This window comes from Triticum urartu, chromosome 3 (assembly GCF_003073215.2).
Source record: "Triticum urartu cultivar G1812 chromosome 3, Tu2.1, whole genome shotgun sequence".
NCBI classification, from domain to species: Eukaryota; Viridiplantae; Streptophyta; class Magnoliopsida; order Poales; family Poaceae; genus Triticum; species Triticum urartu.
The window spans coordinates 638900880-638970843 of record NC_053024.1 but is presented as its reverse complement, the minus strand read 5'-3'; the positions used below and the strand labels follow the sequence as shown (position 1 = coordinate 638970843).

The 69964-nt window shown below is 47.4% G+C and overlaps 6 protein-coding genes across 6 annotated transcripts; 2 read left to right on the top strand and 4 right to left on the bottom strand.

Moving 5' to 3' along the window:
- Positions 1 to 10785: 10785 nt before the first annotated feature.
- LOC125545574 (TVP38/TMEM64 family membrane protein slr0305) lies at positions 10786 to 14510 on the bottom strand. Its single transcript, XM_048709574.1, has 7 exons — positions 13953 to 14510; positions 13582 to 13634; positions 13005 to 13097; positions 12699 to 12922; positions 12216 to 12282; positions 11053 to 11160; positions 10786 to 10934 (listed from the first exon to the last, which is right to left on the bottom strand). Exons 1-7 carry the CDS (start codon positions 14392 to 14394, stop codon positions 10905 to 10907), a joined length of 1017 nt encoding a protein of 338 aa, XP_048565531.1. The 5' UTR covers positions 14395 to 14510; the 3' UTR covers positions 10786 to 10904.
- Positions 14511 to 24198: 9688 nt separating this feature from the next.
- Positions 24199 to 28503, top strand: LOC125547078. Its single transcript, XM_048711099.1, has 6 exons — positions 24199 to 24331; positions 24674 to 24888; positions 25284 to 25379; positions 25457 to 25528; positions 25601 to 25717; positions 27157 to 28503. The coding sequence occupies exons 1-6, from the start codon at positions 24199 to 24201 to the stop codon at positions 28501 to 28503; spliced, it is 1980 nt and encodes a 659-aa protein (XP_048567056.1).
- A 2755-nt stretch (positions 28504 to 31258) lies between these two features.
- Positions 31259 to 35478, bottom strand: LOC125545572 (heat stress transcription factor A-2b-like). Its single transcript, XM_048709572.1, has 2 exons — positions 34893 to 35478; positions 31259 to 32503 (listed from the first exon to the last, which is right to left on the bottom strand). The coding sequence occupies exons 1-2, from the start codon at positions 35190 to 35192 to the stop codon at positions 31610 to 31612; spliced, it is 1194 nt and encodes a 397-aa protein (XP_048565529.1). The 5' UTR covers positions 35193 to 35478; the 3' UTR covers positions 31259 to 31609.
- Positions 35479 to 38119: 2641 nt separating this feature from the next.
- LOC125545573 (B3 domain-containing protein Os03g0212300-like) lies at positions 38120 to 39634 on the bottom strand. Its single transcript, XM_048709573.1, has 5 exons — positions 39447 to 39634; positions 39233 to 39329; positions 38836 to 39127; positions 38603 to 38754; positions 38120 to 38526 (listed from the first exon to the last, which is right to left on the bottom strand). Exons 1-5 carry the CDS (start codon positions 39467 to 39469, stop codon positions 38242 to 38244), a joined length of 849 nt encoding a protein of 282 aa, XP_048565530.1. The 5' UTR covers positions 39470 to 39634; the 3' UTR covers positions 38120 to 38241.
- Positions 39635 to 42798: 3164 nt separating this feature from the next.
- LOC125548936 (cytochrome c) lies at positions 42799 to 45469 on the bottom strand. The gene is made up of 3 exons (XM_048712452.1): positions 45205 to 45469; positions 43999 to 44132; positions 42799 to 43109 (listed from the first exon to the last, which is right to left on the bottom strand). The coding sequence occupies exons 1-3, from the start codon at positions 45314 to 45316 to the stop codon at positions 43017 to 43019; spliced, it is 339 nt and encodes a 112-aa protein (XP_048568409.1). The 5' UTR covers positions 45317 to 45469; the 3' UTR covers positions 42799 to 43016.
- A 15496-nt stretch (positions 45470 to 60965) lies between these two features.
- Positions 60966 to 62069, top strand: LOC125547077 (receptor-like protein kinase 7). Its single transcript, XM_048711098.1, has one exon. It carries the CDS (start codon positions 60966 to 60968, stop codon positions 62067 to 62069), a length of 1104 nt encoding a protein of 367 aa, XP_048567055.1.
- The last annotated feature ends 7895 nt before the right edge of the window (positions 62070 to 69964 follow it).

Sequence of the window (69964 nt, the reverse complement as noted above, 5' to 3'; positions counted from 1 at the left end):
GACAGCTCATAGGTTTTCTTCTCAGTCACTGGGTGAACTTTCACAGTGCAGTAGGGCCAAAGGGCTTGCTTGTGGGTGGACGTACCATTGCGATGAGGGCGGAAACCGACTAGAGTCTCAAGCCCGTGATCCACCACATCAAGTAACTCCATGAAAGCCTTCCACTTGACAGAAAGCAGCTTGCCATTGGTCATCCATGTCAGAGTTCTGTCGACATCCGTCCCAAGATGAACGGTGGCAAAGAATTGAGCCACCAAATCTGCATCGAAATCCTTGTTGAATTGCATGATCCTGAGAATGTTCAGCTGAGTGCACATCTGAAGGGCTTTGCCAAAGTACTCTGGGTCCTTCTCCATAGCATCAGTGTCAATGGAGTGAACATCAACAAAGAGATTCTTCTTGGCCTTGATCACATCAAAATAGATGGCAAACTGAAATCGGTTCCAGAACGGGCGGTTGACCAAAGTGGGTTCTTGGTCCACCTCATAGGGATTGCGGCGACGCCTTTCCCAAAACTCCTTGTTGGTCATCTCAGTAACAGTCTTCCCCTTTGGCTTGGTGGCGGATCTCTTCGAGTGCTGAGGAGGTGGAGGAACACTTGTGGATGCACTTGCTGGAGGCGGTTGGGTGCTAGAGGAACCACCGGCTGGCTCAGAGGTGCGGTAGCGTTTTGATGTTGCACGCCCGGGGTTGATACGGCAAGCTTGATGCTCAGGATGTTCATCACCTAGAGCCAAACACAAGAACACGCAAAACAACCAGAAAGAACGAGCATAAGCCAACAAACACAACAAAAAGGATCAAAGAAAAGGCAGGAATATGATGGAGCTTGGCAGGCAGCGGTAGTACCGTGACATGCTCGCGGTAGTACCGCTCCAAAGAGAGCGGTAGTACCGCTCGAGACGGAGAAACAGCAGTTTCTTGCTACCGTGGTCAGATCCGGCACTACCAGCCTGCCAAATTCAAAAATATTCCTACCAAACTCTAATCAAGATAGTCTAGTTGCCTTCTCCAACCTACTCAAGCCTAGATTTAGCCAAAAATCTAGAGATGCAACCACCATTGCCCCTAAGAACAAGATCTGAAAAACGAGACAAAAGGAGAGAAGGAACGGGGGCAATACCGACATCCATGGCAACAGAACGAGGTGGGGATCGACTCCACCGAAGGAAATGGAGAGGGACGCCCCGGAGACGGAGATCCGCCGGAGCCCTCCCGCGGCGAGAGGAGGCTGGAGAGAGGAAGAGGAAAGATGGGGCAAAGCGAATGGGTATGGGGAGAAGAAACCTCCCCCTGCCCCGATATAACCCCCTGGTCCCGTCCCTCAGCGGTAGTACCGCGCTGGGGGGCGGTAGTACCGCTTATAAGCGATAGTACCGCGCACCACCAGCGGTAGTACCGCCCAGTACGCCACTGCAACCAAACAACACGGCTTAGCTCGAGGAAAAACAAAACGGAAAGAAAAGAGAGCACACCAGCAAACGACCAAGACACACCTCTTCAAGAGAGGGCGGTGGCCGAGGCCACCTATGTTTGAGTCAAGAGGTATGGCGCCGCGAAGATTTTAACCTTGGGCCCATGACCAAAACTCGTCTTTGAAACATAACTACCATCAACAATGACTAAAGTGAAAGACTTGATCAATTTATGCATAATGGGGGGAGGGGGAGTTCATTGAGAGAACAACACTCCCCCTATGTCCATGCCTACACCTAAACTAGACAGCAAATTGAGCGTGGTGGGGTGTGCAAGGGTTCAAGCCACATTGCTCGAATCAATGATATTTAGCTCATGCCTTAACTCGCGAAATCTTGCTTCATCCAAGGGCTTCGTGAAAATATCTGCAAGGTTGTCATGAGTGTTGACATAGTTGAGCTCGATCTCCCCTCGCCTAATGTGATCCCAGATGAAGTGATACCGAATCTCAATATGCTTCGTCTTGAAGTGTTGCACCGGGTTGAGAGAGATCTTGATGGCACTTTCATTGTCACACCAAAGAGGCACTTTGTCACAAGTGACACCGTAATCCTTTAAAGTTTGCCTCATCCATAGGAGTTGTGCACAACAACTACCGGCTGCTACATACTCCGCCTCGATGGACGAGAGAGACACACAACTTTGCTTTTTGGAAGACCAACTTACCAAAGAGCAACCAAGGAATTGGCACCCCCCACAGTGGACTTCCTATCCTCTTTGTCTCCCGCCCAATCGGAATCCGAGTACCCTACAAGCTTGAAGTTTGATCCTCTTGGGTACCATAAGCCAAAGTTTGGGGTATGAGCCAAATATCGAAAGATTCGTTTGACCGCCACATAGTGACTTTCCTTAGGTGTGGCTTGAAACCATGCACAAATTCCCACACTCAACATGATATCCGGTCTAGATGCACAAAGGTAAAGCAAGGATCCAATCATGGAGCAATATACCTTTTGATCCACCACTTTACATTGGGATCTAAGTCAAATTGGCACTTGGTGGGCATTGGAGTGGAAGCCGGCTTGACGTCACTTAGCTTGAATCTCTTGAGCATGTCTTGAGTGTATTTGGATTGGTTGATGAAGGTTCCTTCTCTTCTTTGCTTCACTTCGAAACCTAGAAAGAACTTCAACTCTCCCATGGAGGACATCTCGAACTTTGAGGTCATGAGAGCGGCAAATTCCTCATTGAAAGCTTTGTTAGGTGAACCAAAGATAATATCATCAACATATAATTGGCACACAAATAACTCCCCTTTGACCTTCTTAGTAAAAAGAGTGGGGTCGATTAACCCAACTTCAAAACCACGGTCTTGTAACAACTCGGTAAGGTGGTCATACCACGCACGTGGGGCTTGTTTAAGGCCATAGAGTGCCTTATCGAGTTGATACATATGATCGGGAAAGTAGGGATCCTCGAACCCGGGGGGGGTTGCTTGACGTAAACCAATTCATTAATAGGACCATTAAGAAAAGCACTCTTCACATCCATTTGTTGTAACTTAAAGTTATGATGAGAAGCATATGCAATCAACATGCGAATGGATTCAAGACGAGCAACGGGAGCAAAGGTTTCACCGTAGTCGATACCCTCGACTTGGGAGTAGCCTTGTGCTACCAAACGAGCCTTGTTGCGAATGATAATCCCATGGGCATCTTGCTTGTTCTTAAATATCCACTTGGTTCCAATGACATTGTGATTCCCGGTCGGTCTTGGCACCAATCTCCACACTTTGTTGCGCTTGAAGTTGTTGAGTTCTTCATGCATGGCATTGAGCCAATCCGGATCTTCTAGCGCCTCATAGACCTTGTGGGGTTCCACACAAGAGACAAACGCATGATGCTCACAATAATTTGCTAATTGTCTACGAGTGCTTACCCCCTTTCTCAAGCTTCCAAGCACATTCGTCATGAGATGATCCTTGGTGGAGAGCTTGGGAGTAACCTTGGCGGCACGACGCTCTAATTCCTCCTCGGGGGTGAGACGAGGAGTGGTCACTTGATCATCTTGAGCGTCGTCTTGGGCTTGTTCTTGTTCTTGAACTTGCTTGGAGGAGAGAACTTGACCTTGGGCATCACTTGATGTGTCAACACCGTCTTGAGCGTGATCTTGCCCTTGATCATGTCCTTGAGGATGAGGGCCTTCATGTTGTTCTTCGGAAGCATGTGGGCCTTGGGTTGGTGATGGATCCACTTGAGTGGAGCTTTGTCCTTCTCCTTCGGCCACAAGGGGTTCCTCAATGGGTAGGATAAAGCCAACACCCATTCTTCTTATGTCTTGGGGAGGAATTTCATCACCTACATCACAAGTGCCACTTTGCTCCACTAGGGAGCCGTTATTCTCATCAAACTCCACGTTACACGTCTCCTCAATAAGTCCCGTGGATTTATTGAGGACATGGTAAGCATGAGAGTTTGTAGCATAACCAACAAATATGCCCTCATAAGCTCTAGCCTCAAATTTAGACAACCGAACACCTTTCTTGAGACTGAAACACTTACACTCGAATACCCGGAAGTACTTGAGGTTGGGCTTGTTACCGGTGAGTATCTCATATGGAGTCTTGTTCAAGCCCTTGCGGAGGTAGAGCCGATTGGATGCATGACACGCGGTGTTGATGGCTTCGGCCCAAAAGTTGTACGGAGACTTGAACTCCGCCATCATGGTCCTTGTCGCATCCATCAACGTCCGGTTCTTCCTCTCCGCAACACCGTTTTATTGGGGGTGTAAGGTGCGGAATATTGATGCTTGATCCCCTCATCACTAAGAAACTCATCCAAGGTGTAGTTCTTGAACTCGGTGCCGTTGTCACTTCTTATTGTCAAGATCTTTGCATTGTGTTGACGTTGTGCTTCATTTGCAAAGTCAATGACGGTTTGTTGGGTCTCGTTCTTTCTCTTGAAGAAAAACACCCACATGTACCTTGAGTAGTCATCCACAATCACCAAGCAATACTTCCTACCTCCAAGACTATCGAAGGATGGAGGCCCAAAGAGATCCATGTGAAGGAGCTCCAAAGGCCTCTTTGAATAAATGATAGTCGTGGGAGGGTGAGCCTTCTCATGTAGCTTTCCTTCGATACAAGCACTGCAAGCACGATCCTTAGCAAAACTAACATTCATTAGTCCATGGACATGGTCCCCCTTGAGGAGACTTTGCAAAGATCTCATATTGACATGGGCTAAACGGCGATGCCAAAGCCATCCCACATCAACTTTAGCCATTAGGCATGTCGCGGTCTTAGTGGGTCGCTCCAAAAAGTTAATCACATATAGACCATTCTCGACATGCCCAACAAAGGCTACTTTAAGAGTCTTGCTCCACAAGAGGGCCACGGTATTGATATCAAAGAAAGTGGCAAAGCCCATGGTTGCAAGTTGACGAACAGAAAGTAAATTGTATGCAAGGGACTCAAGAAGCATGACCTTCTCGATCGTGAGATCATCAGAGATGACCACCTTGACAAGTCCCAATACCTTGGAGGATGAGGCGTCACCCCACTCGACATTGGTGGGCATATATGGAATCTTGTGCACGTCCACCACCAAGTCCTTGCTTCCGGTCATATGATTTGTAGCTCCGCTATCAAGCAACCATGATCCCCCACCAGAAGCAAACACCTACAAGAGATTAATGCTTGGTTTTAGGTACCCATTTTGTAATGGGCCCTTTGATGTTAGTAACAAGGGTCTTTGGAACCCAAATAGACCATTCAATGTATTCATGAAGAGAACCAACAAATTTGGCATAAACATGCCCATCACTAGCACGGCATAACACATAAGAAGGATTAAAATCGCCGGCTTTGTTGGGAGGGGTGGCATTGTCCTTCTTGACATTGCCACCCTTTGCATTGTTCTTCTTCTTCTCCTGGGAGGCACTCTCTCCCTCCTTCACAAAGGTTTGCATGAGAGGAGGAGGTCCTTTGGTCTTGTCATTCTTCTTCTTGTTCTTGGAGTTGGGCACGTACCCAACCCCTTCCTTGGCCACAACTCCCTTTTGGTTGATCAAGAGATCATTGAGGTTCTTCTTTCCTTGTATGCAAGTCGCAAGACCTCTCTCAAGTTGCCCCTTTAGCTTAGCGTTCTCCTCAACGAGATGCACATGCTCACAACATGGGTTAGTAGCATTTGCATTATCAATTAACATCATACGAGGGAAAGTGGTTTTTTCCTTGGTTAGCTTTACTTGAAGTTGATCACGAGACTCTTTGAGGCTAGCATGAGCACCCTTCAAGACCTTGTGAGCCTTGTCAAGTAGATCAAACTCCTCTTTGAGTCTAGCAAGATCAACCTCAAGTTCGGCCTTCTCGGAGTTTAGTACATGAGAAACAATGAGGACATGATCATAATATTTCTTTAACTTAGCATGATCAACGTTGTGTGACTCCTCAAGAGCCAAACGAAGACCACGCTCTTCCTCAAGATCATTGGAAAGATCAGAAATCTCATCGGCATAGTCACGACTATGCCCTTCCATCTTAGTGATGGTGTCTTCGTGAGCCTCGATCATGTCATTGGCTTCACCAAGTTGTTCCAAGAGAGCAACAAAGTGCTTCTTGGATTTTCCCTTGAGTTTGCCCATAAAGGTCTCAAACTCATTAGCCTCCACATTAGCTCCCTCTAGTTCATTAATGCTATCCGTCGGAGAAGGATGACTAATGATGGTAGTTTTGATGTTGGAGGTTACCTTGTTGGTGGCTTTAGCCATGAGGCACTTGGCGGTGATGCTCTCATTGGGTGAGTCGAAGAGAGACACCCGTGAAGTCGTCGCAATGGCAACGGAGGCCATGGCAACCGACTCATCACCTTCATCATTGTCATCATCCTCATTGTACTCTTCTTGTACAACCAATGCCTTGGGAGGAGTCTTCTTGGTGAAGTTGCTCTTGTTGGGGAACGACTTGGCCTTGTCCTTTCGGATGAGCTTGCCACCATTGTCTTCCCTCTTCTCATACGGGCACTCCGTGACAAAATGACTCACGTTGCTGCAATTGTAGAAAGTCCTTACACGTTGCTTGCTCTTCGTGCCACTCGAGTTGTTTTTGCTAAAGTTTGGCCTCGAGTTTTTCTTGCTCCAAAATTGCCTTGAAGCAAGTGCCATGTGTTCATGATACGCATACTTCGTATCTTCGGGGTTGCTCTCCTCTTCTTCCTCTTCTTCTTCTTCAACGGTGAGCTTGGCCTTCAATTCAAGGTTAGGCTTCTTTGCCCATTGAGAACAGAGCACCGCATTGTCGGCGGTCTTGTCAAAAATGTTCATGGCCACAAACTCATCCAACACTTCACTTGAGGTCAAAGTGTGGAAGTCCGGTCTTTGACGAATGAGGGAGGACATGGCCTTGTGGTAGGGCATCATTGCCTTGAGGAATTTGCACTTGATCCAATTGTCATCCGTATCCTTACTCCCGTGATCTCATAGTGAAACCGCGAGTTTGGTTACTCTCCGATAAAGCTCACGAGGTTCTTCATCTTCTTTCATAGCAAACTCATCGGCCTCATCTTGCACCACTTCATAGTTGGAGCATTGAATGCTTGCGCTTCCCCGGTAGAGAGAGACAATACAATACCGTGCATCTTTGGCCAAGGCGAAAGGACGAAGATGAGGTAGGTCTTCGGGTGGAATTGCATCTTGAATGATGAAGAGAGCATTCTTATTGAATTGATTATCCGCGGGTTCTCGAGGAGTGAAGTTGCTTGGATCATGCGGATAGAAACCTTCTTCAATGATTCTCCAAAGGTTAGTGTTCACATGATTTAAATGACGTTTAAAGCGGTAAACCCAAGAATCAAAGTCCTCATTTTTCACAATCTTAGGGGGAGGACCGGCATGATTCAAATGAGTAGAAGGAACCAGTCCACCATAAACAAGTGGTGGTTCCACATGAGCAAAGATGCCGGTGCGATTTTTACCACTAGAAGAAGGATCCTTTTCACTACTAGCTTCCCCCTTGTCGGGGATAGCATCCGTCACCTTGTCGGTGGGGTCACCCACTTTCAACGGTGCGGTGGATAGTTTAAGCCCCTCAAGAAATTTAGTAAACATGCTTTCCACCTCGGTCGTCATGGAGGTTTTCAATGTCTCCAAGGCCACATTGAACTCCTCACAAGAGACCGAGGTTCCCCCATCGCCCGTAGACGAGGTCGAATTCACACCGGAGTGTCCCTCCACACCGTCTACGGTATCAACCATACTCTTTGGACGGTAAAGTCCTTAATAAAGAGACGAGGCTCTGATACCAATTGAAAGGATCGATATGGTTGACTAGAGGGGGGGTGAATAGGCAACTACCAATTTTTAACTTTTCTTTATCAAATTAAACTTTGCATCAAAGAAGGTTGTCTAGATGTGCAACTAGGTGAGCAACCTATATGATGCAATAACAACAAGCATACAAGCAAGCAAGAGAAGTAACACTAAAGAGCCTGCACAAGTAAAGGTAAGAGATAACCAAGAGTGGATCCGGTGAAGACGAGGATGTGTTACCGAAGTTCCTTCCTTTTGAGGGGAAGTACGTCTCCGTTAGAGCGGTGTGGAGGCACAATGCTCCCCAAGAAGCCACTAGGGCCACCATATTCTCCTCACGCCCTCACACAATGCGAGATGTCGTGATTCCACTATTGGTGCCCTTGAAGGCGGCGACCGAACCTTTACAAACAAGGTTGGGGCAATCTCCACAACTTAATCGGAGGCTCGCAACAAAACCACGAAGCTTCACCACAATGGACTATGGCTCCGTGGCGACCTCAACCGTCTAGGGTGCTCAAACACCCAAGAGTAACAAGATCCGCTAGGGATGAGTGGGGGAATCGAAAATCCCTTGGTGGAAGTGTAGATCAGGGCCTTCTCAACCACTCCCGAGCAAATGAACAAGTTTGATTGGCTAGAGAGATAGATCGGGCGAAAATGGAGCTTGGAGCATTTAATGGAGCTTGAGCATTAATGGAGCTTGAGGGGGAAGAGGTGGGTCAAAGGAGAAGAAGGGGACACCCTTTTATAGTGGGGGCAACAAACCAACCGTTGCCCCACCAACCAGCCCCGCACAGGGCGGTACTACCACTAGCCCAGCGGTACTGCCGCTCCAGCCAGCGGTACTGCCGCGCAGAGAAGACTAGTAGGGAATTGGACCCAGCGCGGTACTACCGCGGTGGTAAGGGCGATACTACCGCTCCTGAAACGGTACTACCGCCTCTACAACCGCAACTAGTGCCACAAAACCCGACACGAGAAAAAGAGCCCTTGAGTCGAGGCGGTAGGAGCCAGACAGCCCAGCGGTACTATGGCAGCGGGGTCACGGGCGGTACTACCGCTGCGGAGCGGTACTGCCACTTGTGACCCTTCGGCGGTACTACCGCTGGGACACAGAAGAGAGAGAGGATCTCTCCATAGAGGCTGAGGACGAGGCGGTGGTGCCAGGCACCCCAGCGGTACTACTGTTGTGGAGTCACGGGCGGTACTACCGCTGCGGAGCGGTACTGCCGCTTGTGACTCCTCAGCGGTACTACCGCTGGGTTGCGTGGTACTACCGCTGGAACCCAGACAGGACATAGAAAAGAGGAGAGATCTCTTCCAAGAAGTGGAAGAGCTCGGAGGGTGAGAAGCTGATGTGTACGTGTTGATTCCACCCATGCAATACCCCAGCGGACCCCCTCTTGATAGAACGGTGCCCTCTACGCAACTAGTCCACCGAGAGAGAAACGAAAAAGCTACACCGTCTTGAATGACACTCCGAATGGAAGAAAACATCTCATGCCAAGGATGAATCTGTGAACTACTCAAAGCACATGATTAGTCCGCAAACATGTTGTCATCAATCACCAAAACTACCTTGAGAGAGATATGCCTCAACAGCCGGAATCTGGGTAAACATCGCGTCTCCTGTCTCCTGTTACCATCGACCTTAGACGCACAGTTCGGGACCCCCTACCCGAGATCCGCCGGTTTTGACACCGACAGGCTCCATGCCTGACATGCAGAAGGAATCTAATGCAGTGCTCATGAAGGCCACTGCACAAGAGTTGAAGACGCTGATTCCTGACCCAGCGAAGGGCGCGATAGCAGTTGACATCATTCGTTGGGCCATGAATCAGGCCGTTTCCGACGATGCTAAACAGAGGAAGAAGTGGTGCAAGTACAAGAACTATTGGGCTCCTAATGACCGTCGTGTCGCAGTGTACTAGGAGAAGGCAATCGCGCCGCCGGCGGTCATCGATGGGGAGCCTAAGGAGGAGGAAGAACCGGTGCAAATGCCAGCGAGGGCGCCAGAGCCAGGCCGTCGTACCTGGCAGATCAACCTCGACTCCGCCGAGGACGACGACGACGACCCGCCGGCCCGCACGGCGATGAAGAAGAAGATGAAGGCCAGCGGCTCGACCGGCCGCTTCGCACGCCCGTGATGGCCTCCGCGGTGAGCCGGTGTCCGTTGTGTACCCCCAATCCCCCTTCTGCATCCGCATCTACCTCTATTCCGATCTTGCATGAACTAGTTTGAAGTACTATGAACTCGTATGAACTACCTCTACATGCTTATCTACCTCTATTCCCTATTCCCCTCCATCGTGGATCAAATCTATCGCCGGATCGAACAGGAAAATATTCTGCATGTCGAACAGAGAGAAGTGCTTACCGCCATTGCCACGAGCCAAGTGATGATCCGCTCGCCGGTGATGGAGTCTGATGGTCTTCTTGCTCTGCTCCGATCCGCCGCCGCCGGTGAGAGTTGGGGGAGTGGGGAAGAGTAGGGAGAGGGAGCAATGAGCCTAATAACTGCCGGCGCTTTGGGAAGCAACGCGGCTTCTCGAGCGTGGCCGCGCGCGTGCAGCCGCCGCCGCCCACGTGCACTGCTCGGGTCTGGCCCTGGAGAAACTACCGATTCAAGCGTTCCCAGGGAGCTAGGCCCAGGAGTGCTTTAAGTTTCGTGCCATGCGGTCCAAACAATGAAAGCAGGCAACCAATCGGTCTATTTTCGTCCCACGCGAGTCAGGCCAGGCCTCATGCAGACTACCAAACACGTCCTAATATTCTTGAGGGAAGATGCTTAAGCTACAAGCCCAAGGAGAACCTCCGGGTGTGCGGCGACTGCCACGCCGCGATCAAGATGGTCACCGAGGCGTACGGCAGGGAGATCATACTGAGGGACGCCAACTGCTTCCATCATATGAAGGATTGTGCGTGTCGACTACTGGTAAGTTCGGCGCTGGCAGAGTAGGTACAGCAAAAAACAATCCTCGCCTCATTTTTGATTTTTGACAGATCCAGCGTAGGGATGTGTATGGGAGAGCTGGATGAGGACACTGAGAAGAGACAATATTTTCCCTCTGACAATCGCTTGTATTTCTAGATTAGATTGCACCAAAAGATGCCAGTGTTGTACATTCTCGTGCTACGTTGCTATTTGAATGGCCCTTTTGCTATGTAATCCTACCATTCTATTCGTCGTCAATATCCTTTACAGCATCCTGGAAAACAAAGGGGAGAAGCAGTTAGCAATAGTAGCCGAGGTTGACAAAAAGAAAATAACACATCTCAGTGATTGATTTCTACTGTTATATACATATACCACAAAAGCTTAATTACCTTAGCAAGCCGTGTTACATAAGTAGCAGCAACGGCTGTAACTAATAGCCCTATGCCCAGTGTCAATAGCTGGTTGTTTCCTCCCAAACCGATTTCCGTCTCATCTTGCTGCAAAACGAGGGAGCCATGTCATGGTTCCAAGTATTCAAGCCACTTGATAAAAAAAAGATCTCATCAACCTTATGGGTTCATCATTGTTTCACTCAAGAAAGTTTATTTTTATTAGGTTTGAACTCCGGTGCCTCTATAGTTCAACCGTCCTGACTACACATACAACTGAATTTTCAAAGTACCAAATGAAACACCATGTTCTAATACTTTGCTGAAATATTTGAGCTGCTACCAGCAACATCAAAGCACACTATAGACTAAGGGGTGCCTTGAGTTGGATTAAGGTGTCCGCATTTTGATATATACAAGTGATATTCCATTCTGGACACTTCACTAGAAAGCAGACATAACGTCGACATGCTGCAAGACACCCCCATATCCATGGGATGGAGACGGTTCTTATGAGCTACTCCCTTTGTAAAGTAATATATGACGTTTTAGAGACTTGACACATGACACAAGTCTCTAAAACGTCCTATATTAGTTTAAAGGAAGTAGTACTATTCTATATAAGAGTAGAGAACACATAGAGATGTTTGGTACAACCAAAGGTAACGGGACTGGTAACGGAAACAGGTATCGGTGGGATCATGGCGTAACAGGAGCATTTGCTCTTCTGTTTGTTTCATGCTTGTAAAGGAATCAAGTTACAACTGTGTTTGGATCTGCTAAGTAATCAGATTGCAAAAAGGCAAAAAATCACGCAGAATCGAAGCCAGGAACAAGTAACATGATCTTGGCGACGATTAACTAGAGCAATAAACGAATCATGGAGAGGGATTTGGCCTGTTTAGGAACAGATCGTGACGAGACTCGTTTACGGTGTAGCCGACTACGGCGCCGCGTTACCAAATGCGCGTAAAGTTTTCAGATCACGCTGTAACCGGATGACGGGCAAAAGTCACCCAACCAAACACCTCAGTATGTAAAGCATTTTTGATGGCTTGAAAGAGTATATATTGTATTGTGGAGCAGTATCCCTGATGTAGCAACAAAAGCAAGTTTGCAAAGAAAAGGTGAACTCAGAAAAGATCAACGGTTTACGAACTTACGATTATAGCTCGCCCAAATGCACCAGCACTGACATAGGCCCATGTTCCTGGAAGCATACCCAACCAACTGCATACGTACAAAAGCAATATCTGAGGTAAAATTGCTTTATAGGAAAAATATATACTGATGGCAAAATTTTCTGTGTGATATTCCTTCACAAAGGAATGCTCAATTTGTAGTGGATCAGAAAGTTGTCAGTCCCTTAACCAGGTATATGGTATTTGCTACTCCTTTGATTTTGTAAATCGCATGCGTCTGTAATAACATTACTACAGTGCATCATGAATCATGCATATGAAACTTTTAAGTTAATAGGTCGTTAAGAACAGCTAAATTTCTCAATGAGTGCAGTTTGCTCTGTGGAATAGAAGTTTAAGGCCATGTACTTAGTTTTTCTGTGTGCAGGAATATGTACTTCATTATTTCTGTTAGATTCACGGAGAATGCCAAAATAATATAAGGAAGTGGGAGCAGAAACTAACCTGCCCAACACGTAGGGTAAGAACTTGACTGAAGTCAAACCGTACAGGTAGTTCCCAAGGGAGAAAGGTAATAGGGGACTCAAGCGAAGCAGAGTCACAACCTTGAAACCATTTTCACCTATCGCTTTATCAATCGCCAGAAACTTCTTGTTTCCTTCAACCATCTTAAGAATACGCTCTCTGGCAAAGTATCTAGCAATGAGAAAGGCCACAGCGGCAGCTAGCTATACAGTCAACAAAGTTCAATGAGAAAATGCACAACGGCAGAATGAAAACAGAAATGTTCTTTATGTTGAAGTTACTTACTGTCCCACTGATTGAAACCATAATAGTACCAGTAACACTACCGAATAATAGACCTGCAGACATGGTCAACGGTACTGCTGGAATTGCAAGAACCTGAATCGAACAAACACTATCATTAGTATTAATCCAAAGTTGCAACCCTGATGTTATGCAAAAGGTCTAAGATTCATAGCCAAAAGGATCAAATGTGGACCCACCAATTTTTGTTTCACCAACCCCCAAAAAATAAAGTCATAAAGATGATCTAGTGCCTAGGCATTTATGTGACAGCTGCATACACAAGGAGCATTGATGCATTTTTAGCTTATCGTGAACATTAGGTTATGTAAACATTTCAGAACAACTGCCCAACTGTCGTGCTGATAAGGCAACCTTGTATTATCATCTGTAGTGGAATAGCTAGTTTAGGTGGAAATGAGCATACACCTTGACAAGAAGGTACTCCCTCCGTTCCGAATTACTCGTCGCAGAAATGGATGTATCTAGATGTATTTTAGTTCTAGATACATCCATTTCCGCGACGAGTAATTTGGAACGGAGGGAGTAGATGACTAAGGTTGATAATTGAAGAACATACCTCCAATCCTGCATAGGCAAGTATAAACAACGCGTACCCAGCAGTGCCATAGCCTGTTCATGCAAAGTAATATAGAAGTTTAACTAAAAATGTCCAAGGAAGGCGTTTACTTGAAAGATTTCGTAATGATCAACAAGAATCAGCAGATATGTGAATAGTTAGTTCTGCGACCCAGTGGTCTTGCTATCATGCGCCACTACGGAGTAGTATGTAGTATTATCTAAGCACCAGAATCACTAGCTATATTTGAACGCAGAATTCGCAAGACATTTCACTAATTTCAGTACTACTAAGAGCACAGCTTAGGCCAAACAAGTGGTAGTGCAAAGCAAGCAGAGGTGGGAGCACAGCTGGATTGTTGGTTCCATTACCCTCAATGAACCCGGAGAAGTGCGTGAGGAAGGTATTGATCTGGTCCTTGTACACGTACCCGGCGGCCCCGAACCCCCCTACGACCCCGACCAGCACCGCCCCGGCGAGCAGCGTCCCGGTGAGGGCCCCCGAGAACCCTTCGCCCTCTTCCTCCTCCTTCTCCTTCCCCTTCTTCTCCCGGTCGGCGGCGGAGCGGCGGTCGTCGGGGCTGCGGCCGCCACCGCCGCCGCCGCCGCCGAGCCGGAAGGGGAGGTTGGGCGAGGCCTTGCGCAGCGTGCCCTTGTCGGACTCCCGCAGCGAGGAGAGCGGCGGGTGGAAGGCCCGGCGGTGGCGCCACCGCCACGGCGAGCCGCCCTGCGCCGCGCAGGGCGGCGAGAAGTGGGGGGAGAGGACGGGCGAGGGGGAGAGCCGCTGCGGCGAGAGGAGGTGCGGCTGCCTCATGGGGTCGGGCTGTCAGGCTTGCTTAGCGCGCGGGGTGTGCGGCCATGAGAGCTCGGAAGCGATAAGAGGCGTGGGAGAGAGAGAGGGGAGGGGGAGAACGGGGAGGGAGGAAGGCGCTGGAGAGTGAACGGGGAGCGGCATGTGGATTGTGGGCGCGGTGGCTGCGGCGCGGGCCCGCTGTCGCCGTCTGCCGTTCCGTGGTGGCCGAAAGCCAGCAGAGCTGCTGAGATTCCGAAACCTGAGCGCGTGGTCTGTGATTGGTGCAGCGGAATCTGTGATCGAACTGGAAAAGATGCCCCCACATTTCTTCTCCCCGGTCTGGGCTCAAAAATCTTGCACCAGCTGAACTGGTCGCTAGTGATATCTCTATTCCTAAATAGGTACAACCCACTATTCTAAATAGATACAACCCACTAGCTATTTTTTCTAGAAATGTAAGGGCATCTCCAGCCGTTGCCCCCCCCCCCCCCCCCCTCCAGGACGCATAAAAATCGCCCCCGGGAGCGAGCCGGCGATACAATCGGCGCTCGGGGCGGTTTTGCGCCCAGTCGTCGCCCCCAGGCGCCAAAACTGGCCCACTTTGCAGCCCAATTTTGACGAATAAACGGCCCATATGGGCGAGAATAGGCCCATATTCGGCGTGGTTTCGCCGTGTCTCGGCGTTCAATTATCAACACAATTATTTCTTATCACATATTTCATCACAGAAAAATCAAATACTTTAACAAAATAGTACAACAACAAATAGTTCAATACAAATTATATAGTTCAACAAATAAAAACTCGTATTTCATCACACGGCGTCCTCCTTGAGCCTTCATAGGTGCTCAATCAGATCTTTCTGCAGTTGATGATGCACCTGTGGGTCTCGGATCTCCTGACGCATACTAAGATAGGCAGTCCAAGTTGCCGGTAGCTGGTGATCAACTTCGGCTAGAGGACCCTGCCTGTAGTATGGTTCAGTGTCAAACACTGGGTCTTCTTGCTCGCTCTCGATGATCATGTTGTGCAAGATGACACAGCAAGTCATAATCTCCCACATTTGATCTTTGGACCAGGTCTGAGCGGGGTACCGAATAACAGCAAATCGAGATTGGAGCACACCAAATGCCCGCTCGACATCCTTCCTGCAAGCCTCCTAAAGCTTCGCAAACCAGGCGTTCTTGCCTCCTGCCACAGGGTTTGAGATCGTCTTCACAAATGTCGACCATCTCGGATAGATGTCGTCAGCTAGATAGTACCCCTTGTTGTATTGGTGCCCATTGATCTCGAAGTTCACCGGAGGAGAATGGCCCTCAACGAGCTTGGCAAAAACAGGAGAGCACTGCAGCACGTTGATGTCATTGTGAGTTCCTGGCATACCAAAGGAGTGCCAAATCCAAAGGTCCTGTGTGGCTACCGCCTCAAGCACCACACTGCAACCGCCTTTGGCGCCTTTGTACATCCCCTGCCAACCAAATGGGCAATTCTTCCATTTCCAATGCATGCAGTCGATGCTTCCAAGCATCCCAGAAAATCCTCTTGCTGCATTCTAGGCTAGGATCCGAGCAGTGTCTTTCGCATTGGGTTTTCTCAAGTATTGTGGCCCAAACACTGCCACTACTGCCCGACAGAACTTGTAGAAACACTCTATGCTGGTGGACTCGGCCATGCGCCCATAGTCGTCGAGTGAATCACTGGGAGCTCCATATGCAAGCATCCTCATCGCTGTCGTGCACTTCTGGATGGAGGTGAATCCAAGAGCGCCAGTGCAATCCATCTTGCACTTGAAGTAGTTGTCGAACTCCCGGATGGAATTCACAATCCTGAGGAAGAGCTTTCGGCTCATCCGATAATGGCGCCGAAATGTTCTCTCGCCATGAAGTGGAGCATCGGTGAAGTAGTCGGAGTAGAGCATGCAGTAGCCTTGGAGACGATGTCGGTTCTTTGCTTTCACCCGCCCCGGCGCCGAGCCACCTCGCCGCGGCTTTTCATTGCTCGCCAGCAGCTGGGCGAGGGCGCGCGAGCACCATGAGATGCTCTTCTTCCTGGACGTCGGCCGCGGCTTCCTCCTCCAGCAGCGCGGCGAGCTCTTCCTCCTCATCAGAGTCCATCGCCGAGACAGGCAAAACGCCGAACACCTAGCGCTCGGTGGACGTGTACCCGCCGTTAAACCGCGCCTCCGCGGCCGGAAACGGCGGCCGGAAACGCCCAGCTGCTGTGGGAGGGGCTGCCGCGGCGAAGCGCTGCTATTTTCCGGCGGGGAATGGCTATCTAGCGGAGTAGGGCGGCGGCCGTCGCCGGGATATAGCTAGTGGTGACCGAGGGCGCGGGGGTGCGAGGCGAGTAGGGGGAAGAAAACCTTGACTTTTCCCCTGTCGGTGTGGGCCAAGCGTGCTTTTCCCTAGCGCCAGAGCCCCCAGCTGCTCCCCAGCGTGCCGGGTTCGGCCTGTGACCGCCGGGCGGAAAAAAGGTCCGAACCGGCGATTTTCGGCGTTCTGGGGGCGCGACTGGGCCGTTTTTTCGGTGCCGGCGCCGAAAAAGTGGCCTGGGGGGGGCTGTTGGGGGCGCGGCTGGAGATGCCCTAACTACCCACTAACTGGACAAATTATGTACTTGAGTAAAAAATGCATTGAAAAGGTGCAAGCCACCATCTCTCTCATCTTTAATTACTTAACCCCCAATGAGCTAAGTGCGTGTAGAAATTAAGAAGACCATTCGTAGATTGCTATTGGTCTTGATTACTGTGTGAAGAGAGAGAAGTATTTTTCTTACTTTAAAGTGCATTGGAAAGATATAGTAGTAAGTACACTTTTTTGTGAACAAATTTTGAAGCTAGATGTACATTCTTCACCGGACGGAGGGAGTATGCCATGCAAGTCACAAGTTACATTGTTTTTGCATTAGTGTATGCATGCATGCATGCATCACATCATCAATTCATGCATGTTATCATAAGTTAGTTTTTTTCATTAGATTTTGTTTTGAGAATATATGTGTTGATCGTTTGCATCATACCTATGTAGTTCACATTCATATTATTTTTTGTTACAAATGATATTCTTCTAATTAAAATTCATTTTTTTTCTTTGTATACCCTTTGTGTTTCACTTTCATTTTTAAGCTTAGATTTGCTTCTCATTAGTCATAGATGTTTTTGTAGCAACTTTTATGCATTCTTTTAGCAAATTTCCCACAGCAACGCGTTGAGGCATCATCTAGTTTGTAAAGCTATCCGGTGAAAACAAATGCTCGCTCGACTAGTCCTACTAATTCCATTGCCTGGATAACTGGATCCTATCGGTTTCGTGAGCACCCTTGTTCGATCGAACATGAATTCTGTAGTATGAGTTTTCTGCTTTTATGCCTCTCATGTCAACAGAGTACTAAAAATGTGAAACGGTGCTTACATATATTTGTGTAAAATCATTGTTACTCTCTCCATTCGAAAATTTATCCATTTCTCCGACAAGTATTTCCGGAGGGAGTATTTAACGAACAGTTGTGCAACTAAATTTATGTAAATGCATGTGTGTTCTAGAAGGCGCATCACGTAGCCAGGATATTTTGCAATTTGGAGCTCTCCTTCGTAAGCGCGAAGGTAGGGCTTACGGTGTTTCCGGCATGCATGGCAGGAGTACTCTTTCTATTGAAATTGATATGTAAATCAGACACTTCGTTCGTGTTATCCGATAGAATTCAAACAAGGCAATGCTAGTGTGGAAATGTTACTCGCAACACACACTCAGTCTATTCATCATGTTTTTATCGCTGAAATGACGCTATGCAAGTAAATTCCCACGCACTGAAGTTTTTCATCGATATCGATATCTCCTGCCCATAGCCCCCTTGATAATTGGAGCAATGCCTTTGAGCTCGTCTTGTTGGAAGTGTTCGACAAATATCTTTTAGCTTCGTTGGATTTCTACCGGGTTATGCTTTTTTAATCGTATAGATGTGGGATAGGACATCTTGCTAGTTTTCTTTTCACTTTCATGTGTGGGAGGTTTTATTTTTTTAGTTCTTGAAGTGTGCCATTGATTTTTTGAGTCGGATGCATATATTATTGCATTATGAGTATGCTTTCATTGGGCGGCAGGTCCGGATAGCTATATTGAACCTGGTTACTTGGAATGTGCTTTCACAGAGCCTATGCAAACTTGGGTAAGTTATTGGTGTTGGTATCATAATTTTTTTTATGAGTGAGACGCTTGAATCATGTTAGTTTTATTTATTTAGAGATGGCGATAACTATTTGCCTCATCTATTAGTTAAGAAGAAGAGATTTGTCTGGTTAATTAATAAAAAGTCGGGCAAAAACTGGCATAACCCGCTGATTTGGCATACTTAAACACACACACACACACACACAAACACACATACACACACAAACACACATACACACACAAACAAAAAAGTCTTGTTGAGGTTGCACATTGATGTCATCGTCAACACTTCTCCGTGAGCAAGCGACTCCAACTTCGTGCAAATGACCGTCGACCAAACCCACATCACAAAGTGTAGGATCAAAATTATCGACCAAAGGAGTGGCGATGAATGAGAGATTTTAATCAATTATTTATAAATACAAAATAATTCGGTAAAACAAAAGAATAACATAATACTCCCTCCGGTCCTTTTTACTCTGCATATTAGGTTTGTCTGAAGTCAAACTTTTTAAAGTTTGACCAAGTTTATAGAAAAAAATATATTAACATTCACATAACAACACCAATATCAATAGATCCATCTTCGAATATATTTTTATATTATATTTATTAGGTATTTTAGATGTTAATAGTTTCTATTATAAATTTGGCCAAAGTTAGCAAAGTTTGACTTCGGACAAATCTAATATGCGAAGTAAAAAGGACCGGAGGGAGTACAAATATAGCAGTTCTAGAAAAATCTACTAGTAGAACTAGATAAACTTAGAGGCATGCAACAAAACTACTAAGTAAGCATAACAACAAAAACTAGTAGTAGGACTAGAGAAACTCGCTCTCACCCTCCCTTGTTTCATATAGTGACCACGATGATGAGAGCTCTGACGACATCCCGGTGGGTGCATGGGCTGCAAAAGGATGAGGACGACCAGAAGCAGAGGTGGTCCTAGCCATGGCGGGGGCTTATGGAGAACAAACACATAGGTTGTGCTGCAGGTTAATTTGAGCGGTTTTTTGGTGGCTTATAGTCGGTTTCCTTGAAAAAATGTGTCACGGTAAGAGTTTTCGAAACATGACTTCGATCATCATACTAGAAGAGAACACGTATGCCACAAAATAACACAACATGCCGACCCATGTCACACCATCTTTTCCTAAGATCGATTGTCCTTGGGCAACCGTGTCAATACTTGAGGCCAAAAATGTTCAAAGGGGAAGCTAGGTCCAATCAACGAGCACACTGGCCATGCATGCATGCCCTTTCAATCGTTCAAAGCATCTAAAGCGAAGGAAAGTTGCCCAGGTCACGACCAATCCACAATCATCCTCACTAGCGAAGTTGTGTGCATGCCAAGGGGGGAACTGCCCCCCTCCTCAAGATTTGGAAACAAATGCGAATGGTAAATATATCAGGGTGGCCTAAATGGGAAAACGCATCTCCCCGTCGGATCCTCATATTTCTTTTAGCCCCCCGGGCCCATAAAGTATTTATCTAGCTCAACCGCTTCCCTCAAATCCTCGGCTGTCTATTATGCTTTGTTCACTTTCATAATCTAGAAAAAATATTCTTGATTGGGTTGTTTCAACACTATTCTTCTTTCCTCCAACTAATTATACCGAACATATCCTGTCAAAACTACGCAAATGGTACCGACAAAGCTCTATGCTTCTTACTCCCTCCGTCTCCCAATGGGGATCATTAAATTTTGTTTGAAGTAAAATGGCTCAAAGTTTGACGAAGCTTGTTAGAAAAACAACCAATAACTATAATACTACAAGCTATTTTTTTACTAAATATACATAATATAATATTTTACTATACTACTAACTATATGTAATATAAACATTTACTTTATTAGTGTATTTAGTGATACAATTTTTATAGTAGTTTTTGCCTCTCTTTGTTATAAACTTTGTCAAACATTGAACCGTTTGACTTTAAACATAATTTATACTAGATGGTACCCCGTGGGTTATTGAGGATATTGTCAGCAACATATTTCAATGACATTTGATTGTATTAACATGAATATATGGATCAATAATATATAAACTAAATATTAAAATACTTATTATATATTGTATTTGATTATTCGTATAGGTAGCATAATGATGGAAACATTTTCCATGCATGTTGTGGTGGCCCTTTTATGAGTTGGCATGTGTCATGAAGTGGAATGTGTGCATATTGAGAGAAGTAGTGGGATCAACTAATAATGAAAAAACTTTTCACATGTATGTTGAGATGGGCCTTTGATGATATGACTGAAGGAAATATGCCCTAGAGGCAATAATAAAGTTATTATTTTATTTCCTTATATCATGATAAATGTTTATTATTCATGCTAGAATTGTATTATCCGGAAACATAATACTTGTGTGAATACATAGACAAACTAAACGTCACTAGTGTGCCTCTACTTGACTAGCTTGTTAATCAAAGATGGTTATGTTTCCTAACCATAGACATGTGTTGTCATTTGATTAACGGGATCACATCATTAGGAGAATGATGTGATTGACATGACCCATTCCATTAGCTTAGCACCCGATCGTTTAGTATGTTGCTATTGCTTTCTTCATGACTTATACATGTTCCTATGACTATGAGATTATGCAACTCCCGTTTGCCGGAGGAACACTTTGTGTGCTACCAAACGTCACAACGTAACTGGGTGATTATAAAGGAGCTCTACAGGTGTCTCCAAAGGTACATGTTGGGTTGGCGTATTTCGAGATTAGGATTTGTCACTCCGATTGTCGGAGAGGTATCTTTGGGCCCTCTCGGTAATGCACATCACATAAGCCTTGCAAGCATTGCAACTAATGAGTTAGTTGCGAGATGATGTATTACGAAACGAGTAAAGAGACTTGCTGGTAACGAGATTGAACTATGTATTGAGATACCGACGATCGAATCTCGGGCAAGTAACATTTCGATGACAAAGGGAACAAAGTATGTTGTTATGCGGTCTGACCGATAAAGATCTTCGTAGAATATGTGGGAGCCAATATGAGCATCCAGGTTCCGCTATTGGTTATTGACCGGAGACATGTCTCGGTCATGTCTACATTGTTCTCGAACCCATAGGGTCCGCACGCTTAACGTTATGATGACAATTTCATTATGAGTTTATATATTTTGATGTACCGAAGTTTGTTCGGAGTCCCGGATGTGATCACGGACATGACGAGGAGTCTCGAAATGGTCGAGACATAAAGATTGATATATTGGACGGCTATATTCGGACACCAGAAGTGTTCCGGGTGATTTCGGAGAAAACCGGAGTGCCGGAGGGTTACCGGAACCCCCCGGAGAAGTAATGGGCCTTATGGGCCCTAGTGGAGAGAGAGAGGGGCGGCCAGGGTGGGCCGCGCGCCCCCTCCCCCTCTGGTCCGGATTGGACTAGGAGAAGGGGGGCATCGCCCCCCTTTCCTTCTCCCTCTCCCCCTTCCTTTCCCCTCCTAGTAGGAGTAGGAAAGAAGGGAGTCCTACTCCTACTAGGACTACTCCTACTAGGAGGACTCCTCCTCCTTGGCGCGCCCTAGGGCCGGCCGGCCTCCCCCCTTGCTCCTTTATATACGGGGGCAGGGGGCACCTCTAGACACACAAGTTGATCCTCGTGATCGTTTTCTTAGCCGTGTGCGGTGCCCCCTTCCACCATACTCCTCGATAATATTGTAGCGGTGCTTAGGCGAAGCCCTGCAACGGTAGAACATCAAGATCGTCACCACGCCGTCGTGCTGACGGAACTCTTCCCTGACACTTTGCTGGATCAGAGTCCGGGGATCGTCATCGAGCTGAACGTGTGCAGAACTCGGAGGTGCCGTACGTTCGGTACTTGTATTGGTCGGATTGGGAAGACGTACGACTACTTCATCTACGTTGTGTCAACACTTCCGTTGCCGGTCTACGAGGGTACGTAGACAATACTCTCCCCTCTCGTTGCTATGCATCACCATGATCTTGTGTGTGCGTAGGAATTTTTTTGAAATTACTACGTTCCCCAACAATGACATGTGTGCATATTGAGATAAAATAGAACTTAGTGAGGATCAACTACTTAGGTATACTATAAGATACTCCATACGTTATTGCGATATTTTGCAGTATTTTGAATGGGATTTAATTATATGAAACATGAATAATACAAGAATAGAATCTGGAAAATACAAAAATAATTTATTGTGTTTGATTTTGTATATTCGTCAATATTTGTTAAGTATAAATAGCATAATAGAATGAAAAATTTAATGCATGTTTTCATGTTGAGGTGAGATTTTTCCTATTTATGATTGCTGTTAAAGTGTGCCTTTTTATATGGATGATGCATGATGAGGTGCCATGTTTTTTTTGCGAAGGATGAGGTGACATGCTTGCAAGTTAAAAAAATAGGTTAGTAGCAACTGCTCCCTTCGTCCCATAATATAAAGAATTTTTCACACTACAACCATTTAAATATAGAAATTTGGATCACCACCATTTTAGGGTGGTATCAAATTAACTTTTTTTTAGACAATGGTATAAATTAACTCTTTTTTCAAAGGCCACATTAAGGCCGTCATATACTAGGCCTAAAGTAAACTGGACCCAGATGTCCAGGACACGTTTAGTTGCGTCCCACTCCAACTTTCTGTAATAAAAGCCCAGTTCTGCCGCCATCAACTGGTTCATGACCCAAAACCCACCGTCTCTTCCGAGCTCGCAATTGTTTCGCCTCACGAGTGCTATTTCTCGCTTTACGCGAGTTCGAAGGGATAGTTTATGGCGACGCTAGCCACTGCGCTATGTGTGGAGTTCGTGATGAACTGTAGGGCGCGACCTACTTGAGGTCAAAGAGCTTTTTTCTCTCCTCCGTTTTTTCTATTTTATTCAGTTTTCTTTGGGTTTTCTTTGTTTTTTGTTTGCTTTTTCATTTTTCTTCTCCATTTTCTATTTGGTTTTCTTTTTTCTTCTCTATTTTTGGGTTTTCATTTATTTGTTTTTTCTTTGTTTCCTTTTCTTTTTCATTCTACATTCTTATATACATGATTAACATTTTTTCAAATACTTGTTCAACATTTTTCAAATACTTTAAAAAAAATTAAATGCACGATTGCCATTTTTCTAAATATTATGTAAAGTATATTTTTGTAATATACTCCCTCCGTTTCAAAATAGATGACTCAACTTTGTATAAAGTTAATAAAAAGTTGAGTCATATATTTTGGAATGAAGGGAGTATATGTTTATACTATTTGACAGTGTAAACAAACTTAAAAATGGAATAAAAAACGGAATAAAAATGTGAAAAAAAGAAAAGAAAACGAGGCAGTGTAGTACACGCGAACCTGGGCCAGCCCATATGCTCGCGCGCTTGAGCGAGTCGGCACGAGCGATGCCCGTCTCGCCTGGCCTCCCTCTTCCAGAGTCCCGTCCTCCCCGCTACACGAGTCCCCCGCGTCCTCCCGCCAAAACCAAAACCCTAGCCCAAACCCACCAATGGCGGAGACCGACGCTAGCGCCAGGACAAGCGAGCCCCCGCAAGCGACAGCGCCGGTCACGGCTACGGAAACGGCGGCCGGGACCGTGCCGACGCCGATGGCGGAGGAGGGGGCGGTGCCTCCACCCGGTCTCGATTATAAGAGGAAGCTTGGCGAGACAGGAGGGGAGGAGGCGATGCTGCCGATGGACGCGGAGCAGGGTGGTGGCGGCGCCGAGGATCGGGCGGGGGTGGGAGGAGAAGGGGAGGAGGAGATGGCGGAGACAGGGTCCAAGCGGCCGCACGGGGACGGCGAGGGCAACGGGTCAGGTATATTTTTCGCCGTTTTTGTTTTTTACATCGTCTCGGTTTGATGCGCGTAGTATTTTTGCAATATGCCTAGGCGTGATAGATTTTGCGTTGTCTCTAGGCTGATTCGCTATTTTTTTCGGAGCAATGCCAATGAGGGTCGAGTTGGTATGGGCAAGGATTGCATATGGTGCTGTTGCTCAATTTTGCAAGCAATCAAAGGGGTTAAAAAATAATTTTGCCATCGAGTTGTTTGTGTAATTGCCATAATTGTTGACTTGTAGCGAATATGAGTTACAATTGTCGTATTACATTACATTGTTATCATGAATAAGATTGTTTAATTTTTCTTATCTGCACCAGGTATTACTCAAACTGAAGTGCATGGACCTGAAACATCAGAAGTGGTGAATGGGGAGGTTCCTGTCGATGAAAGCATGCTGTGCAGCTCTGAGGTAGATGGTCCAAAAGAATGTTCAGAACTTCCTCAAGAAGATGATGAGCCCTCACCAGAACAGCAGAGTGCCGAGGCGCTTACCCAAGAAGTGACGCGAAAAATTGAAATTCCTCAAAGCAAGGTACTGTCTACTTATCCTAGTTATGCTGTTCAGTGCTTATTTCTGTGTGAATATACATATTTTAGTTGCTGGTTGGGCCCAAAATATTCGAAACATATTTTAGTTGCTGCATTGGGCCCAAAATTTCTGAAAAAATCATTTAACGGGCATTGGGTCCAATAGGCAAGAATTAGGTCATATAAGTTGAGATGGTATTTCTATGCATGTATTCCCCAGAAGCTTTAATTGACATTCACTTTCAGACCAGTTCTGCATTTGGTTAAGCTAAGCTGGTAGCTGAATGTGGAAGATAAATCTGCGGAAACTATCAGATGCCTGCAGATCACCTCAAATGCTAAAATCCAGATTGTGTAGTATGACGAAGCTGATCCAAATTAAATTATATCCTTTCTCAGGTTGATGTAGGTGATTCATCTACACTCGCTGCTAGAAGTTTTGGGACTCCACAATCTGGTGCTGAGCAAGTGGACATCCATGTCCCAAATGACAAGGTGAGCCTTAACAAAATATCTCGGCTATAAAATTTACTTAAGAGCCCTGATATATTTCCTTTTATCATAATATGTAGGCTGAGTTGGTCATTGGGGAGGGAGGTGAGACCATTAAGGCTCTAAAAACTAAGTCCGGGGCTGACATTCAGGTTAGTGCTATAACTATATGCATGGATGTTTTTTATTCACTTCAAAATGAAAACTAATCTCGTTTTTTGTAGTTAATCCCAGAACATCTCCCTGAAGGCGATCTTTTCACAGAAAGAAAAATACGACTTACTGGGAATTGGAATCAAATAGAGATTGCAAGAACAATGGTCCTAGAACTCATCAGTCAGGTGCTTCTGATACTTATCTATATCTGTATCTATAATCTATTACATTGCTCTGTATGCTATTTGAAGATTTTAAGGGGAACTGCATATTTTTTTAGTCTTATACATGTAGGATCTGCATGAAGTTAAAAACCATGTTTGCTACTCCCTCCGTTCCTAAATATAGGTCTTTCTAGAGATTTCAACAAGTGACTACATACGGAGTAAAATGAGTGAATCTACACTCTAAAATATGTCTATATGCATCCGTATGTGGTAGTCCATTTGAAATCTCTAAAAAGACTTGTATTTAGGAACGGAGGGAGTAGATGCACTTTATGTTTTGAAATGTTGCTTGCACTTTTTATGTTACCATGATTGAGCAAATATTTGAGTTTTATTAGACCGTGGCATTAGCTATCCAACTTGATTGTAAGGCATAATAAGTTTAACTTGTAACTTATCATGTATGTTGATCGTATGATATCTCCATGACAGTTTTGCATCTGACTGTTGTAACCTTCATTGATATCCCTGGTAGCTATGAACCATATGATAGGTATTATTTATTTTTTCCATCCATCGGTGCAGAAAGTTGTATGCTCTTCAACTATGTGATCACAATGTCAAGGCCTTATCGTTTTTGGTTGTTCATGACATGGGATCTTAGAAAGATAAATTCCAAAACTAAATTGCTTTATTTTAAGAGTTCTTTTTTGGCTAGATGATGGTTCACATTGCTGATACAGCTCTATAATATGTTTGGGTTCAGTAATTCATTATTCTCCATCACCCACTGTTGTACAGAAGATGGTAGTCGGGCTTTGTTCTTCAGCAGTGGTAAGACCTAAGCCACTTACGTCTGTGATATATGCCTTGTGACATTAGTGCCATATCACTTTGATAATCATTTTTTCCCCGACAATTGGCATCCTTATGTTTGCAGAGTTCTGTGTCATGTTTGGAAGTACACATGACATTCTACGTGTCTCCATTATGCATCAGATAAAGTGAATCTAAGCCAACCTTCTTTTTTCCTGTGTAAACTTCTTGCCAGTTCTTGCCTTTTGGAGTATTCACCATGGAAACTTTACATGCCCATCTATTGGGTTTTCTATATTGGCTTATTATATATTTATTATTTTTTAGAGGAATGATATCTATTCTGTCAGCTCAGTAACACTTCATGTTTTATCGTGGTTATTTTGTGCCTGTAGAGGTTTTACTACATCTCTTGAGTTTGTCATGCATGATAACTTGTTGTGTAAATCTTGTAAATGTTTGTTCATTTTTAATCTTTGCAAGTTATCAAAGTAGATTCATGTAGTCTATAATCGCGAGTCCTGCTCATTCGAGTATATCTCCTTCTAGTTACAGCAGATTAGTTTGGTGTATTTCAGTTCCCTTGCTTATGTTTAAATCTGTCTTCTCTATCTGATAATCTTGTGGTTTTGTGTGTTCAGTTTCCAATATCCTGTTCACAGATGGGTGGCCATGAGCCTGGTAGAACGCCTCAATGGGGTTCTAACAATGGTCATAACTACCCGGGAGGTATGCATTGTCAGAACCCACAGTACCATCTTGATGGTGTATATTCTGAGCAGACTGCATCAAGAGGTGGCATGGATACTGGCTGGAACCAAATGTCAGGCGGCGGTACAGGTCAGGCACCTTATCAGGGTGGTTGTTACGAATATCATGCCTCTTACAACACATACTCAGCTAGAGGTCCTCCCAGTGTCGTTCAAGCTCCAATGTACGACTCGGCTAGAGGTCCTACTGGTGCTCAAGCTCCAATAAACTACCGCAACTGGAGCCCGCAAGTACCCGTTGGTTATACTAGCAGTTACCAACACTCTGCCCCGGGCCAACTTACATATGTGCAATGGTATAATGGGCAGTGCCACGGGCAGCAGTCAATGAATTTTCAGCAAGCATACCAGTCTTACCCTCCACAGCAAGATCCCTATGGAAAGTCTGCTTTTGGTGGAGCTCAGCAAGGCTATGGTATTCCTATGCCAGGCACAAACCACCAAGGATCAGCTCCAGCCCAGCAGCCATATGCATTACAGAGCTCAACCGTGCCACCTCAACCAGGACTTTGTTATGGTCAGCCCTATGGTGCAACTGCTGGTGCTACTCATGGGTACGTGCAGTCTTCAAGTGGTCATCAGCAGCCAGCGAGCCAGGTCACTTCGGTCTACACCCAGCAAGTGACGCAGTATCCATCGACTCAGCCAGGTTACATTGATCAGGCGTTTGCTAACAATGCGAACTATCATCAACAGCCAGCCATTCATGTTGCATCGGCTTACCCGCAGCAAGGAATGCAGCCCGGTGTCTATTGCCAGTATCCATCTACTCAGCCTGCGTATACTGATCATGTGGTTGCTAACAATGCAAACTATCAACAGCCAGCGAGTCATGTCGCTTTGGCCTACCCACAGCAAGGAATGCTGCCTGCCGTCTATGGGCAGTATCCATCGACTCAGCCAGCGTATACCAATCAGGCAGTTGCTAACAATGCAAACTATCAGCGGCCAGCGAGCCATGGCGGTCCAGGCTACCCGCAGCAAGGAACGCAGCCTGCTGTATATGGGCAGTATCCATCGACCCGGCCAGCGTACACAGGTCAGACGGTTGCTAACAATGCAAGCTATCAGCAACTTGCAAGCCATGCCGCTGCGGCCTACCCACAGCAAGGGTTGCATCCCGGAGTTTATGGGCAGCGTCCATTGTACACTGGTCAGGCGGTCGCTAACAATCTGATGAATGCAGCCCGGTCCGTCGACCCAGCGGGTGTACACTAATCAAGACTGGTGCAACGGGGGCTCAACTGAAGCTACTGCAAATGTCAACAAGTCTGCGGCAGGACATGATTCGGTTCCAGAAGGCGAGCCTCATGAAACTGGCGATGAGCATGCAGCCTGATGCATCTTCCACCTCGCAGGCCAATTGAGTCAGCTAGATAAGACTCTGGTTAGCTCTATAGGGTTTTTGGCACAGGAGGAAATGTTTTTCTGACGGAGAAACAAGTCGGGTCATCTGAATTTTGGTTGTGGTGTATTGACTTGATGATCTGTTTAGCATCAGTCTTGTAACGTTTTTGCCGTTTGGATCACTCCCATCTCCCAAGATTTAGTTCGTACTGTTCATGGATGGGTGCGCTTGTGATTGATTGACGCTAGGTCGTGTGGTTTATGCTTCCTCGATGGTAAGCAGCTCTGCAGATTAGACAATAAAAGCATTTCATCTATAGAACATTTTTTTTTCTTTCGAACCAACCATGCAAGAGGACTGCATGTTATACATACAACATTAGATAATGAAAAGCATCTTGGTTCATACAAAATTCAATTTATTAAAGCAACTCCAATGGAGCGACCCATTTCGTCCGCCCGCGTCCGTTTGGATCGATGCGGACAAAAGTGACGGCCCAACGCGCCGATCTAAACGGACGCACGTCCGTTTTTCGTCCGCGGGCGACCAATTTCAGGCTCAATTTTGAGCCGGATTTGCGTCGGCGCGGACACAAAACGGACGCGCGCGCACGCTTACTCCTCTTCCCGGGCCCGCCGGTCGGTGGCAACCACCATCATTTCCCCCCATTTTCCCCCAAAATGCTCCCGCCCGCCCGCGCGCGCCCCCGCCCTCCAACCAGTCATGGAGGACGCCATCGACCTCGACCTCGACCTCGACGCCGCCGCCGGCCTCGTCTCCCTCGCCTCGTCCGACGCCGTCGCCCCCTCCAGGAAAGGCAAGCCTCGTGCCCCGCGCAAGACCGCCGCCGCAACCAAGCCGAAGAAGACGCTGACGCCGGAACAGCGGGCAAGGGAGTCGGCCAAGAGGAAGGGCCGGAGGCACGCCGCGGACGCGAGGGATGAGGCCACCGCGCAGGCCGCCCCCGTCGCCGCCGCGCAACAGGAGTTCACCAACTCCCGCGTCGCCGCGGCAACGAGGGAGGCGCTCTACATGCTAGGGGTAAACCCTAACCAGCACAGCGTCCTCCAAGCCGCCGTCGCCGCGGCCAGCACCGGCTCGTCGGCGTTTCCTCGGATGGTGATGCCCGACTCACCCCGCGCGTCGGCTTGCAACCCGGTCCCCGGCTTCCACGTCTACCCGCAGGCCTCCCGCCTCTCCGGGAAGTGCTCACCCTTTTTTGTGTGCTGCCATGTGTATCGGCCGGCTGGCGAGTGCGCCAGCATGAACTGTGGTATTTTTTGAAGCCAGTATTGTATGGCGGCGCTGGCATGGTGCCGGCATGAGACATGGCCGCTGGCATAATCGACCGCGGGCCTTTTTTATTTAAAAGTTGAATGCGGACATGAAATGGGTCGGCGCGTTGGGCGCACTGCCGACCCAAATGCAAAACTAGGCGGGCGCCGGACGGGCGACCGACCCAAACAAATAAAAAGCGGACAAATACGCCGTCCGTTTGGATCGCTCCATTGAGGTTGCTCTTACTCCCTCTGTTCCAAAATAAGTGACTCAACTTTGTACTAAAGTTGAGTCACTTATTTTAGAACAGAGGGAGTACATCCAAACCAACGCTCAAGGAAGAACACGTCCGCGCGAACCATTCGATCACCGGAGAATGGCGCAACTCAACGTTCAGCACTGGGTCGTCCTCACCGCGAGATGCCGGCATGGATCATCATCAAAGCAATGGCAACTGGACGGTCCCGGAGTGTGAAGAGTAGGCAGGTGTCGTCGACGCAGAAGTGGTGCCACCCGTAGCGTTGCCCCGCCGCCGGTGCACGGGCCACTGCTCCCCGCACATCTGCAACTAAATAATGTGTCGGATAACCAGACGCCCTGACCAAATCAGGTCTCGTCACCATTTTGTTGCAACGCCCAGCGATCGTAAACAAACCTACCCCATACATAATAGAGAAAATTCCTTATTTGATACTATCTTAAAATCTGTTTCTTTATTTGACACGACATTAAAAAAAATTTCTTCCCTATTTGACATAAGTTCTAAATTTTATTTTCTATATGACATTTCCATTCATTTTGAGCCTAAATAACACCTGAAAAGACTTTTTTGCCCCTCATGTTGTATGTGTGTAGGGGGCAATATCGCACACACGCAGCACCAGTGCGAGGACAGAAGCACACACAGCAACATATACACATGCACCAACACACACGCACGTGCGCACACACGCAACAACACGCACGCGCACATGCACACACACACAACAACACACATGCACGCGCACGCACACACGCAGCAACACACACGCACGCAGCACACACACATACACAAACACGCAGCAGCAGCACACACGCAGGCAGCACATAGGCACGCAACAGCACACACACGCACGTACACATGCAGCAGCACACATGCACACACACATGCAGCAGCACACATGTGCGTGTGCACCCACACATGCAACAGCACACACGCGCGCACACACATACCGCATGAGGGGCAAAATCGTCTTTTCAGGTGTCATTTAGGCTCAAAATGGACGGAAGTGTCGTATGGGGAATAAAATTTAGGACTAATGTCAAATAGGAAAGAAAAACTTTTTCAATGTTAAATAAGGAACCAGATTTTAAGACAGTGTCAAATAAGGATCCACCTTTTAACTCCAGAAAACTGTCTTACACCGTACAGATCAAAACATGCGTCATTCAACCGCTAGCACTACCGTCCCGCATTACAGACTGACAGTCTATGTTGCCAGAAACAACGAACAGAACTCTAAGCTCAGTCGGAGGAAACACTCATAATATATGGAGGGCTACGACGGTTTCATGGAAACATTTCCCGTTGCAGAGTTTAGAAGACAGACACGAAGGGGAATCACCATGGACACAGCAGAATTCCTTGCGTGCAGACTGCAGGGTGGGCGGATGAAACACGACAGAAGCCACAGCGATATAACAGAATGAAATTTGGAACTAGGTTGCGCGGGTCGGGCTGTTTGGGACGAGATGATCCGTCTTCTCGGACATCACATCCATGCCGTCCACGTTAACCGGGTTGTCATCCTCATCGCTGAGTGCTCTGCTCATCAGCTCCTCCCAGAAATCATCATGCAACACCCCCTGGGCTCTGTTCTGCTGCACTTCACAGGTACCGAGACCAAAATCCTGTGGCTTTACACCGTTAGTGTCGACGCCTGAGTCGTTGATATCAGATGGAATCACATCAACAAGGAGTTCCGCCGCACCTTCCAGGTCAGGTGGGATCCCATCAGCAAGGAGTGCCACCGAACTTTCCAGCTCAGATGGGACGCCGTCAGCAAGGAGTTCCACCGACACCTCTCCAAGAAGCTCCACTGACTCATGTGGATCAGACAGAACAGGTGAGTCTTGCTCCAGGCTGCCACTGGCACCCATGTCATCAGCTTCAGGACCCTGATCGATGCTACGCCTCCTTTTCTTTGACATAGCGTCATGGAGCTCCTTCCTCACCCCATTCAGGGAAACCAGTTGCTTCAATAATTCAGGGTTCCGGAAGACACGTGCCAGGAATGCTGTCATTTGCTGCTGCTTCCGCTCGGTTCCATGTAGCCTCTCCTCCATGCCTTTCAGGTGCGTTTTCATGCTCTGCTGTTCCTGCCTTAGCTTCACCACTTCTGCCATCAATAGTTGCTTGTCCCTTTTCAGCTGGTCGGTATCTGTATGATTTCCAAAGTGTCCCACCTCAAGGTATGATCCAAGAGATTGCTGATTTGGAGCAGTATTAGCGGGATGTCTTCGACGTCTGATGTTCTTCAGAAGGTGCCTCTGTCCCCGTAGAAAACCCTCATTGGCAAACTCCCATCGATCAGGATCCACCTTTCTGAAACCCTGACAAGCCAACAAACAACATACCACGGAAAAATTACTTCCAGGAGATTTCTAATGCAAGTGTGTAGCAACATGTTAATTCTTTCTCAACATGGAAAAAACAACACGCTATATTTACATTTTACTTCTTTCTAGAACGTAAGCCGCAAGCGCAACAGTACCAAGAGATGGAACCGCAACAGGGTATCTGTTTAAGTGCATCATTTCAGTTGTTTCTTCGCTACATTCATTCAAAACTCTTCTTTAATCTTCATCTTTTTTTTCTCTCGAAGGAGAATTTTTTTTATAAATACTCAAAAAGAAAGAAATATCAACTCTTATAGAAGAATAAAAGATGTTGAACTAATTTTAGAATACAACCTTTATTCGGTGAAAAGGTCCCAAAATGAGAGGGGGAATGCACATTAACCACTAAACGGGGACAGCGGTAACAACAGTACCGCACAGTGCAACGGCTATACGAAATATGAAGTGGGGGCACATACTGCAGCTTTCATCAGAGGCAACGAAGGACAAAAGAGGTGGTGCAAGGTGCAATATTTTGGCCCTATCATGGTTCAAACTGCTTGTTGTTGCAAAAGTGGTCCAATGTGCAGTAAGCATCAGTTTACCTAACGTCAAGTGAATTTCTCATAAATATAACACTAGCAGGGTAAAGAAAAATGAATGTGAACACATGGCTTTAACATTTTGTTCACCAGAATGTTGATTTCCTTTTTATGGTAACATGAGGAAAAAGGAACTTAGGAAAGTAATTCACTAGATATTGTTAAAATACAGCTTTACTTATATCTCAGCGAAGCTCCATTCAATTAAAGCGTGGCAATATGCTGCTTTATTAACTTAAGTTTTTCTGCTTGGCATTCCCTATGCTTTTCTGCAGAATAGTATGTCATAGGACATTATACCATTCCTATTCACCTCTGGAAGTTAGCTCTGCTTGTTTTAGTGTAATACCACGATGTTCTTAAGTAGTACAGATCACCCTAATCATAAAGGAGAGCTGATATCCACACTATCTACCAGACTAATTAATACTCCATCCATATCACAAATAAGTGACACTAGACACTGACATGGTCTTCAAATATGTAACTTTGACCACTGAGTTATAATACAATATATGTGCAAGCCTTACAAAATATAATATTCCAGAAATACCTTCCGAGACAACTATATAATATATGAATTTGAAATTTTCAAATGGAATAATCAGAATCTATTCATCAAAGTTTTAAAAGTTTGACAGAAGGTGTGTCTAAAATGTCACTAATTTGTGATATGGAGCGAGTGAAATACAACAATCTTCAACCTCCAACTTTTTTTATGTACTTTGCCAAATTGCAGAAAAAGGGAAAGAGACTGCAAACATAACCACTGCATTGTGAAAGTAGGTAACAGCACAGTGCAACAGCCATGTAAATTATGAAGATAAACATTTCACAGTGACATATGACCTGAGATGGCACCATGGACATGCTCATAAAGAAATCCAAATAATGTGGTAGTCCATGAATATATTCAAACTGCTATTAATTTGGCAAGAGGAAGCTCTAATACGAAGGCATGCAGTACACAACTGTACAACACATGCAAGACAATGTTGCAGTTGATTATGTCACGAAAAATTATCTTTGGAAAAATATACACTAGCAGGGTAAGGATAAATGCACGTGAAACAGGCAGAATAACCCTTTTTCTCAACAAGTTCTTTCGTCTTAATGATGACATAAGATATATAGTACTCCCTCTGTTCCTAAATATAAGACGTAATTGAACTGCCAAAACGTCTTGTATTTAGGAACAGGGGGAGTACGTTGGAGCAGTAGTCAACAAGAACAGTTAAAGTCCAAAGTTTTACCCAGCACATCCAACCAAACAAGTAAAAGTTTTGTGAATGTGTTGCCTTCTTATTAACTGAAGTTTACTAGCGAGGGATTCCTGTGCATTTTCTACATAAATATTATGTAACTGGCTAGGTACATAAATTCCTATGCACTTCTAGGATTTTGTTTGTTTGTTTTGAAGTCATTATGCACTTCTAGGATTCAGGTCTACTTGTTTAGTGTAATACCACCGATTTTCTGAAGTACAAGATGTCCCGCTCATATATTAAACAAGAGATGATATCCCCACTGTTGAACCAAAATAGTCAATGGTATTCTGCAGTTGTAACTGGCTCTCTTTTTCTGTACTTCTCTTCACCAAATTTGGCAACACAATCTCAATGGCTAAATCACATCAATTTCACAGGTAACAATCACAGCATTGCATTTGGGAGCATCAAGAACATGCAAAAGGGACAACATTTACTCGCATCGAGGCATAACAAATCAGTTGCATTGCAAATTTGCAAGAGGGGTCAAGGGAATCGGGCTTGGTAGCTTACATAGGTGTTGAGCTGCCTGACAAAGGTGGAGAAGTTGCTGTGCTTGAAGTGCCTCGGCAGCAGCACTGCGGAGAAGCGGTGCAGATCCCAGACGACGAGGCTGTTGTTGCCAGCGCTCCACGACACGACGTTGTCGGTGCTCCGGTCATCGACCATGTCGTACGTCTTTGTCAGGAAAAGCGACGGCTTGGCATCGCGCAGCCCCTCCAGCGGCCTCGGTGCCGCCGTGGCCCCCGGCGAATCGCCTGTCCCATGGCCATCCTCCTCCTCCACCTTGACCAGACTCGGCATTGGGTCCATACACCCAAACCCCAAGAACCCTCCCAACCAAGCGACAACACCAAAACCCTCCTCGCCGTACCTCTGTTCGCGGGCCCTACTGGAGAAGATTGCGGTGGAGCGTCTGCCGTGACGGGACCGAACTCTCCTCTCGGCGGCTGGAGCGGCGGCGAGGGAGCGAGGAGCGGCGGGGAGCGGGGAGGAGAGAGACGGCCATTTGGGGAATGGAAGGTTCTGGAAGGCGTGGAGGGTTTGGAGGAGGATGAACGGCGGGACGGGCCCGTGTCGGGAACTGGGCCTCGTATGGGCCGGCGCGACAAGTGCCAGCGTGACTGCTGGCTGTGCACACCTTGTGAAAATGAGAGGGTCTTCTAAAAAAACTAAATTCTAAAAAGGTGTGCTACGCGTCGGCCGGCGGATCTATTAAAAAGATCCACCGCCTCGTGAGCCGTTAGATATGCCTCAATCAAGTGGCAGAGGCGTCGTCCTCTACTTCCGCAACAAAAGTCTTGTTGCACAAACATTTGCAACAAAAGTTGTGTTGCAGAAACATTTTCAGATTTGTTTTGCAACAGAGCAGAGATAATGTTGCAGAACCGTTGTTGCGGCAACACCAGCGGTTGTGGCTGAAACTCGAGGAGGCGACATCCATGGACGTCGGTGCTCCTCCAGGGCGGTGGTGATGTGGAATGAGGGGCGGTGACGGACGAGGCTCCAACGATGGCGTGCCTCGCAGAGGCAGGTGATGGCAGGACGGTGCTGCTCGATCTAGAGGCCGACACCACTTGAATCTATGTGGAGAGAGAGAGAGAGACGGTGTTGCTTGATCTAGAGGCCAACATCAATTGAATCTGTGTGAAGAGATAGAGAGAGAGGGTAGCAGGGACGCGGGTGGACGGAGCACTTGCTTGCCGACACCATCCCTAATCCCGGCCCCCGTCGTCCCTGGTCTGTGCCCTGCGTTTGGCTTGTAACAAAAGGCTAGTTACAGACTGATATTCTGAAACAGACGACGAGTTGCAGAAAGCGTGGACACAGAGGGGGTTGCTTTCAACCGTCTGATCAAGAGTCCATCTGATGGATACAAAGACGACGGACGCTCATACGCGATCAGGCGGTTGAAGGCAAGCATTTTCCATTCTAAAAAGTGCAGCTGCACTTTTTGGAGCTGCTGGGCACACACCCTTTTGCGTCGTCCGATGGCGATCGCATTGTCCAGGTGTCATGCGGTCGGGCTCAAGACAGTTCGCGACGCGCTTCAGGTGCCGCGCGGTCAGGGTGGGGTGCCGTTGGTGAGCGCACCAATTTCAGACGAAGCGGCTGACTGAGCGCCCGCCACTTCTCTTCTCCGTCGCTCCACCCCGCCGCTCCCATTTCGAAAATGCAGTTCGTTCTCTCCCCATTTCCTCTGAGAGTTCCTTCCGCCATCTCAAATCTCCGCAGTTCGTGCTAGTCCCCCAAATCCCGCAAGGAGTCGTCGTGTTCGTCGAATATGTGCAAAAATCCTAAGGGAGTGTGTCAAATGCATAGCCCACCTTCCCTCGCCAGATTGAGCTTTCGAGGTGAACTAGCTGGTGCGTTCAATCTTTTTCTTCTACATGAAGATGATGGTGGTCAATTGAAGCTACTGCATATGCCGACAACAAGCCTGCGGCAGGACATGGTTCTGTTCCAGGCACATGGAGGAAATGCACAGCCTCATGCAACTGGCGATGAGCAGCAAGATGTGCCACCAGCATTGGCAACCTCGCAGGCCAGTTGAGTGAGTGTAGATAGGACTCTGATTAGTTGTATAGTGTTTTTGGCACCGACGAAGAAACAAGTTGGGTCGTCTGAACTTTGGTTAGCAGTAAACGTTCGAGTTGTATTCTTGTGTATCGACTGGGTGAGGCAAAATTCCGTGTTTCGAGGAAGTTAATCGAGATCTGATCTCAGTTTGTAAAAATTTCGGGATCTGACCCTTTTGTTACCGTCAGGGTCTATGATGGTAGGAAACTCCCCTACCGCTGAATAGGCTGGCGGTAGCCTGCACAACTCTACCGTCAAGGTGCCCGGCGATAGGTGCGAGCATGCACTATGTTCCATACTTAGGAAGATTTTTCGGTTGGGCGTGCAACCCTACCGTCAGAGACCTTGGCGGTAGGCTGTTATACCCTACCGCCATGGACCCTGGCGGTAAGAAAAAGGTAAGATCCCAAAAATTTTGCAAGCCAGGGTCAGATCTCGATCAAGTTTTAAAAAAGGGTCAAAACACGAAATTTCGGGATCTGACCCTTTTGCTATCGTCAGGGTCTATGGCGATAGAAAACACCCCTACCACCGAGCAGGCTGGCGGTAGCCTGTACAACACTACCGCCAAGGTGCCCGGCAATAGGTGCGAGCATGCACTATGTTTCATACTTAGAAGATTTTTCGGTTGGACGTGCAACCCTACCGTCAGGGACCTTGGCGGTAGACTGTTATACCCTGCCGCCATGGGCCCTGACGGTAAGAAAATAATAAGATTCCAATTTTTTTGCAAGATAGGGTCAGATCTTGATCAAGTTTCAGAAAGGGGTCAAAACACGAAATTTAGCCACCGGGTTATCTGTTATCCTGAGTCCTCGTGCAACTATCGTTTCTATTGTTTGGATCACTGCCATCTCCCATGATTTGTTCATCTGTCCATACTCGATAATCCTACATCTATATAACACACTACGAAGACTTACGAAAGCTTCCTAACAAAAACTCTCTGGCCCCTGATTTTAACGGGGTGGGCCCTTGCTGCATCTATCCATCCAATCCCACCTCACCACGTTCCCTTTTACATAAAATATTTACTAACCTTACCTAGGTCTAGCATTACTCGTTCATAGTTGGGTGGCGCTTGGTGGGTTGCCTAGGTCAAGTGGTTTTTGTTTCCTCGATGGTTAGCAGCTCATCGCAGATTATATATACTAGTAAAATAAATAATAAAAGCAGTTCATTCATCCAACATCCAGATCGTGGTTCATCATACAGTCCATTCCTTGCTTATTTGCCATCACATCAAGCTCAAGGCACAAATTAACACGAATCAGTAGTCTAGTCACTGGACGATGGTGCCGTCCGCCTTGCGCACCTCGACGCTGAGCACCGGGTCGTCGCCGCCGGCGTCCTGCAGCAGCTGGAAGAAGCAGATGTCGCCGACGCGGAGGCCGTTGTCGACGCGGAACTGGTTCCACCCGTACCTCAGCGCCGTGCGGGTCCTGGCGTTGCCCTTCCGCCGGTTGCTGTGCTTGAGGCAGACGCTCCACTGCTGCCCGCGCATCCGCAGCACCACCCTGCCCTTCTCCGTGAACCCGTGCGACTGGCTGAACTCCACAGGCACGTTCTGCTTAACCGGCAAACAGTCAGAAACCAAAGATGCGGGGAGGGGCGCACGTTTACAGGTTACAGCCACGGCTCACCAGGTACTGCTTCTTCTTGGTGCCCAGGTGGCACTGCCCCAGCGTCACGGTGAACCGACTCGGCGCGGCGCCGCCTCCGCCGCCATGGACGACGCCGTCGCTGCTGCTGCTTCCACTCCCTGGCAACGCCGGTGGCGGAGACTCCTCCTCTTCTGCTCAACTCACCCGCGCACTGTCAGTTCCAGGATATATATATACTGCAAGGGAAGATACTACAAGGGAAGGGAACGTACCGGCGCTGTCGTCTTCCTCCTCGCGCTGGCAGCAGTGTCTCCCGCACTCGGAGTCGTCGAACACCTTGACGGTGAGCAGGGCGGCGCCGTCGTAGCAGAAGACGAGGAGCTGCCCCAGCTCTATGCCGTTGGCGCGGACGAACTCCTTCCAGCCCCTGCCGAGGTGCATGTCGCCGTGCTCGTTGGCGACGACCTCCACGTCCCACGCGCGCGCCCCTCCGCCGTCGACCCGCAGCTTCACGCCCCGGAGCTCAAGGCCGTTGAGCTCGCTCACGAACTTGTCAGGCAGCACCTGCAGTTCAGACGGGCGGCAAGAAACAGTAAGCAAGCAGAGAGATGAGAGAGAGACGAGCTCGTGCTTGGTGAACTAGCTAGCAGAGCATGCGGGACTAAGTACCAGCTTCTCCCAGGACATTCCGGCAGCCATGAGCTTGTAGAACTGGAAACCAGCCAGGTCCGGGCTGCCCTGCGCCATCTCCGCCGTCTCCGTGTCCCTGTGCTCGGAAAATCAGACCGGTGAAACAGCCAAGAAGACGGCCGAAAGTCGACACGTCAAAGCAAGCAGATCGAGCCGGTGGTGCTCCCTTCCGGTCGCCGCACCGGCCGCCTACCTGTGAGAGCGCAGGATCACCATGGAGCACGGGCGAGGCCACCGGCTGGTCTAACTCTCACTCTCACTGATGGGAGGAGGAGGAGGAGGCTGGAATCTTGTGCTGGAGTGGGGTGGGAGGAGGCGAGGAATCTCTTGTAGAACGCTGGGATCGATGTAACTGCGCAGCACCAACACATACGCACCCATCACGTACGTCTCGTTTGCCATTTCTTAGCAAGAAGCGGCACGCAGGACACACACGAGATGGGCCTCGCTTTACTGGCAGCGAACACCGAAAGGGCGTCAAGCTGCGCGGCGTGTGTGCTGTAGCCTTTGGAGCTCACATGGCTCTATCCATGCATGCTCGGTTGTGTCGTGTGCGGGCCAAGCGCTTGGTGGTTTAGACGCCTACAGGCTACACTCTCTTCTACACGCCTACAGCTACTCTTCCCCGCGCATTATCGTGGTGTACGTAACTGGATATTTTCCGTGTTCTAAGGCTGCTTACCGAGGAAGTAATTATATTTGATGTGTAAGTATCTGTTTATGGGTCATCACTTTCTCTACGCAGAGCCAAACCAGAGTAACTGAAGAAGAAACAGGTTAAGATGCTGGTAAATGCCCAACCCCTGGCTGCCATGGAGGGATATGGGGTACACTACCACTTTTTTTTAGAATTTTATCATTTATATCACGAATCAGTACAAAGTAGTTGATCCTTACAAGCACACTGAAATCCAAACACAAAGGACCATGAACACCTAGAGTATCCTAAGACAACCATAATGCAAGAAGATCTCCGGAGCCCTGTGTCATCATCCCTGAATCTTGAGAGAAGACCCCTGCAGCAGAAGGATCTGCAACCAATCGCAAGCGGGTCATCATCTTCGACCTCGGTACAATTGCCGCCACGCCGCTTCCTTCTTTTTTGACACCAGCGCCGAGAGAGCATGGACATCAATCCAACACACATGCAACAGCCGTCGCCATCTTTGGCTTTGAGTACCGCGAAAAGTGTCCCTTCCGGAAGGAAGAGAACTCGAGTCATCCGACCGGTCCAGCACCGCGGCCGGGCCATCTGCCCGGGCAAAGCAGGATCTCCCACCAACAAGGAAGAAGAAGGGTCTTCGTCTCCCTACATCCATCGCCCATCTGAGGACCCAAACGGCCATTGCCGATGGACCTCCAGCCACCATAGCCCGCGACCTCGACGAGATTCGGGGATCCCCAACCCCGCTGGCTCCTAGACGAAGGCAAAAATCTCGCCTGACCGCGAACGGAGCCCGGAGAAACTTATTCCGACGCTACACCACCGCAACGACCTCGGTAGCGTCTCCCTCAACCCTAACCCTACCACACACACCCACCTAGCGAACAGACCCGAGGTTCCCCCTCCCTCCCGCCGCCGGAGCGGCCGACGGAAAGAGAGGGAACCGGCGGCGCGCAGGGAACCCTCGTCGCCTCACTAGATCGCCTCGTGCGATCCTAGTTTTGCGGGGGCCGTTGTTGGAAAAGGAACTATTGTACACTACCACCTTTGAGGTGTACTGGTACACTAAACCCTTAGTTCAGCACTCAAAGCGCCTTGAAAAGATATTTATTAAGAAAAATCACGCTCATACACCATACTTATACAACGTGTACTATATACCATGTCGCACAGTCCAAGATCAAAATTCAACACAGCTCAAGGAACAGAAGGATAAGTTTCACTGTGAGAGCATCTCCAACGGCCGCACAAAAAATCCGCGCATAATAAAAGTTTTAGCGCGACACTGTAGCACTTTTAATGCCCCGGGACCAACATTGCTTTAGCAGGTGCTCAAAAACGCGCGCCCAAAAAGCAGACAGTGCAAATTGTGAAGCACGCGCAATCCGAAGCCCATAATATGTTGCGCGCGATAGCATTTTTCAGCGTGCGCCCTATATCTTTTAGCGCTACAGCATCTCCTGGAGCTATTCGGCACCAAAATAAATAAATTTTTAGTGCGCGGAGCTCTTTTTGGGCGCCTGTTGGAGATGCTCTGAACAGAACAACATGGGACTATTCACTTCAGGTTCAGGTTTTGACTTTTGTTTGAGAGCTTATTGTGCTGTGGCTTTTGAGTTGACAGGACACCAAGCCCATCTGTATGGCAGACAAGTGCTTTGCTTGTGATTTCTGATCTTAATTCACGCCTTGATGCTTCCCCGGAAAATGTTTTAGAGAAATATTTTAAGGTAGTATAAGTTTCTGTGTCTAAGACTCTAAGTGCTGCTCTGCCAAGAAATTAACTATGTTTAAAATGTATACCTGCCTACTGATGGCGCATTATTTTCCCTGTGATGCAGAATGAGGGCAATTTGAAATTGCGGAAAGAGGGTAATTTGAAATGTGTAGAGGACAAGTCAGAATGACTGAATGAAGTAGCATCAAAGGTCAACAGAAAACAGGAATAAAACATGCAACACATCCCATAATAGCAAGCTAAAACGCTGGAAGGCTTCTCTGTACTTTGAGCAAAACAGGGTCGCGCTATATCAAAGGTCACATCCTATTGATAGCTTGTTCCTGACGCAGTTCTTTTACTGTTAGTTGTTACTTGTACATTTATTTGAAATTGCCCTCATTCTACACTGCAGGTGGAAGATGCAAGGTGCATGTTATAAGCCAACTAGTCCTGACTGCCTTAAACTTTCAGCCTCAAATGAAAATATCTACTCCCTCCGTTCCTAAATATTTGTCTTTCTAGAGATTTCAATAAGTGACTACATACGGAGCAAAATGAGTGAATCTACACTCTAAAATATGTCTATATACATCCGTATGAGGTAGTCCATTTGAAATCTCTAAAAGACAAATATTTAGGAACGGAGGGAGTATATATGTAGACCATGATGATAATTGTGGGACGAATGGAGGATAACATGCTCATGATGATGGCTGTGGTTTCTGGCCCATGTCACAGGGGAAGATGATGGTGAGCTGTTGCAATATTGCGCTGGTTTCCTTTCCCTGCATTCTGCACTCACATGGCTGATGGGGTGGCCATGGCTGAATCCTACACCAGAATTGGAAACTTCAGACCCAGGAACGCATCTACACCACATCACTGCCCCTGCTTGCCCCTGTCCGGTTCTGCAGGGTCTTAAATTTACCCCATCCACCATGTACCATTTCATTGTCTGAGTTGGTGTTCGTTCGTAGTACGAGCTAGTATGTGCGTACAATCCATAGGTATTTGTATTCGTGCCAAAAAAAAGTACTCCCTCCGTCCCAAAATAAGTGACTTAACTTTGTATTAACTTCGGTACAAAGTTAGTACAAAGTTGATCACTTAATTTGGGACGGAGGGAGTATAGAGTATGTGGTGCACTAGATACTTGAGATCTACTGCCCAAACAAACGATCATCGCCAACAACAACAGGCCTGAGAAACGGCCATTATAGCAGTGCATTTTGCTGAAGAAAACAAACCATCGTAAGAAGAAATGCTAGTACCAAAGTCTTTAAATGTCCCGGCGATGCACCCCGTTAAACCAGAGTGACACCGTGGCGATATCTATATTTATTATCTTTTTAGGACAATGGCAGCAAAGCAAGGCCCTCTCAAGCTGTGGCACTCTTCAGGTATGCGATGAGGTCAGCACGCTCCTGGGGCTTCTTCAGTCCAGGGAACACCATCTTAGTTCCAGGGATGTACTGCACATAAGAGAATAGTAATTGGAATTTTATCAGAAGATCATACAAAACCAATGAATGCCATTCTACGAGTCTAAGAAACAATCATGGCTAACATATCCAGGACATGAATAAGGTTCGAGAGGTAGTGTTAAGAGGGAAATGTTGCTCCCAGTCCAGGGTTGCAAAAATCCTTTCAATGGTAGCAAGTACTACCAGGGAATCCTGGTTATTCCCCCAAGTAAAGCTCCTATTAAAAATCTTAAATTTCAATAGGCCATGCCTATTAATCCAATTATTACATAAAAAGGCCTAGTGAGAATTAAAGTTACCAGTGTTCTTACCTTGAGAAAAATCTAATAATGTTAAAAGTCACCACCCGCAAGGGTAGGACTATCAACCAGATTTATGGCATCCTCTGATATCAAATCAGGTTTATACAGTTCATTATTTAGCCGAATGCACTTTTGGCTCTTAGTAAAAAGCATAAACATTGTCCCTGCTAATATGAACAGAATGAATGATAGGAAGTAATAGACAGTTCTAAAGAAACGAACATCTCCACGCAGAGGACAAGGAGTTCCAGGTACATATAACTATAACCCGGCTAAACAGAGATATCAAATAATCAGGTAAATTCAAGAGCAACTAGATTAAACTAGAAGAGCACAAAATGAAGAAATGTGTGACCTTGGGAATAGAGATTATCAACAATTTAGCTCTACGAAGCAATTATAATCAATCCTCTCAAAAGAACTGACAACAATTCCTAAAAAAGAAAATCACTCTCTAACAGGGAATGCTAGAACACTGCCCAAGTATCTGATTACAAATGCACAGCACAAGGCAGCGGCTCTCACATACCCACAGACCACTGATGACAAAATATAGAAGTAGACATTAACCATACCTTCTTCGGATTAAGCAGGTAGTCATACAGTGTTTTCTCCTCCCAAACCACAGCCATGCTCTTGTTGGCCGTAGAGTAAGAGTATCCAGCAGTTGTGCCAGACTTCCTCCCAAACAGACCATTCAGGTTAGGCCCTGCAAATCAGCATGACTGGCATTAACTTGGCATTTGGTTAAACAAGATCTGGCTTTGCACAGGGGCGACACGTGGCAAACGAATTTAGTTCCAACAGTGTATCGTCAGTTCAAAAGTAAAAACTGGTATGTAGCCTGCAGGTATTACTAGAGATGTTTTCTCAGAAAATTACACAAAACTGAAAGCCTACAGAAGACTACAAACAAATAAACATTGAATAATGTATGTAAACACTCTTATTTCTCCTTAATGAATTGACAGTTCTCCTTTGAATTAGGGTGATAGGATGATCCCCCCCACCTCCCTCTCTCTCTCTATCATGTTTTCTTTCTCTCTCGCTGTGTAAACTCTCGTTCTCTTGTGACTGTTAATTAATAGTAGAAAAGAAAAAATATTCAGGTAGGGGGCTCTGCTTGTTTGTCAAAAAGAAACATAAATACAGGCCGAACTGTCAGCAAGGCTAGTCACTGAATTATAACACTGAACACACATACATTCAGTGCCGTGTTTTTGAATTGTTCTATTAAATCATACGATTAACACCAGTAAGAAATTGCATATTTTTGGATTGTTCTTTTTTCTTGACGAAATGCAGCAAGACTTGAATTGTTCATTTCAAGTGCCTCTTTCAGATCACTTGCTATCGGTAGAAAATCATCATGGTCATGAATCTAATGCGCCTTAGCATCTACTACGTTGAAAGAAAAGCATACCATCCGGCAATTCACGGATCCAATAACATAGCCCAGACAGACGCATTCACCCATTTCACGAACCAACCAACACTCGTTCGGGACCAACCAATTTCACGAACCGCACGGCAGCCGACCGAACAACCGGGATCCAAACGCGAAGAACGCGCAGGTACGATCAATCGATGTGATTCATCCCTCCCAGATTCCCGTCCAAGTTGAACCACAACCCCAACGAAACACAGGACCTCGCGTCAGGGCAGAACACCGGCCGCCGACGCCAACCGCAAAACCGATCCCGGAATGGGACTCCACGGTCGACACGGGGCTACAGGAACGAGGCGCGATCGACGTCGGCGGGCCGGGTCGGGGCGCTCACCTTGCTTGTGGCCGGCGCCCTTGTCGACGGTGTGGCACTGGGCGCACTTGGTCTTGAAGATCTTCTCGCCGGCCGCGGGGTTCCCGGGGGGCGCCTCCGAGAACGACGCCATCGCCGCTGCCGCCGCTGATCCCGCGCGGACGGTCGCCGGGCTAGGGTTGGGGATCCCTCGGCTGGAGGAACGCGATGCGAGAGGCAAGAGGCTGGAGGAGGCGGGGAATGGCGATCGGGCTCGTTCTGGTCTGCTCTGTCTCTGCCTGTTTTAAAGCGGTGCCGCGAGATTACGAGAGACCGACAGCCGTTGAGGTGTTGAGGTCGAGGGGCTGCGAAAGTACCGTACTGCCCCTGAGGCTTCCACTATTGGCTGCGGGCCTGTGGCGGAGCTTGGCCAATATTGTTCGAGGTGGCGCAATGGGCGGGGGCGACCAAAACCAAGTTTTCGGCTGATTTTTCTTGACCGCTGCCAAAGCTCCGTCCTTGAGTTGAGGGCAATTAGTTGGCGAGCGCCCCATCGAGAGCCTCCCAACAATCATTTGAGGGTGAGCCGACGTCACGTATCACGCTCTGAGTGCCTTTTTAATAATATTTTTTATTTTTTCGCACGCGTTTTCGGTTTTTTAGATTGTTTTTTTTTCTGGTTTTAGTTTTTTTGGGTTTTTACTGGTCTTTTCTAGCTTTTTGAAAAAAACAATTTATGGATTTTTTTGCAGGAAAAAATACGTTTTTTTCTTTCGTGAAAGACACGGTTTTGCTTTTGTGAGAGACACGATTTTGCTTCCGTGAGAGGTACTGCCGTGCCTTTTGAAAGTGGAAAAAAGAACGTGTTTTTTTCCTTCCGTCAGAGGGATAGTTTTGCTTCCATCAGACGCACGGCCGTGCCTTTCGGAAACGAAAAAAACGTGTTTCCTTTTTTTCCATGAGAGGCACGGTTTTGGCTTTCAGAAAGGGAAAAAACGTGCTTCCGGTTCATGTTCGTTTTTTTCATTCGACTTCTTTTTTTAAAGAAAGTTCATTCAAACCTATGAACATGAGATCTAGTTTTGAAGATCTCAACGCAAGAAATCCAACAGTGAAAGGTTCAAGATTTGGACGCATGATTTTAGAGATAAAACATTTTGAATAAACAGATCTACAAAAAAAGAGAAAGCTCACAGCTTGTCGCAACCTGAGGAGGTGAGAGTGATCTTTCGAAGGAGTACTCCTCAATTAATGATTTCGTTCGTCCCTTGTACCGCCGATTCATCATATACTTCTCGCCTACATGGCAGCGTTATTGCACAGGCCCAATACTATAGTTTTCTATTTTTATTTTTATTTATTTATTTCCAAAACACTAACTATTTCATACACATTGTACATCTTTTTATACATTAGGAATATTTTTATACACGTTTAACATTTTTCAAGTACACGATCAATATTGTTTTTCAAATATATGTTTTGATTTCAAATTTTATTACACACATTGTACATTTTTCAACACATGATTAACATCCTTGCAATGACATGCTTTGAACATTTTTTCGAGTACGTGTTAAACATTTCTCTAATACACATTGTACATTTTTCATATATATCTAAAACTTTTCTTATATACACTTAAGATTTTTCAACACATGATTAACATCTTTAAAACCACATGCTTTGAACACCTTTTCATGTGCGTGTTAAACATTCTGAAACACGCATTGAAACATTTTCTAATCATATGAACATTTTTTAAAATTTAAAAACTACACAAAAATCATTTTTATATTGTATTGTTTTTACAATATGTCACGGACATATTTCTTGGAATGCCTGAACATTTTTCAAAATTTAATGTAAATTATTTTGAATGGTAAAAAAAGTTAATCACGCAAGCATTTACTTACAATGTATAAATATGTTTAAAAAATGCCACATGAATTATTTTTCAACATGTGAACATTTTTAAGTGTTGTAAATATTTTTTTGAAACCAATCAAAAATTTTGAATTTTTTAATACGTGTAATTTTTAAAAATTAATGGTTGTTGACTTTTTTAAGTATTTAAGCTTTGAAATATATGCATAACAGTTGTCTAAAAATATAAACAAAAGTGAAAGTGAATAAAATAAAAAGAAGGAAAGAAAGAAACAAAAGGGGAAAACAAATATACTTTGAATGATCCACTAAAAATATAAAAGTGAAAGTAAATAAACATTGTGACTTATGCTTTGACTTCTGTACTCTGGTACGCTGTCATTCCGTCCACCCTATGTATAATCTCATCTCATCATATTTAATTATTATTTTTAGTGGAAGAACAACTTATAGTTACCCTGAAACAGAAGTCCAATACGTAGCCAACAACTCACACAAGCACAAAGGCACGTCTGCTATCAATTCCTGGTCTCCCTGTCTCCTAGTAAGGGCTGCTAGTTCATGTGCCATAACATTTTGGTTCCTACTAGAAATAATCTGAAAGACTCTTTCTTCCAAGAGCTTGTGAGCATAAAACCTCCTCAGGGCACTAGATGGCTCGTGACGGGAGACTTCAACCAAGTTTATCGTACCCGAGACAAAAACCGTGCAAATGTCGATCGATCTCGCTTGGTGCACTTTCGGAATGCCCTTAACTCCTGTGAGCTAAAAGAAATCCATCTAGAGAACATAAAGTTCACTTGGAGCAACGAGCAGACTAACCCGACCTGGAGCAAATTAGACTCTTTTTTCTGCAATGAGGATTAGGATCTCGATTTCGACACACACATTCTCCATGCGCTCTCATCCTCACTCTCGGACCATTGTCCACTCCTCTTGGCTAGTGACAAGGGACCAAAACGACCAAGATCTTTCCGGTTCGAGAACTTCTGGATTAAAATGCCCAACTTCAAGAAAATCGTCCAGGACGCCTGGGCTGAGGAAACCAGCCACTCCGAGCCCTATCAGGTGCTTTTCCACAAAGCTTAAGAGGACGAGCCAATGCCTTCGCAAGTGGAGCAGGTCCATCTTCTCGAACCACAAAATCCAACTTCACATGGCCCTTGAGATCATCCTCTGTCTTGACATCGCGCAAGAACATAGGGCACTGTCGACGGGCGAATGGAATCTGAGAAAGGATCTTAAGAGAAAGGTTGTGGCCCTGGCAGTTCTTGAGAGGGCAAGGAAACGACGAAGCTCAAGAATTAAGTTGCTCAAAGAAGGGGATGCAAATACTCGTTTCTTTCACCTTCGAATCAACCACCGACGGAGAAAGAACTTCATCCACCGCATCAAGCACAATAATGATTGGGTCACGAGCCATGATCAGAAAAAAGACATTATTCAGTGTCACTTTAGAAAACCCATTGGGAAAGCCCCCCCGCGCTCCAAAGACTTCAACTGGGACTGCATCCCGCCGTCTTCCTGTGACCTCTCAGACCTTGGATTGCCATTCAGCGAGGAGGAGGTCCGTGCTGCGATTCATGAGCTTCCAGGAGACAAAGCTCCGGGCCCTGACGGATTCACGTGCATTTTCTTCAAAGAATTTAGGATATCATTAAGCTGGAGATAATGCTTGCGGTCAATAATTTCTCCAATCTTCATGTCAACAACCTCCACTGGTTCAACTCGGCTAACATTGTCCTCATCCCTAAAAAAGATGGGGCGGAGGACATATCCGACTTCCGGCCTATCAGTCTCATCGACGCGGTTGCCAAGATCATTGCTAAGATGATGGCTACTCGACTAGCCCCTCACATGCATGCGCTTGTCTCCAACACACAAAGCACCTTCATTAAGAAAAGAAGTATTCATGACAACTTCATGTACGTTCGGAACTTGGCCCGCCGTCTACACCGCACCAAATCACCAACCTTGCTTCTCAAGCTGGACATCAAGAAAGCCTTTGACTCGGTTAGATGGGATTACCTTATGGACTTGCTGCGCCACCACCACTTCCCGAGCCGGTTCTGCGATTGGATATCTGCTCTCCTGTCCACGGCCTCCTCTAGAGTGCTACTTAATGGTGTTGCAGGCGACCTAATCAAGCATGGTTGTGGGCTTCGACAAGGGGATCCGCTCTCCCCCTGCTCTTTGTCCTCGCCATTGATCCTCTGCACCACATCCTAGCCAAGGCTACTGCGCAAGGCAACCTCCATCCCATCCGTGGCAACCCCATCCGAGCCTTCCTATATGCGGACGATGCGGCCATCTTTGTTGCTCCAATCAAAGAAGATATACAGTTTCTTGCTTCAACGCTCTCTGCCTTTGGTGATGTCACGGGGTTAGTCACCAACTGCAACAAGAGCTTGGTCGCGCCCATTCATTGTGCCAACGTTGACCTTGACGACGTTCTTCAAGCCTTCCCGGCGGTTCAGACCTCTTTCCCCTTGCGATACCTTGGCCTTCCCCTGTCGGTGACTAGACTTAAGCGCATACATTTTCAATACCTCGAGGACAAGATTGCGGGCAAACTGCCGCCTTGGTTGGCTATGCATGTTGCTAGCCTCGGGCGCATTGTCTTGGTCAAAGCGGTCCTCACGGTCATTGCGACCTACCATCTCACGCCGATGGAGCTGCCTGTTGAGGTCTGGAAAAAGATTGACAGCCTGCGACGTGCCTACCTTTGGGCTGGTTGTGATAAGGTGCCGGGCGGAAAGTGCAAGGTTAACTGGGATCTTGTTTGCAAGCCTAAGATTTTTGGCGGCTTGGGTGTGCGTAATCTCGAGAAGTTTGCGACCGCCCTTCGTCTTTGCTGGCTTTGGTTTGAATGGGCAGACCCTCCTAAGACTTGGTTGGGGATGGAAACGCCCTGTTCAAACAGTGACAGATTTGTTCTCGGCTTCCACAATAGTGACTATTGGGGATGGCAAAAAGGCTAAATTCTGGGAATCCCCATGGCTAAATGGTCTCCGGCCTAAAGACATCGCGCCAAAGATCTTTGAAGTATTCAAGAAGAAGGCATGTTTGGTTAACAAGGCCCTTGACAACAACTTCTGGATCCAGCAAATCGACACTACTCAGGGACTGACATTGCCACACATCCAGGAGTTTGTGGTTTTGTGCGAGATGATTGATGGTGTTGCTCTCAATCCTGATAGGAGGGACACTATATCTTGGAAATTCACTTCCAGTGGCGACTATTCAGCGGCTACGGCGTACACGGCACAGTTCGAGGGCCAAGTTCTCAGCTCAACCTCTCCCACAATCTGGAGGAATTGGGCTCCCCCGAAATGCAAATTCTTCACTTGGCTTATCATCCAAAACCGTGTGTGGACGGCAGATCGGTTACAGCGGCGAGGTTGGCCAAACTGCGGACTTTGCCCCCTATGCAAACAAGTCCAAGAATCTGCCGCCCATCTTCTTTTCCAATGTAGATTCACTGCCCGCGTCTGGACCGAGGTGGTCACCTGGCTTGGCATTCAGGACCACTCACCGCTGACTTGGCGCCATGAGGAGACACACTTCTGAGGACACGGTTCAAGATTGGTGGCTGAAGACGATCAACACGGGAGGGCATATCAAGAAAGCTGTTGGCTCTGTTCTGATGATTGTCATGTGGGAAATCTGGAAGGAGCGAAACGCGAGAGTTTTTCGCAACATGGCTTCACCGACCACTATTATCACTGCCAAGATCAAAGAGGAGGCCTATCTTTAGGCGTTGGCGGAAGCCAAACACATGAGTGCAATTATGTCGCAAGAGTAGCCTTTTATTTTGCCGCTTTGCGGCTTTTGTCTAAACCTTCCTTCTTAATTAATGAAAATGGCAAGTCTTTTGCCTTGTTTCAAAAAATATATATATTTTTGGTTCCTTCCAATAGCCTGAAGCCCTGAACCTGATACGAAGCGAACTCAAACGGAACAATCGGGTGACACTCTGATCAAACAACGTTCTTCATATTCAATTCTTTCACTGCCACAGAGCAGTCCATCTCCAGGATCGCCGGCACCCTGTACAACCATGCATCACTATTCATGGTACTATTTGATTCCGTGTTAGCAAATACACTATTCAAGGTTAGACTGTAACCTCGTTCCGGGTCAGTGGATCACTGCTAGTTTGAACTGTGTGTGCGCGCGCTTGTGTGTGTGTTTGTTCATTGTTCGTGGTTGTTGTGTGTGCATGTGTTAGTGTGAGTGTGTGCGCACACGCGTGCGTGACATAAGTGCAATTTAGTTTCGAGGTAAGAGGTGATTAATTTAGTTTCGTGCGTGACATAAGTGCAATTTAGTTTTGGACTACTTGAATTTTATTTTTGGTTCAGTAAAATTCTTTTTCCTTTTTCATGTGTATTTACCTCCTTTCTGAGTCAGTTTTTTATTTGCTACATTGTTATATGCTTATTCTTGTACTATTAGAAGTTTTAAATGTGCAAATTGTGTGCAAGCTTTTGTTATCATTTCTTTTATGTTTCTTTTTCAATTTTGAGCCATTTTTTAATTTCCTTTCTCCTTTTAAGGTAATACAAATGCTACTAATTCATTCATTCTTAGAAAGCTCTATTTTCTATTTTGATTTAGTTTTTATTCTAGTTTTAGCATACAGAAGACTCGAGGAAGCCTTTGGATCTCGATCGGGTGATGGAAGCGATATGACTGAACAAAAAAAATAGGCGCCCTATTTAATAGCTGGCCCTTATTTCTAATGTTGCTCTAAGTATTATATGGATGTAGACATACGAGTTGTATGTAACCTATGTACATAATCATATTATTGTATGAAATTTAGAGTTCTTATATGTTTGTATTTCATCTTCTGAAACAATACAAGTTTTATGAAAATTTGGTCATTGATTGCTTTGAGCTTTTCTTTATTTTCTTTCTTCTTACTTATGGGTAATATCAATGGCTATGATTCAATCCACCAAATAATTACTTTTAGTTATTTTATTTTTACAATGTTGTTGTTTATTGATGCTTGGTCTTTTTTTGGTGTTGGATTTTCTCCTATATTTATGCATGCTACAATTATATATGCCTCCAGTCGCCGCCATGGTGATATCTGTCTCCATATCGCCGGGCCGAGTATGGGACATCCCTCGGAGGGCTCATCCGACCATGGTAACGATCATCTTGCTGCCGACTGGGTGATCCCCATCCATGGAACTGATCATCGTGCCGCACAGGGCGTTCAGGTTGCCAAGTGTGTGCCCCATCTCTCAGAGGAGGTGATTCCCTGCGCCGCCGAGGCATTATGGGACTGTGAGCCGACTGGGTGGTGTCTGCCCCAGCCAACTTGCCGTGAATATGATTTTCTGACTGGGATACAGCAGAGCGTTGTGCCAATGCAGCCTTCAGGAGCGCCTGAATTTGCCTAATCCCTTCGCCTGCTGTCGAACCGGACGGCTGAATGGAATCGGCAATCCGTCTAGCGGCCGCCAAGTTTTGGACCAGAGTGCACAGTACTTGGTAGTTGTCGACATTGTTGCCTAGAAACAATTGCCTCCTACTCCGACTGGAACTGGGGTTATTCCGGATCCGATCTTCCAAAGACGACTTCTCTACCTGCTCCAAGACGGCCTGCTCGGCCAGAGTAGCCAAGCCCAAGCGTGCCCACTCCAAGGCGTGCGCAAACTGCGCAGAGTTTGCTCGGCTTCTCTATTGATTTCATCAACTTGCTCCTGAGTGAGTGGTGCTGCCGACCCATGGACTCAGGCGCCATCGGCTGCTGCGCAAACCCTGCGACCATTACCATCTGGGCTATCAAGGAACCCAGGTGGGCCGTTATCGGTGTCGGCCATCAAAACCTCTGCTGAGTATTCAACGCTCTCGCAGCTGTCTTTCCCTTCTTTCCTGAAATCACTAGTTGATTGTAATGCACAGTGGGAGTAATATAAGACTGCTTGTAATAGATAGTATCATAAGTTAATATCATGCATGTGATACTAGTGTATGATACTACCTCCCTAATGCATAGTATCATATAATAGTATCATAGATGACTTTATTTATTGTCATGCATGACACATAGTACTGTAGCATTTATTATGATACAGTATCATAATATGATACTCAACCTTCTCTTTCTTCATTTAATTCTATACCACATCATCTAAATTGCCTACTAGTTATGATACTCTTATTACGACCAGCCTAAGACTAGGTATAGTGGAAGTAACTTAGCTAGTAACATAACACATACCGAGACAAGTTTGCTTATGTGGCACCTAGTTAATGAGGAGAAAGGTGTGTGGAGTAACATACTCCCTCCGTTTTTCTTTTGTTTGCGTATAACTTTTTGCCGTTTTTTCGCTTTTAGTCTGCGCCTAGGCTTTTTTCTCCCAATCTTTCCAATACTACCCCTCTCGTTCGTCTTCCCACGCAGCCGCTGCATTAACTAGGCGCAGCCCTCTCTTCCGCTTCGCCTTCTCGTCTCACTACGCTCCCCTCCACAAATCGCCCCCTCCACTCTCCCAGTCTGCTCGTTCCCATGGCCAACGATGGATTCAACCCGTGCTTGTGGGGAGAGAGCCAACCAATCGAAGAAGATGAAGTAGGCAGGCCACGACGAGGCAGGCGATGGCCACCTGCAGGCGCTCGCGGAGGACGGCCACGACGTCGGCCATGCCATCCCGGAGGATGGCCAGAACGTGCAGGCGGACAATGGCGACCGTGTGGCGCACGGGGGCGTCCAAGCTCTCGCAGGTATTGTCCACTCGCTGGCTGATACTGTGCAGTCGCTCGCCGACGGTGGCGACAGCGGCAACAAGCGAGCGAAGTACGGCGGCGATATGGTGGTGTGGGTCTGTGGGAGCGAAGTACGTCGTCCGCATCATCGCATGGGGCGCTGCCACTGCCACCACTCTCGTTTCCACCAGGGGCACCGCCGTCATGCGCACCATCGTGCTCTACGAAACAATGGGACACCGGTCATTGCGATCAAAAGGGCGGACTGACTGGTACAAAACGAAGCTTACCGTCGTCGCTCTCTTCGAAGACGTACACATACTGCAGGTCAGCCGCATCGCCATCGTACTGCTCGTCGACCACATCCCAGTTTATGGGCACGTTGAGGTCCAGATTAGCCATCGGATACTCAGAGAAGGGAACCGGGGAGGTGAGAAACAGAGGAAAAAAGTGCAGAGTTCTTCCATGGCGTGGACGAATTTATAAGCATGCTACTCTCGGTTTCAAAGGTCCATGGCGCTATAGCTGAAATTCCATGGCGCCAAGACAGTTTTGGAGGGAATGGAAATTGGCGCACAGCTAAAATTTGCGTTTTCGTTGAACCAGAAAAATGGCGCTCTACGGGTGCAGGGAAGCGATGCTTCATGATTCAAGAGCTGTGCATGCGGGGGAGAGAACGAGGAGAAACGAAACGGCAGCCAATCAGCAGCCACAACGCATTAGAAGGCGCGGGACTCGACTGCATGCAGCATTTATACTCCTCCATGCAGCGCATGCTAAGTCAGGGGCAAAATAGTCCAGAATTTTACTCCAGCAGCTGTCCTTGGTATGCGGTATTCCTCTTACACGCAAACAAAAGAAAAACGGAGGGAGTATTATGTTACCATCACATAGCGCTTCTCAAAAAATGTTGAGTCTATAAGCTAATAAATGCAACCATATATGGTACTACTTCTATGACACTTTGCACTATGAAAGTAGTAACATACACTAGTGTCATATGTATGACACTAGTCTAAGTTACTCCCCACTATGACCAGCTTAATGCACTCAAGATAAATTTGTTTATGTGGCATGTAGTTAATGAGGAGAGAGGTGTTTAGAGTAACATAATATGTTATCATCACATAACACTTTCAAGGCAAGGTGAGTCTACAAGCTAATAAATACAACCACCTGTGACACTACTTTTATGTTACTTTCCACTATGAAAATAGTAACATAGATTAGTGTCATATGCATAACACTAGTGTGTGTTACTCCCCACTATCCACTAGCCTAAAGATCACTCTAACCTTTCCTGGTTGCGACAAGTGGAACGCTGCATGTGCGCCACTTGTCGCAACCTGAGAGTTTACCTTTTTTCATAGATCCATTTATTCAAAACGGTTTATCTCTTAAACCGCGCGTAAAAATCTCGAAGAGTTTTCATCGTTGGATTCTTCGCGTCGAGATCTTCCAAACTAGATACCATGTTGATAGGTTTTGACGAACTTTTTTTCACAAAAAAACCAGATGAAAAAACCAAACCGAGAGCACGTTTTTTTTCCCTTTCCAAAGAGGCACGCCCGTGCCTCTCACGAAATCCTAACCGTGCCTCTCGCGGAAGCAAAATCGTGACTCTCGCGGAAGGAAAAAGAAGAAATGAAAAGGCGTTTTTTCCGTTTTCGAGGAGGCACGATCGTGACTCTCATGAAAGGAAAAAACAACATAAAACGCATTTTTTTTGTTTCCGACAGGCACAGGCCCGACTCTTACTAAAGCACAACCTTGCCTCTCGCGAAAGCAATACCATGACCCTCGCGAAAGGAAAAAAAACAGAAAATGCGTTTTTTTTTTCTTTTTTTCGTTTTCAAGAGGCACGGCTGTGACTCTCGCTAAAGCACAACCGTGCCTTTCGCGGAAGCAAAACCGTGACTCTCACGAAAGGAAAAAACAGAAAAGGCGTTTTTTTCGTTTTCGAGAGGCACGACCGTGACTCTCGCGAAAGCAAAACCGTGCCTCTCGCAGAAGCATAACCATGACTCTCGCGAAAGAAAAAAAACGCATTTTTTGTGCAATTTTTTTTGATCGAAAAGCTAAGACAGAGCGGTGGAAAACCAAAACGTCGAAAAAAATCGAAAAAAGACCGTTTAAAAAGCCGAAAACGCGTGCGGAAAAAAAATCCGGAGAAAGCGTCCAGAGCGCAACACGTGACGAATGGTTGAGAGCGCGTCAAGTGGCGTTGATCGTTGCGGGGCTCCCGAAGAAGCGCTCGTTAACTAGTTGCTCTCCTTCTTCCCCCTCATGAAGCGAAGCGAATAGATCGTGGATAGACTCGTCAGGTTCGAGCGCTGCTAGCTGCTCGGTTGCGGCCTGAAGGGCCACGGCAGGCTTCACCCACTGGTGGAGTCGCGAGCCACTGGATCGCTTGCGGCGACGCCTAGCAGGAAGTCGGGGGGGGGGGGGGGGGGCATCTGATACAGAACGGACAGCTGACGAAGGACTCTGTAGGAACTTGCGCGGAAGTGCGCTGCGTTGCGGACGGGCAGCGACTCCAAATCTAGCGGTCCTTCTTGAAGTCATGCTGAATCATCGACGACAAAATGGAGGGCACCGAAATGGATCTCGATGCTAATCATCATCTCGACACCGGAAACAATGACGAACTGAAAAATTCCACCTGCGACATGTTTGCGTACCGCTAGGCGCGCAGCCCCACAGTGGGCGTCAACTATCGTGGGAACTAATCTGACAGTAAGAAGTAGGGGTACGAGTAGAGGCTAGTTCTAGCTATGACGAAGGTGTGACACAAGGATTTACGAGTTCGGGCCCCTCTTGGAAGAGGTAACAACCCTATGTCTCGATCTTTGGAGTTTTGTTCTTCTTCTTCTTCTTCTTCTTCTTCTTCTTCTTCTTCTTCTTCTTCTTGCGTATGAGAATTACAATGGATGCTATCCCCTATCTAAGTGCTATGGGGTGGCTTATATAGAGTGCACCGACCCTTCATCTTGCTACATTAGGGCATCTCCAACGGCAACCCACAAAATTTCCTCCCACATCCCAGTCCGCGGACATGGATATGAGAGGACACCATCCAACCGTAGCCGCATACATTTCAATCAATTTTTCAACAAACCAGATGAAATTCGTGCAAACAAGGCCGGATTTATAAACATGACGGATTTCATACAAAACGGATGAAAACGATTACATTTTGGACATATTTTCGACTAAAAAGGTAAAACTATGTGCTCGTACGGTCGCACCGAGCTCCACTCCCATGACACGGATACACTACATTAGTCTACGACCGGCCGCGGCTTGTGCTGCTGTGCCAGCGTGGAGAAACTCACCACTCCTCCTAGAGCTAGCCTAGAGCGACGAGTTGCTGAACCACGCGTCGGCTTGGAGTCGCGGCAACTGGCTGTGATGGGCTAGGCGAGGGAGGTGGAGCAGCGAGCTGCCTCGCTTGTATCCGGTGGGCTTGACAGGTCACCCAGCCGGTTTGTATGCCGGAGAACTACTCTTCGAAAGCCGTAGGAAGAATGGAGAAAATGGTGAAGGAGGAGATGGGGGAGCGGCGGAGGGGTGCGATTCTTGCCCGACGTCTGGCCTCGTTTAAATAGTGGGCAGATGGGTGGAGCTCGACCGGCATTGCTTTTAATGTCGGCCCGCTCATGAACGAACGTTTGGCCGGAGTAGGTTTCTTGGCTTCCACGCGGGTTTAAGAGAGACATTTGAATGCGGCGAGGAGGCATGTTCAGTCGGGTGCACAGCGGGCGGTGCCCTCGGCCGGCGTGCCGCTTCAATGGCGGAGGCAGTGAGAGGTTGTGTCCGCCTTGAGCCCCTTCAATGTGGAGCGGTGCGCTCTATAGCGGCATGAATGCGGCTAGGTGGCGTCGGATGGGAAGTGCGTGCGGGAGGGGGGGGGTTGGTGGGATAGGGCGCTCAGAAAACGGGCTTGGGAGCGGTCCAGACTCCCGCAAACCTCCCTCGAGTTTGTCTCTGATTTGTGGGAGAAATTGTGTCCGAACCGTCCTGAAAACCGATACAGCACCGCGTTGGATGGCTTCCGCGGTCCGGACAGCACGGTCCGAACGGTTGCGGGAGGTTTGAGGGTCAGTATTGAAGATGCCCTTACAGAGGGAGTTGATGATTCAGGTTTAGTAAGGCGTTACATGTGGTAACTAATCAACTTTTAAATCAAGGCCGATATGACCGATATAAAGGCCTATATATCACTTTTGGGGCTCTATCAATATATACATAACATATCATTTTGTAAATATCATTTTCAAACATATCATCTGATATGGACCGAAATATCAACCGATATGGCCGATATCTAGCCCGATATGTCCACGAGAACTCTATGTCCGCTGATATAGCACGATATATAGATAATAATAGTTCTTTATTAAATAACAGTGAAATAAGATTATGCACTTACAACTTCAGCATATATTATCAAAATCATGCACAATGTTTCGTACAAATGCATACATATCGTATTTTTTTTAATCATAGAGTAAGAATTTTGTGAATCTTTTCTTAATAGTTTCTTAATCAACAAGTTATTAAACTAGGAATCTAAATGTGTTATGTTGAAGCATTGACATCATACATTTTGTTTTACTAAAAATACATTTTTTGAACAAGAATAATGAAAAAACTAGACATATTTTCTCCGATATATCTACATATCACCCGATATCCGACATCCGATATGTCGAAGCCAAACCGATATGAACCCGATATCCAATATTTTGAAGCCATAATGATGTGCGCCTTCAGACGTTTCTAATTCCATGCCCGTTGTCCGCCTTCCTTCATCCAGTGGTCACAAGACCGCCGAGTGGACCTGACACGGCCGCATAACTTCTGACCGAGTGGGTGAACTATGGCTGGTATCCAAGTGGAATGATGACCCTCGGGTCTTGATGTCTGGTGTTGTGGGCCCTTCATTTGGTTTGGAATGTACCTATTATGACCCTACCTGTGGTAGGTAACCCCAGCACCTACTACGGTGGTGGCGCCTATCCAGACTTGGGGCTGATGTCGGGCTAGGAGTGGATGGAGTGTCATCGCTCTTCCTATCATGGTTGAGTGCGTTGTGATGTGAGCGGCGTATGGTATCTTGTGACGGGGATGCCGGGGCGGCGGCCCGGATGGCGGTCTGCATGCATGTTTGCTCTTCGGCGGGCATCATTGCGGTGGTGGTGGCTCTCCTCCCGGGTTGTGTGGGCAATAGGAGGTGTTGTGGTGGGTCGCTTGGGCGTGCCCTCTCTCTCTCTCTCTCTCTCTCTCTCTCTCTCTCTCTCGGAGTGGCAGCGCCCTAATCCGGATCTGGGAATCCGAGAACGTCGCGCTCCTCCTGGCAGCCTCGTGGTGGCATGGGTGAGTTGTCGAGCGATAGCTCCATGCCTTGACGCCGATGACCGCAACACCCGTGGTTAGCGTGCTCTTCTTGAAGACGTTGTTGTGGTTATTCTCTCTATGTCAGGACTCCGGGTGAAGACTTTGTCCGCTGTGGACTCGTAGCGTGGGGGTGTTTAGTTCTTCCTGTGCTCGGTGCTGGTAGCGTACTCACATGTGTTCTGCGTGTGCCGCGTTGTACGAGGGCTATCTCACTATCTTATATTGTTCGACCCTGTACTTGTTTGGATGTTGTTATATATAAAGCAAGGCGAAAGTCTGTTTAGTAAGAGATGACGCTAATGAAAGCGGAGAACCCTAATCGTCAGCCGCGAGAGGAGGCGAGTGAGCATAGTATTTCAGATAAACGAACAGTGACAACAACACGGTTGCAAATGCGTTTGTAGCACGTGCCGCATCTGAACACACGGAGAGAGGAATCCGTCCATCACTTCGGTCTACTCTCAAGTCAAGCTGAGAGGGTGCTTGGATACGTTTTAGTCCCATGACTAAAAGTAGTGGGACTAAAACTTGCTAGCCCCACCCATGCTTGGATCCAAATACTAAAGAGACTAAAATCAAGTTATTGAGCATTTATTATCCTCCAAACCCTCCAATCCAGAACTCGCATGTGTTAAAGGAGAGGCATTAAATGATGAGAGAGAGGGCTAATACATATTTTAGTAGGTTTCCTATAACTAAAAATTTTTAGCCTCAAGACTAGTCCTAGCCTCTCTTTAGTCAGGGGTGCTTGGAACTTTAGCCTCTAAAAAAGACTATTTTTAGTCCGATTAAAAATAGTCTTTTGGATTCAAGCACCCTCTGAGTAATTTATGAGGTGGAGCCAGGTTTGGCTTAGCTTAAGGCCCAGGCGTCCAGCAAAGCAACGATGGTAGTATAATATAGTCATGATGACATGTATAGACTTTAACTTGGTCATGATACGCACCTGCATATGCAGCTTCCTATATGCAACAAAAGGAAACACGCTCCAGCCACAGAGGATTTCCATATAAATACCACTCCTAGACAGAATCGGCCCACCCACTACCAACTAGAGGCCACTGCGAAGTCCAAACAACCTCCAAATCCAAAACAAAAGCTGAAAGGTTAAACATCCTATTCTTCTTCACTTCCCTCCTCTTCATCTTCTTCTTCTTCTTCTTCTTAGGCCTAGAAAACTCTGATCATGGGATCTGTCTAGAAAGGATATTGGGGATTTTTCCCGTCATATAACTGGCGGAGCCAGGATTCGAGTATAAGGGAGGCTGAGTACGTATATTGATCTAATCTCGTTGGTAATTACTCATGGCTCCTACTAAAATTATCAATCGTTGGAAAGGGCCAGGCCCTGCTCGTCCCCCCCGGCTCCGCCCCAGAGATAAGCCAGCCCGCAAGTAGTGATTACAACGACGCTGTAATCATTGTCATATTGTACGGCTTGTGTACTGATACTACTGAAGCCATGCATGCCCATAAGCATTTTTTCTTAAAACATGTATGAGGAGTATGTATTTTGTCGGGATCGAGTTTGTTTTAGCGTGCGTGTCCGTCTACTTTGATATGATCGATCATATGGGCGAATCCAAACATATTTCATGAAGCAAATTTTAGTTAGCGGCTGCATCCCAGCTTGTTTTCTGGGAGCCGATCCTGGTGCAGATTTGTGCATCGAGCGAGCAAGGTGCTTTGCTCTACCTCGGTAGCTCTCCTTTCCCGCGCGCGCCCCGACGCCTCGTCCAGCTTCAGCCCCTGCTCAAACCATAATTGATCCATCTCTCTAACGCACGCGCATGCAGGTCGTTCGTCGCGCCAGCTTCATGCAAGGGCAAGGGCAATTAGCAGGCCGTGGACTGGTGGCGCAGGCGCCCTACGGATGGTTCCGGCGCGGCACCAGCCGAAGGAGCTGCAGCCTTGCTCTGCGGTACAGTGAGCAACATATAGTTGGAAGCATCCGCGACGACAACGCGATGCGCAGCAACGGTGCGACATCCAGATACCAGTCGGCGCTGTACCGCGTCCAGCTTCAAGACGCCGGAGCCGGAGGCACTAGCGCAAGGACGGTGCTGGTCAAGAAGCTGTCCCAGAACGAGAACGAGTCGACGGCACGGGGCGTCGTCGATCTCGACGGCCGGTGCCAGTCGGAGGTGAACCTGCTGGGCGGCATCCGTCACGCGAACATCATCAACCTCGTGGGTTCCATCTGGAGGGACACCTTCATCCTGCTCGTCTACGACCACATGGACAACGGCAGCCTCCACCAGTGGCTGCACCCGGGCCCCCTTCCCCTCCCCCTGCCGGAGGCCGAGCGGCGGCAGACGGTGACGTCGCAGTTGGACTGGCCGACGAGGCGGTCCATCGCCATCGGCGTCGCCAGAGGGCTCTGTTACCTGCACCACGGACGCAGCAACTACCACATCGTTCACCACAACATCAACTCTACCAGCATCCTGCTCGACCGTGACCTCAGGCCCAAGATCGCAGGCTTCGGCCTGGCACGGGTCAACCTCGCCGGGCTGGACCACCCGGTGCCTGCCTCGGAGCTCACGGCTGCCAACATATTCGGCTACACGGCTCCAGAGTATGCGACCCTGGTGACGGAGAAGGTGGACGTGTACAGCTTCGACGTGGTGCTGCTGGAGCTCGTCACCGGTCGGGTGGCCAACGAAGCGGTGCCGGGTGGCCACTTGGCAACCTGGGCACGGAGGCACTGCGAGGAGGAGGACGGTAGAGGTTTCAGCGAAGTCGTCGTGGACATCCGGATCCCAGACCGAGCACGACACGTGAAGGAGATGGCGGCCGTGTTCAGGCTGGGCGTGGAGTGCACCATTCCGGACCCCGGGGAGAGGCCACCCATGCTCAAGGTTCTCTGCCGACTCCGCAGGCGTCGCCGCTGATTCCGTCGCACCTGCTGAGTCCCCACTATGTATAATACGTAATCTTTTTCTTCATAGTAACACGTTTCTCATTTATATTTTCTCATTCATATTATAAGAATTATAGTATAAGTCAAGTACATATTAACCTGGCAAAACTAAAAAGACAGTAAAACGCTAGCCTTTACACAAAGAAACATCAGCCAATAACTAAAATTACAAACAAGACTGAAGAGTCATCTAAGCTTGACACAAACGCTACTAAGAAATAAGTAGTTTAGACCAGTAACCAGAACAGTTGGATTGAACAAACAATTACAATTGCAAGAAAAGGGTTAAGGGCATCTCCAGTGCTGAACCGCAAATTTGCTCCTGCATTCGTCTGCGGACAAGGGACGACCAGTCCGCGGACATGGATGTAGGAACCGGCCATTTAACGTTGGATGCATACATTTTGATCCAAGTTTCAACTGACCGGAAGAAATTCATACAAATACAGCGGATTTTTATATAAACTGCACGAAATTCATTATAATTTTGAACATTTTTTCATTAAAAAAGCAGCCGGACCCTAAAGCTATTCTACGGGAGCGCCTGTCGTCCACTTCCTTTGTATTCCCATCGATGACCGCTCCTCCATCTGTCGTGTCATGGCGGCCACAGCCTCCTCGTTTGCGCCCTCACCGTAGATTTGGCCCTCCGCCAGCCGGTGCTGCTCGAGGAGCAGAGGTTGGAGGAGTAGGTTGTACCTCTGCTCCTCCCACGTCTGCCGGAATTTCGACATAGGAGCCAGCGCAGGTTGCTCCTCATCCACCATTGTGACGCCCGGATAATTAAGCTACAGTAAACCATTGCTAATGATACCACGTCACCTCGATTTGCTGTTGCTAATCTCACGTCGGTTTGAAACTTTCAAATTCAAAATTTAAATATTGTCAAACAACAAAAGTTTCCAAACATTAAAACTAAGATGTCCAAAATGTGTCAAATAAATCATGGATAATACCGATGAAGAAACCACACTTTTATAGAACGTTTAAAGACTCTAAAGTAATTAAAACAACAACTATGACAATTAATTAGATGCCTTTAAAAAATTATAATAATACAAAATATTTTATTTAGGTGTCAAACTTTTTGTGATAGTAGAATAAGTTATAACATTAATTTAGGAGTCGTGGTTATATTTTATAAAACTAAAATTAAAATAGAATAAAATAGAAAACTAATAAACAGAAAATAAAAATAGAAAACCAAAACAAACAAAGGCAAGAGACAGAAAAAACGAAAAGAAAAAAAGAACCCTCCCGGGCCACGGCCCAGCAGGTCGGCCCACCAGCCGCGCCCATAACCCCCCACACCTCGTAACCCTAACCGCGCACTACCCTACTTCCCCCTTCCCCCCCCCTCCCACATCGCCCACTTCCCCCGATCTAGATCGAGATCGGGGACTCGACGCCGACGCCGCCTGGTGCTGCCCCGCCTCATGCCGGCGCACCGCCACCTCGCCGAACCTCTTCGCCAGCCTGCTTCCTTCTTCGTCGTCGTCCTCGTCTTTTCCCCCCGAGCACCACTGCCCTGACCCCACGATCGCCGGTGAGGCCCCCGGCCTCCTCTCCCCCCGCCCTCGTACACGCGCGCCCCGCCGGCTTCGCCTTGCGCCTCCCCTCCCGCGCCCGCTTGCTCGCTTCCACACACCCCGCTTCGCCTGGGCCGCGCGCCTCGTCGTCCCGCTCCTCGCGGCCGCAACCGCTATTGCCGTTGCAGCCCGCTGCGTCGCTGCTCGCCGCGGTCGGCGCCTCCCTTGGCCGCGCTCCACCGCCCGCCACTCGCGTGCGTGCGCCGGCGCGCACCACGACGCCCCGCGCGCCTTCCCCCTGCTCTGGACACCGAGGCCCACGCTCACAGAGTCACAGTGGCCTCGCCCCGCATCGTCGCCTCACTCCCCATGCCCGGTTCGTGCACCGACCCCCCCTACATGTCCCGGGCCACGCCCCGACGCCTCACATGCGCTCTTGTGATGGCCGCGCCTTGGCCGCCCCTGCCGCCGCTCTCCCTCCGCCGTGCAGCCCTGCTGCTGCTGCTGCTCCGCTGCGGGCGCCGCTCACCGCGCGTCCGCGCCGTTCGGGTCCTGCATCTCCGTGCTGCCCCGCACCGGCCCGGTCGCGCCACCCCCCTCCAGCCTGCGCCGCCCAGCCCCGGTGCTGCCCCGCCATGGCCTCGCCGGTGCCATCTCCGGCGCCCGGCGCCCCTCCGTGCCGCTGGCCCTCGTCCGGGTCGGGCACCTCCAGCGCCCCATCATCCGCACCCGCACGCCCGCGCGCCCGCTAACCCGCATGGACCCCCTGGGCCTATGACAGATGGGCCCTGCCCAGAATGTTTTAAAAAAACAAAAGTAATAAGAATAAATAAATATTAATTAATTAATTAATTAAAGAATTAATTAACTTAATTAATTTTGATTAATTAAACTAATCAAATAACTAAACTAATTAAACTATTAGGTAATTAATTAATTAGTATGACAGTGGGGCCCACCCCCTAATTAATTTTGATTAGTTTAATTAAACTGTTTAATTAAAATGTGTCACTAACCAGTGGGACCCACTAGTCAGGTTGACCAATCAACTCTGTTGACTGCTCATGTCAGCATGACAGCATGCTGATGTCATTAATCTATTTTTGAATTTAATTTAAATAATTAATTAAATTCCAGAGATTAATAAAATCTTTAGAAAATCATATCTTTTAATCCTTAACTCGGATTAAAATATTTTCAACATGAAAGTTGCTCAGGACGAAGAGACGAACCCGGATACGCAGCCCGCTCGTCCGCCACACTCCCCTAACATATCAAACTCGCAACTTTCCCCCTCCGGTTTATCTGTCCGAAAACATGAAACACCGGGAATACTTTCCCGGATGTTTTTCCCCCTTCACCGGTACCACCTTGTACCGCATTAGGGCACACCTAGCATCACGCTTTGTCATGTCATGCATCGTCATGCATTTGTTTGCATTATATTTATTGTTTCTTCCCCCTCTTCTCTCGCTAGACATCGAGACCGATGTCGCTGCTACCCAGTACGACTACGGTGTTGACGACCCCCTTTCTTGCCAGAGCAACCAGGCAAGCCCCTCCCCCTTGATCACCAGATATCGCCTACTCTCATCTATACTGCTTGCATTAGAGTAGTGTACCATGTTACTGCTTTCCGTTAATCCTATCTTGATGCATAGCCTGTCATTGTTGCTACAACTGTTGTTACCTTTACCTGCAATCCTAATGCTTAGTATAGGATGCTAGTTTACCATCAGTGGCCCTACATTCTTGTCTGTCTGCCATGCTATACTATCGGGTCGTGATCACTTGGGAGGTGATCACGGGCATATACTTATACATAATATATGATACTTGTGGTGATTAAAGTCGGGTCGGCTCGTAGGAGTACCCGCGAGTGATTCAGATGTTGGGGGCTGAAGGGGCAGGTGGCTCCATCCCGGTAGAGGTGGGCCTGAGTTCCCGAAGGCCTCCGACGGTTACTTTGTGGCAGAGCGACAGAGCAGGTTGAGACCACCTAGGAGAGAGGTGGGCCTGGCCCTGGTCGGCGTCCGTGGTTATTTCAGAATAACACGCTTAACGAGATCTTGATATTTGATCTGAGTCTGGCTACTGGCCTATACGCACTAACCATCTACGCGGGGACAGTTATGGGCACTCGACGTCGTGGTACCAGCCGAAGCCTTCGTGACGTCAGCGACTGAGCGGCGCGCGCCGGGTTGGACCGCGTAACGCAACTTCCTTTGTAATGGAGGTTGCTAGGTCTGCTCTCCGGCCGCGTACGCAACGTGCAGGTGTGCAATGGGCGATGGGCCCAGACCCCTGCGCCATAGGATTTAGACCGACGTGCTGACCTCTCTGTTGTGCCTAGGTAGGGCTGCGACGTGTTGATCTTCCGAGGCCGGGCATGACCCAGAAAAGTGTGTCCGGCCAAATGGGATCGAGCGTGTTGGGTTATGTGGTGCACCCCTGTAGGGAAGTTAATCTATTAGAATAGCCGTGTCCCTCGGTAAAAGGACGACCCGGAGTTGTACCTTGACCTTATGACAACTAGAAGTGGATACTTAATAAAACACACCCTTCCAAGTGCCAGATACGACCGGTGATCGCTCTCTCACAGGGCGACGAGGGGAGGATCATCGGTTAGGATTATGCTATGCGATGCTACTTGGTGAACTTACCATCTACTCTCTTCTCCTGCTGCAAGATGGAGGTTACCAGAAGCGTAGTCTTCGATAGGACTAGCTATCCCCCTCTTATTCCGGCATTCTGCAGTTCAGTCCACATATGATACCCTTATTCCTTTTGATACCAGTGCATACATATGTAGTATAGATCCTTGCTTGCGAGTACTTTGGATGAGTACTCATGGTTGCTTTGCTCCCCCTTTTCCCCTTCCTATACTCGATTGCTGCGACCAGACGATGGAGCCCAGGAGCCAGACGCCACTGTCGATGACGACTACTACTACTCGGGAGGTGCCTACTACTACGTGCAGCCCGCTGACGACGACCAGGAGTAGTTTAGGAGGATCCCAGGCAGGAGGCTTGCGCCTCTTTCGATCTGTATCCCAGTTTGTGCTAGCCTTCTTAAGGAAAACTTGTTTAACTTATGTCTGTACTCAGATATTGTTGCTTCCGCTGACTCATCTATGATCGAGCTCTTGTATTCGAGCCCTCGAGGCCCCTGGCTTGTAATATGATGCTTGTATGACTTATTTTTATTTGTAGAGTTGTGTTGTGATATCTTCCCGTGAGTCCCTGATCTTGATCGTACACGTTTGCGTGTATGATTAGTGTACGATTGAATCGGGGCATCACAAGTTGCTATCAGAGCCGACTGCCTGTAGGAATCCCCCTTCCACACTCCTTGGCCGAAGTCGAGTCTAGACATTGCAAAACCTTTTACTAACTTGGCTGTGTGTCTTACAGGCCCATGTCGCCATTGGGTGGTATTAGGATCTTTTACTCCTCGATCCTTACTCTGGGACTCTGAACTCTCTTCTATTCGGGTTAAATGATTTTACTAAATTTGACTCTAGGTTCTCGTAACTACTTTCTCCCGGAGAGCCCCTTATTACAGATGAACGCCTGCTACACCAGAAGATTCAGAAGATACTCTCCGATGTTATCCCGAGAACTTGTGCTCATTGCGTTTGCAATTCCCTTCCAACGTCAACCCCTATAGATAACTACATGCACTTGCCATTCTTACCTTAGTCCCCAGTTGCTCTTGTTATTATCGCGAAATACTCGTTGTTCCAAGAATCCTTGTGCCTACTGCCTTGCAGTTCCTTGTTACATGAATACCCCTACGGATATTTCCTCGCACTTGCCGACTATCCGCTCATCCCCAGTTGTTCAGGTGTTTCACAAAGTTCTTCGAAATACCAATCTCCTGAAAATCATCAACAGCCTATTACTCTCGAAATTCTTACTCGCTTGCATTATGATTGATCCCATAAGTATGGTAATCTTATTGGCATCCTTAGTCATTATCAGTTTGAGTCTGTTGAATCAATATGTTGTGAATGCTCGCAATCCTTAATCAGATCCTTCATTTCGTCCTTCCAGCTCAGACGTCATTTTAAACATGAGCTGGATCTCGACCAATCAAATTGCCTTCGATTGTACCCCTAAGGCTATTCGACTTATCCATCCTTAATCAGAGCATTGCTTCTGATCCCTTGTCTTGGAATTCATAATTCCTTTGCATTTGAACTTTGAATTAGTCAGTTGTTTCTATAATCAGATCTCCTTGCATTTTCTTCCTTTGGTTGAGTACCAATGCTCACATCAGATCCCTTGTGGACCATCAGTTCCTTTGTTGGATTTTATCCGACAGTGTCCTTCATATTGAATAACCTTGTGAGCCTTCCATGGGTATATAATGCCTTTGGTAAATTGTATCATCTACTTTTGAACAATGCTCTACTTTCGAGCTGGTGATGTTTACTATTGAAGCTTGCGGAATATGTTTCCACGATACCCCGATGGGTTGAACCTATGCCTTCCTTATTATGTGTGAACTCGAAAGTCTTCACGAGTCATACTCTTCTGGTAGCTCCTTGCTTGCGAGTACTTTGGATGAGTACTCACGGTTGCTTTGCTCCCCCTTTTCCCCTTCCTATACTCGATTGCTGCGACCAGACGATGGAGCCCAGGAGCCATACGCCACTGTCGATGACGACTACTACTACTCGGGAGGTGCCTACTACTACGTGGAGCCCGCTGACGATGACCAGGAGTAGTTTAGGAGGATTCCAGGCAGGAGGCCTGCGCCTCTTTCGATCTGTATCCCAGTTTGTGCTAGCCTTCTTAAGGCAAACTTGTTTAACTTATGTCTGTACTCAGATATTGTTGCTTCCGTTGACTCGTCTATGATCGAGCTCTTGTATTCGAGCGCTCGAGGCCCCTGGCTTGTAATATGATGCTTGTATGACTTATTTTTATTTGTAGAGTTGTGTTGTGATATCTTCCCGTGAGTCCCTGATCTTGATCGTACATGTTTGCATGTATGATTAGTGTACGATTGAATCGGGGCGTCACAATCATGGCGGCGGCGTAGTGCACCTGCGCCTATTGCATGGTCAAACCGCCATTCACAGGCACGGGATCTGGTGCGATGTCTTTGTCGGAGCCCGTCTCCATTGAAGGATCATCGTCGGAGACCTCGGGCGAGCTAGCCGACATGCCCTGCTCGATCCGCCTGGCGTGGCGGCTTTGCCAGGAGGCTGCAAGGGAGGCCCGATCGTGCTTCTGCTCCGACGACGGGCTCTCCCACATAGCTGTAGAGCTTGCGGTCATGGTGGGCGTGGGGGCAAGGAAGGAGGATATGGAGCGGATGTGTTGTGTTGTGGAGTTTAGTTGGGTGTGGCCGCCTTTAAATGGCATATTCTAGTGAAGCCAAGCGTCCGGCTGTGTCAATGTGCGGCACCGGAGTTAGTTCCTCGGCTGGCAATCCTGCTCAATGGCGACATACAGAGGAATGGGCATTGGACGAGTGTGGTAGATATCTGTCCCATCCCGTATGGTAAATGTCTCTCCAGGATTGAACATGCATAGACAACGGGGACGCGACGCGGGCTGCACTCTTGGCCGGCGGGCCACTTCAGTGCCTGGCGCCAGTGAGAGGTCGCATCGCTCAGGTCCAGCATCAATGCGGAGCGACCGCTATACAGTGGCATGAATGCGGGAAGTGGCACCGGGTGGGAACGCATGCGGGCGAAGGAGTAGGGTTTTGTAGGGCCAGTGCAGTCAGGAGCGGGTGTGAAGCGGTTTGGACGCCCACAAAGCCCCCCCCCTACTTTGTATCTGGTTTACGGGGAACAGTGCGTCTGGACCACCGAGCGAACCGATATAGGACCGTGTTAATGGCAAAACACGTCCAGACTGCGCGGTCCAAACGGTTGCGGAGGGGTTGAGGGTCAATGTTGGAGATGTCCTAAACCCAACTTTGCAAGATTGTCATGCAGAGTTACCGACCTATCAAAAAAAACATTTGCCAAGCCAAAACTAGGACGAGGCTGAATTGGTTGTTATTGCTCTCTATCCATTTATGTATATATGAAAGATCCAATGGTTGGCTTTGACATGAGATGCACGGCTTGGCACAGAGAGATGGCTATGCAGCAGCGAGGGTCGCATCACATATTCACATGTAGTTGCTGGGATCGCAAAAAGTGATGGCGACAACACTTCAGTGACTCCGATGGTGTTGTTACTCGAGCACTTGGTCTTGAGCTCCAAAGTGAAAACCTAAGTTTGACCCGAACTGGTTATACCTGCCAATGGATGTTCTTTTTTACGTTGTTATCTTGTTGAAGGCATTGCTTGGATATGCTCAGATTGATTCT

What these genes read in the sequence shown, in the direction of transcription:
- LOC125547078 (XM_048711099.1), top strand. Translation starts at nt 24,199, where the DNA reads ATGCTGCCGATGGACGCGGAGCAGGGTGGTGGCGGCGCCGAGGATCGG. An exon ending in CGGCGAGGGCAACGGGTCAG is followed by an intron (nt 24,332 to 24,673) that starts GTATATTTTTCG and finishes TATCTGCACCAG; the next exon opens with GTATTACTCAAACTGAAGTG. An exon ending in TTGAAATTCCTCAAAGCAAG is followed by an intron (nt 24,889 to 25,283) that starts GTACTGTCTACT and finishes ATCCTTTCTCAG; the next exon opens with GTTGATGTAGGTGATTCATC.
- LOC125547077 (XM_048711098.1), top strand. Translation starts at nt 60,966, where the DNA reads ATGCAGGTCGTTCGTCGCGCCAGCTTCATGCAAGGGCAAGGGCAATTA.
- LOC125545574 (XM_048709574.1), bottom strand. Translation starts at nt 14,394, where the DNA reads ATGAGGCAGCCGCACCTCCTCTCGCCGCAGCGGCTCTCCCCCTCGCCC. An exon ending in CTTCTCCGGGTTCATTGAGG is followed by an intron (nt 13,635 to 13,952) that starts GTAATGGAACCA and finishes TTGCATGAACAG; the next exon opens with GCTATGGCACTGCTGGGTAC. An exon ending in TGGTTTCAATCAGTGGGACA is followed by an intron (nt 12,923 to 13,004) that starts GTAAGTAACTTC and finishes TTGACTGTATAG; the next exon opens with CTAGCTGCCGCTGTGGCCTT.
- LOC125545573 (XM_048709573.1), bottom strand. Translation starts at nt 39,469, where the DNA reads ATGGTGATCCTGCGCTCTCACAG. An exon ending in GTGATCCTGCGCTCTCACAG is followed by an intron (nt 39,330 to 39,446) that starts GTAGGCGGCCGG and finishes TTCCGAGCACAG; the next exon opens with GGACACGGAGACGGCGGAGA. An exon ending in CCAAGAAGAAGCAGTACCTG is followed by an intron (nt 38,527 to 38,602) that starts GTGAGCCGTGGC and finishes CCGGTTAAGCAG; the next exon opens with AACGTGCCTGTGGAGTTCAG.
- LOC125548936 (XM_048712452.1), bottom strand. Translation starts at nt 45,316, where the DNA reads ATGGCGTCGTTCTCGGAGGCGCCCCCCGGGAACCCCGCGGCCGGCGAG. An exon ending in GGGCGCCGGCCACAAGCAAG is followed by an intron (nt 44,133 to 45,204) that starts GTGAGCGCCCCG and finishes GCTGATTTGCAG; the next exon opens with GGCCTAACCTGAATGGTCTG. An exon ending in ACCTGCTTAATCCGAAGAAG is followed by an intron (nt 43,110 to 43,998) that starts GTATGGTTAATG and finishes TCTTATGTGCAG; the next exon opens with TACATCCCTGGAACTAAGAT.
- LOC125545572 (XM_048709572.1), bottom strand. Translation starts at nt 35,192, where the DNA reads ATGGACCCAATGCCGAGTCTGGTCAAGGTGGAGGAGGAGGATGGCCAT. An exon ending in TCAGGCAGCTCAACACCTAT is followed by an intron (nt 32,504 to 34,892) that starts GTAAGCTACCAA and finishes TTGGCTTGTCAG; the next exon opens with GGTTTCAGAAAGGTGGATCC.